We start from the raw sequence: 72089 nt of genomic DNA on the forward strand, positions 1-72089 counted from the left end.
GAACGGCAGTAGACCTGTTTGTGTGCCCATGTGAACCTGGTAGACATGTTTTAGGGTCATCATCCTCTTGTAGGGTACTGTACAGCAAATTGGACTGATGGAGAATTGGCACCTTGCCAGGAACTGGGCAATTGGGACAACTTTTCTAAGGCAGGTATGGAAGTGGATTTCATCCTTCTGAACAAGGTTGACGGATCCATGCCCATCCATTCTCAGGCCATCAACCTCTGGTAGGGTATTGTAAGGCAAATAATTGGACTGATGGAGAAATCCTAAACTCTCAAAATTTCCAACAAGGAAAGATGTAGGCATCTTACCAGGAATTGGGCAATTGGGGCAACTTTTCTAAGGCAGGTATGAAAGTGAATTTCATCTTTCTGAACATGGTGGACAAACCCATGTCCAAGATCGGACTAAAGCGGCAATGTTGAGTCTCTACCACGTGGGCAAAGAAAGGTATGTGCGAGTGTCTTTGCTGTCCTGAATTCCCTGCTACTTTTATGTATTCACTCAGAAAACTTTACTCGCAAGGAGGTCAAATTCTAGAATTCACTTTTCTCAGGGTATGTGGCAGCACATTTAGAGTCCCACAGGTCTGTTTTGTTTACGGTGAAAGCTTGGCATCCTTGAGATGCCTCTGTGCTTTATCACCATCTTTGAGAACTGTCTGCTGTATGCTAATCCTTCAAGACTTCATCTCCCACCTGCCAACCCTCATTATTTTCATGCTGTATTTGAGATAAACAAAGCTCAGTGCCAGTGAGAGCTCTTTCTATAAGACAGTAATGAAGATGGAGATGGCAAGATGAGCCACAGGCAAAGAAACTGTTCTTGAGTACATCAAATATTTCTTTATGTCAAGGTGAGTTGGCGCCGAGATTCATCCAGATTGATCACATTGGTATTTCAAGGGCCAATAAGCATAATCAAGTTGAAATCTGCCTGGGTTGTTGCCAACCAGGATCCAAGATTGTTCTGTCGTGGGGCAGACGTGGCAATGCGCAGCACCGGCACATGCTCCCAGACATGAATTATTAAGAAATACATATAGTATGCTATTCATCCATCCATCTATTTTCTATACCTGCTCATTCCAATTAAAGGTCACAGGGGGCTGGAGCCTATCCCAGCAGTCATAGGGCGTGAGGTGGGGTACACCCTGGACAGGACATAGTATGCTACTATTTGATAAATATGTCTCGAGTAGGCAGTTCTCAAAATCTGAGTGACCAGTCAAGAGGAGACTCCTGAAGGAAGTCTAACAACAAACCCCAATAATGTCATTTTTAATTTGGGTACGGCACAAATTAAAACTTTTTTTATTATTGATAATTTCTGATTTTCCTGTCGAAGTGACAAATGTGTAAGGACACTTGCGCAAAGGGTGCCAGTGCAGCGAATTTAGCTTTTTCTTAATACATGTACTGGATTTAAGCAATCTGCGAACATGACCAATGTAGTGTGTGTAAACACCTGTTTTGGTCTCGTTTAGATGGAAATAACCCCAGATTATACTTAATCCCGTAATACCTCTAATTTAAAAATAGTCCAAATATAGAAGTATGTACGACAAAAGCTAGCACTTTTAACTATGTATAACCAACATACTCCGGTACTACCAACCAAACAAGTAGCACCTTGCAGTGATTATCCATGTTTTTAACTTTCTGTGGCTACGATGAGATTTTGCCAGGTTTCTGGCATTATTGTAAATGTTGAAATGAGTTTAACAAAAACCAACAACTTCACATGGATTTCTTGAAAAACCTCTCCTAAAAGTAGCAGCATACTTAATCACCGAATGACACTACTGGGTCCTGCTGTAGTCGCGCGGAGTGTCTGGGTACCACCGTGCAGAAATGTCTCCCACCCGTAGGAACGCCAAACACAAAAAGAAGTAAGAACAATTCCAAACCAGGGTATTTTCATATTTATGACATCAAATTCCTGCCATTTTGCACCTCCTGCCCTCCTCCTGAAGTCACTCTCGGCCTTATCTCAAACATCTCAATCTCCATGCATACAATTAACCCCTTCCCCCTTGCGGTCTCAGCGCCATTCCTCCCGCTCAGCAATTAGCATAAGCACAATAGCTAGACAGAGAACAGTCAGGAAAAAACACAAAACAGACCTGAAAAGCCTTTATTTTATCTATTCACCGGCCCTGGGTTTGGTTTGACCCGCCTGTGGAGTTACAGGCATTAACGCAAAGGGAATCGCACGCCAAGTTGATCAATTCATCCTACCAGACAATCAAATCAGGCCGCGATTGATGGGGTAGAAAATTCGATGGGCTTATTGTTTTTTTCGCCTGAGTCGGAACAATGCTTCTCCATGATGGATGAGCGATCCACTGATTGTGGAAAATTAGACATTTTACAGTTCCCTGGCTTGGTGCCATTTGCTCATTAAGGACCACAAAATAATTGGTTGCGTGCGGTAGAATAAAAAAAAAACACATGGCTGACACTGGTACATTGTTTATTAATCTATAGCAGCAGTACAGATATCATATATAGGCAGTGTCTTTTTTAACATATTCCATAAAGAAGAAATATAAATACATTGAATTATTTCGCTATTCTTTCTATGTTGCTACATTGAAAGAATGTGTAGTGAAAACCTTGAAGTTGTGTTTTCTTATTATTCGTACAACTTGAAAGGCAATATTAGTATATAAATATTCTCAGACTTCACGGGGAAATAGGTAGTTTTGACATGGGGCGTAAAAACGGCTACATTAAGACCGCACAGTTCGACCAAGCTCCAGAAATACCATTTACAATCTGAGTTTTATACAAATGTTCTGAGGAAGTGACAAGATATATGGATTGTCACTTGGGATAGCCGTAAGCAAAAATCGGCAAAGGGCGTAGTAATGTTTTTCTTGAGAAACTTAAATGCATACATGCAAAATCATTGGAAAAACTGATTTGATGCCAATCTTGTCACTTTAAGGGGGTATTTAGGCACAAAGCTACTGAGTGAAAAGTACTAATTAAATTAATTAATTACTAACAGTAGCCTCAGTCCCCTTAGCAGTATTATAGAGTGATCCTATGATATTAGCAATTAAAATGTTAACTCATGCATATCAACAGAAATAAACTATAAACTGGAATTACTGCAATGATTCAGAGTGCAAGGCCATAGTGCAGCACTACACTGAATTATGGGTAATAATAAAAAACAAGTTACATTAGCCGACTATGCTAGCTTTAAGCAGAACTGGCTATCCTGGTTGTGATGGATAGCCACAGATCCAACTAGCCATATCTAGCTAATATCTTCCAATTTACTCACCACGGATATAAATTTTTCTAAGAAATACCACATTTATGGATGTGGAGGACAGCATTGTTTATACCGGACATTGTTACATTGATATGGCGCATTTGTTTAGAAAGGATTAAAGAAAATGCTAACTGTGGTTAGCATTACCATATGTGGTCACACATTACCGTTTCGTATTACCATGTGTGGCCACATGACAGTGGTAAGCAATTAGCATTAGCAGTTCCTTCGCTGTAATTAACACAATCACTGCTGATGTTAACGGTTTGGCAGGCAGGCTAACATCAATGATGAGTAACTTGCTAACTGCAGTTAGCATTAGCATATGCCATGATGCCAGTTATGAGCGCCACATCCTGAAATCCAGAGCAGTACTACTACAGAATAAGTTTTTAGAGGCATGAGAATAAAAAACATCAGTAGTAAGTAAAAAGGAATGTAAACATTTTTCCCCAAGGTTTTTGAAAGTCTCAAGCAGGAATTTAGACGGTAAAAAATAGTTTTGGTTAAGTCAGTACATTCAACAGTCTGAACTATTTTAGTGCAAATATTGTGTGATATTAGATTAGCCTCATAATAAAAACCAGCGCCTCATTTCCACATAGCATACGTAGCTTTAACGTCTGTTTACCCATTTATTCCTCTAAACGTCTTATGTTTGACATAGTGCCAAGCTCCTCCATCCTTTTTTTAATAATTTTTTGCTAAATTTAACTTTTGCCATAAATTCGAGAGAGACTGTATGCGCGTTGCGCTTGCCAGCTAGCTTTGGAAAGCTAACAAGCTAGCTCCTTCATTTCCATCGTTTGTTGACAATCAAAGTGTAGTTGGAGAAGTAAAAAGAAAGTAGTTTAGCGACTTTAATACATTGTGGATATTCGTTAATTTTTGCAACGGTAAGAAGCAAACATGTTGCCTTGTTTTTGTCTCCATCGTGTTCTGTGCGCATATTTCACACAACTGGACGATGAAAAACAGAAAGTTAGCTTCTCTTAGCTGGTAAGGTTTCCGTAATGACATGCATTTGCTCATGTTGAACACAACATGGCGTATTGCGTATATTACAGACAGTCCATACGCTATGTGGAAAAAAGGCGCTAATATGTAAACTTTGGTGCACCAAATCAATCTCAGAAAAGTATACATTCAATAATATAAAAAAAAGTCAAACCAAGAAACATAACAAATACACACATAATCAAAAAGCATCAGCACTAACTTAACTATCATCTAAAAAAAAACAAAGGTGGAATAAAGGGCCTAAAGGGTAATACTTGGTAGCGATTAAAAGAGACTGAAGGAGAACGGCTTCAAACAAAATGCCACGAAACAGCAGCTTTGAACTGCCTTCTGCCTGGAGGGCAACATGCGGGGCTTAACCGGAACCAGAATTCTTTTCTTTTCACACATGTGCAAATGTCCATGAGGTAGGAATGACACAGAGCGGTGGTGGTGGTGGTGGGGGACCACCACGCACTCAGCTGCAATGACTTTCAGCCGTATTTCAACATATGTAAGTCACTCAAAAAGTGAATTCCAAAGAAACTCATACTCGTCATGTAATTTTTTTTTCCCGCCTCCCCAACAGAGCATTGCGTTAGCCTTTGAATACCCATTTTAATGGGTTGAAAAGTTGACGCTACACCCTTATCCGTGAACCAGAGACACGCCGTGATGCAAAGCTCGTTTCCACATGTAGTAGGTAGAGCGTGGTGTAAAGGGGAAGTAAGACCGGAATTCCTTAAATGTTGGGAAGGATTTTTCCTCAAAGCGTTGCTGCAGGAATAGCTTCGCCCGGGCCTTAAAGTTGGCCAAAGCCACAACATCCATGGCAAACATTTGCTCATTGATTGGCGCCATGCCGCCGTACATGTGCTTTGAGCGCGAGGCATTGAAGGAAGCCATAGTTGAACCTAGCAGACATGGACGATTCCCTACAAATGGGAACATACTGGGACCATCAATCTTTCCTTCACCCATCGTGCTTTTTGTGGCGGTATCATTCAGACTCTCTGGCACACTGATCGCCGGTGTGTGGGGAATTAGTTTTTTCTTTCGTTTGCGGGTCGGACCACTACGCCACAACCAATAGAAGCAAGGTGACATGGACGGGAACTTGAGCTTGAACTTTGTCAGGGATAATTTTGACTTTTGTACATGGAGCTTCGCTGCATCTCGAAGCTGTTTCTTGCTCATGTAAGCCAGATTGAAGCTTCTGTGTTTCTGCCTGCAGATCCTCATTTTAGGCAACACCGCCTGGTTGGCGTTTGGCAACAGTTGCGAAATATGATTATGACTTTGGCTCTTGTCTGCATCTGAGCTGTCCTCACTGCTCCCAGCGGGGCCTTTGTAACCTCTGTTGAACACCAAGGCTTCTCTCCTCCAGTTGTAGTAGGTGGACCTGGAGATCCCAGGAAAATTTCTTTTGAAGATCCTGAAAGGGAGCGAGGAATTCATTGCAATGCAATTCTGCAAACAGCGCTTAGCCTCTTGCATGTGAGCCACATTCTGAGCCCGCTCAAGGTCCAGCTTGCCAAGACTGACGCCGAACATCCTGGCCACGCTCCCGTGGTTCTCTTGCTCGTCCTGCTTTGCCTCGGGTGAAGACCAAACCTCCTGCTCTGTGCTCTCTCCTGGACTTATCTCTCCGGTTGAAGATGAGGTGGAGAAGTTTCCTCCAGATTTCAGGAGCTCGTGCTTCCAATTGTAGTAAGATGATCTCGAGATCTCTGGGAACATCTCTTTGAACTGGTGCAGGGGGATGAGCTTACCCTCCAAGTAGCAGGTCTGCAGGAAATGCTTAGCCTCGTACCTTGCTGCCGACTTTTTGCAGTGCTCCTGAGTCTGCCTCTTCCAGCGGTAGAAAGTCCTCTTGGTGATGTTGTACTTGTCTTTTAAATTGGAGTAGGAAAGATGGGAATCCTGGGGCAGCTGCATCTCACTGGTGACTGGCCTGACCTGCTCACTGTTGGGGCTTCCAAATGTGAGGTCTGTTGTTTGGACAAGTGGAACAAAATGGTTAGGCCTGAACAAGGAACCCAACTGCAGCTCACCAGACCACATGATATGGAGCGTTACCAGATCCAAGTCCTTCGGACAGCTCCTTGGACGTACGACCCGATTGAAATAAGGTCGAATCTTGAGGTTGAACATAGGGTAGATGGAGTAGATGTTAAACTGGAGGACTGATGACAGAGCGTACACGTGCCACATGTTGGCGTATGAACCTGGGAAGCAGGACGCTTTCACATCGGCATCAAATATGGCTTCCAGGACTGCGACGGGCAAGTTGACCATATCCTCGGATTCCTCTGCGCAGAGACTGAAACGCACTGCCTGCAGCATCATTTTAGAATCGATCATCCCAGATAGGTAGTACCTCTTCCACACCACCATTTCCACTACTGTTCGTACCTGTAGGGGGCAGTATGGATGAACAATACAATCACTCATTGGGTACCATTAAAAACTACTCACCATTTGGTTTTTTTTAAGCTCTAATCTCAAAGGGAAACATTTATATGTTAACTACCAAATTTTGCTTGGTTACCAAATTGGGAGGTCCTGCAACTTGTATACTGAAAAGTCACACTTCATTATTAATAATAAAAATTTGAATGACTATTTATTGAGGGGTTTCCCAGGAATCAAAGCATTAAACAACATGAACTAATGGGCATGGTAATGCATACTCTGTGCGTGTACATAATACCAATACTACTACTACTAATATATTAATGGCATAGTGACGCCATCCTGATGTTGCATACCACGTAATGAATACATGATTAACTGATTGATATAAGCCTTGGATCACCATTCCATCCCTATATGGGTTTGGAGATTGGGGAAAATGTGTTTTTTTTCATCCTGAAGCTGTGACCAATTTGTTCCAAAAGTTAATCATCTGGACACGCTCACCCCAGGAAGATTCCTACCAAATTTGGTGAAAATCTGCTCACTAGTTTCAGAGTTATTTTGTACATACACAACTCGTGCAATCAACTCTGGACTTTTAAATCTGCTGACTTAATAAAATAAAGGAATAACAAACAGCAACTGAAAAAGTTGTAATTTGAAGTGTATTTAGTATGAGTACTTTTGTTTTGTTCCGTTGTCATGAACAAGAAAAACATAAAAGCTGAGGATAAATACTTTTATAGAGTTGGTAAAAAGTTTTAAAAAGTCTCAAATTGCGCTGTTAACTGAGAGCGAGAGAAAGTATCAATGTGGATTCTGATACAGAATTACAGTTTCACATTTGATGGATTTTCACGTTTGATGGATTATTCCGCACCCTGACCATTGTTGGAGCGGCGCTGCCTCGGCTCGACGGTAAGCCTCACCGATCAAATTACCTACAGAAAAATAAACCGTGCAAACGGAATTGAATTAGAATGAGAATAAACACTTTCATGCTGGGTATGATATTCATGCTGTTACAGCTGCAAAGGTAAAGCTCCATTTGCGACGTGTTAACAGCTTGGACATCCGCAAATCATCAGATACAACAGGGTTATTCCCTAACTGACCGCTTTCTACTACTAACCCTACCAACCCAATGACTACCCTACCCAGTTCTTGTATCTTTTCCAAACTGGACCCAAACTTTTCACCAAGTTCCATTAAACTGTGTTGGTGGATCCACTGTTTTACTGGCACTGAAATGTATCAATTCCAATCAAGTGGATCGTGAACCGCTCACCTGTAGTTCCAAGCTGAGTCCAGTGGTTCCTACTAGCAGCATGCTGACTGCGTCAAACAGACGGTTGCCTTCCCCCTTACAGTTAAGGGGCAGAAGGTCACCAGGGGAATCAGGTGGGTACAGGCCATGAGCAACTTCATCGATGCCGGTCCAATCCAGGAAATTCCGGCAAGGGGTCTTGGGGAGTTGGAAGGGAGCAAGAACCTGCTCAACTTCCAGGGCCACTCCGTTGAGGACATCCAGGCCTGAGCTCTCCGTGGCTTCCTGGAGCTCCCCCAAAACAGACAGAACGACTTCGTTCCTCGGAATCATGCCTGAGGATCCGATGAGAGGTTGGAGGAACAAAATTTAAAGAGGGCAGAGAGGAGCTAAGAAAAGATCTAGAACTTTAGCTTCAAACCCAAATTACCTGAGGGGCAAGAGCCAGGATCTGTCCTCGCAGGAGGGCCGCTTGGACAGACGAACAAAAAACAAACAACTATTATGTGAAAATCATAACTAGACAAGATCAGCAAGACATGGAAACAGCAACGACAGTAACAATGTTGTGTTTTGACCTATAACTGGATGAGCTCATTACAAATGGTTCATAATTTCACTCGAGTACCGAAGACTTCAACCTTTTCACCATGTTTTGTGGAAATTGGACAAAAGCATTTCGAATAAAGAGCATCTTAAAAAAATGTCTCCTCTTGCTCTGTAGAATAAAGTTTCAAAAACAAAACCCAAATCCAGATGAACAATGAAATAATAAACTTTTTCACCTTGTTGAAAACTTTTAGAGTAATACAACTCACAGTCAAACAGACAATCCAACGCACAAATAAGAAATTGTTTGAAATGTTAAAAAAGAAGAAAAAAAATACTGTACTTCACTATGCAAAAGGAAGCTTTAAAGAAGATCCATGAGATTCTACACCCAGATCGCAATTAAAACCAGCATTTTAAGTGTTCATCCTCATAAGATTGATAACCAAATTTTATAGAGATCAGATGAAAACCTTAAATGTTAAAAACAATCACATAGCAAATGTTAAAAAAAAACTTAGCAATCCAGAATCCTGAGCTACATCAAAATTGCATGGTTTCCTCATAATTGAGCAACACTGATTATTTGCTTTTTTTAATATATATATATATATATATATATATATATATATATATATATATATATATATATATATATAATTTTCATAGAGGGATTTTTTTTTTACAAATTTGTGACATTCAAGTGAATCTACTTGTGAAAATAATTCTAAAATAATTATAAACAGTTGGAATTTATCAGGAAAGCCTGACTGCATAAACTGCAAGTTGAATTTAAAAAACAAACAAAAACAAAAACAAGAAAAACCTTTGATAACGTAACTAAAAGCAGTTCTGGAAAATATAAATGATCTAGATCTGGAACTGGTTATAAATTTGGAAATGGATATAAAGCAGAGTTCAAGAAGTTCATCAAGAAAAATAATTCCAATATTTTTCTGTAATTAAATTCTTTGCACCCAATTCTTTCCTGTCAGTGAAGACACACATTTGATTGTATCAAACTATATCTCACAGGAAGACCAATTTGAAAAGGTTTTTCTCAGAAATCAACCTTCATGTCACATTTTGTCTCAAAAAAAGACCCAATTCCATCAGATTTTACACAGATCCAATGTTGAAAAATCTAAAATACAGCTTGAATAAATAATCCCCACAATCCATATCTGAAAACTGACCAACACCGAAATTTAAATGGCCTCTTATTATTATTATTATTTCAGCAGGTTTCCTGAAACTCGGCTGAAAAGTTTTATTTTATTTATTATCAAAACAGCTGAATACACTTTGCATTTGCAGTAATTACGTTGAATACAGCGGGTTAAAATGTGTAACTAAGGGAAAAAGGCCTACAGGCATATTTAATACGCAGTGGCTCCTCTGTCACGACCAACACCGGCAATGACGTAACGTCTGCGCAAGAATGCGTTACTTAAGGAATGCAACGACTCGCATCTCCAGCTAGTGCAAGCTGGTTTAGACTAGTTGGTTCAGCTCCTATGTAATCTCTTTTTTTTTTTTTTTTTTTTTTTTTTTTTGCTATTTTCTGAATACTGTGGTACATTTGAAGATATTTTTTGTTCTTTTGTGGTATTGATTTTAACAGGGTGGTAATCTGCTCTCTGCTGCACGACGGGCTCGAATCATGACAAAATTATGGAGAAAATATGAAACTTCAATGAATTTCATACTTAGATGGTATGCTCGGTTGTGTTAGAGCTAGCTTAAGGTTAATTTTAGCAGCTACAAATTACTTGGGAGGTGCATTTTGTTGAAATGTGCCACTGCAGCACTATGTTGGAGCCACTGACTTTTTTTTTTTAACACAAACAAGACAAGAGCTGCAACAATTAATCCATTTTTTAAGTTTTTAAATGTCCAGATTCTCTGATTTTGGCCACTTAAATGTGAACATTTTCTGTTTTCTTGACTACTCTCTGACAGCAAAGTCAATATGGTTAGGCTGTGGATGAAACAAGACATTTGAGTGGGTCGTCTTGGGCTTTGGGAAACACTGAGCAGCATTATTCACAATTTTCTGACATTTTATGAACCACAACTAATTGCAAATCAATAAAATAAACATATTAATCCATAGTGAGAAATGAAACAGCTGCAAACCTTCAGCTTGTATGCCGCATCCAGCCCTCGGGCTGCCAGTTTGAGACCAACACAATGGGAAAAAAAAATATTATGACTGAATTATTTTATTTAAAAAATTTTAAAAAGAAGAAAAAAAAATAGAAAAACTATGCATCACAGAATTATTATTATTTTTTTTTTTGCTATTTTTCCTCAATACTGTAATTTAAAAAAGTTTTAAGAAAAAAAAAATATATAAAAACTATACATCTGAGAAATGTGTTCGTGCCTGTACTACAATGACAAAAGTTGCAATTTAACTCAAATTCTAATCAAAGTTCGATTTTTTGTTTGGTTTTTTTGTTGTTGTTGTTTTTTTACAAAGTTGTGGAAAAATTGAGCAAAAAAATATGCCACTTCACTCACATGCATTTTTAACTCATTAAGAGTTAATTTAAAAAAAAAAAAGTTTTACCTTGAAACCGGCTAATTTCTGGTTCAAAACAACGCAAACGAGAAGCATTTCCTACCTAGACGTCCACAGGATTCAATGTGAGTCAGAGGAAATCAGTTTCACACGGAGGTTGAAAATAATCCTCTTTGTTGGAGTTTTAGTCCATTGTGTGGTGGGCACAGAGGAGATTTGGGAGTGATATGCAGCACCTCCCTTCAGGAAATAGTCAATCTCTGCTCGGAGAAACGCCTCCTCCAGGAGCAGACAACAGCCAGGGTCAATTTCAATGTGAAGTGTTAACAAAAGCCAATGTGTTACAACCCGCAAGAACACACACATAACAGGCAAGTATCGGGACTTTTAGCTTTTTAAGCTAGGTGTTTGTGTGTTTTTTTTTCCTTGTTAGTAAGCTCCAATATGGCAACAGTTCACTTTTAAGGTGTAGTGCATTTAGATGATGCGTTCAATGACCCACAAATGTGTCGTTTATGTCTGTGAGGCTGCACAAGAAGGCCTTTCTGCAAGAAATGTGTCTGATTGGCTCAAAAAAAAAAAAAAAAAAACACTCCAGAGAGGTTTGTGGATTAGATGTTCAGACAGGGTGTGAGAGATGACGTTTATGAGAGGAGAAGCTTGGTTCTCCGTTGTATCACTTTTAACACCTCCGCTGGCCTCCTGCCTTTTGCAGGATTTCAGTAATCAAGGCCTTTTGTTCCACACATGCACAACAATCCCGTCCCCGTCCTCCCAGCTCCCCCCCACAAACCCTGTGGCTTTGGCCCCACACTGGGGGTACGGGAGCATTTGTCCCCTCGCTGATCCACGCACTCTGCAGACAAACCGGTGCCCGAGGTCACTCGAGGTCACGGCTTTGAACTTATCAGTGAGATAGTGAACATATGATCAGCTTCCCCTTTGATAAACGGTTTCATTTTATGGTAAATACAGACGAGAGGAAGCACAAGCAGGAAGACAAATACAGGAACTGAATCCATAAAAAAATTATGGTTTTGTACAAGGTGGTGAGGCAAAGTGACCCAATCTGGCAACTTGCTGGACAAATCCTTGAAAGCATTTTTAAAACTTCTTTGGTTAAAACACATAAAACAGATTGATAGGATTGTTCGCTGAGGAAAAAAAAATCCTCCTCTGATCTTGGTGGAATAATTAATATGTGTGCAGATTCCACAGTATTTTAATTACTTTATTTTATATAGTGAGACAAGATATTTTAATCAATTTCTCAAAGTGTTAACAGGCATATCCCCACAAAAACTGGAGGAAAGGTTAATCTTATCAAGAAGAGGAATCTGTTAAATTTAGCTGTGCGGGTCAGCATGTGCACGTGGATTCTGGAGCATTTTACATACTTCATTTTATATAGTGAGACAATAAAGACATTATTTGACATTTCAATTAGTTTCTCAAAGCATTTTCGGTGGATCGCCACAAAATTTGGTGGAAAGATCAGTCTTATTGAGAACATATATTTTTGGTCTAGATCGGGATATGGGTGTGAATTTGTGATTGGGTTTTTTCCATTAATTTTACAGTATGAAAAGGCCTATTTTTGACATTTTAATACATTTGACACTTCATTACATTTCTTGAATGGTTTTCAGTTGGATCTCCACCAACTGAAAACCTCTCCTCTTCAAATGGATGACCAATCTGGATCTGGAATTGGATTGTGGACTCTGCCAACGAAGTTGGAGGGAGTTATGTTTCGCCCGTTTGTGTGTATTTGTTTGATTGTGAACAGCCTGGAGCCCACAATTTGTCATATATCATTATGAAATTTTTACTGAAAATTCATATCCTGATAGGCAAGAACTGATTCAATTTCCACAGTCGTAGGTCAAAGGGCAAAGCAAGGAAAAATCTTGGAAAATTGAAAAATTTCTTATCTTTGACATTGTGCAATTTTTCAAAAATACATAACTCTGTCAAAAAAGATCAAATTTCTTTCATATTTGAAAGCATTATGTAGGATTGTATCCTTTATTGACTGACAAAGTTTGATCCTGATCTGATCCAGATTACAGATTTTGTGGCCATTTAAATTTAACATTGAAAACCCCACTTAATGTATATTTTACATTATATCTTGATCAAACGTGCCCCAATCACTCTCATATTTGAAAATGAGATGCAGACTGGCACTCACTGTCGCCTGACAAAGTTTGATCCGGATCTGATCTAAATTGCGGATTTAGTGGATATTTGATTTCAACGTTGAAAAGCCCTTTTGAGCTATATTTCCTATTATATTTCAGCTTATGAAAAGCTAACTTCTAACAGGACTTTGACCATGAAAAAAAAATTTCCAAGGTAAAAATTTGTGCAGTTGGGTTGGCAGAGGTTTGCACTCTACGAGTGCGGTGTTGTCCATGTCATTAATATCTCAAAATACTGATTTTAATGAAGATTCTCAGTTGTCTGTGTCACATAATAGTGGCGTGTTGTGATGATCTGATACGCGCATTCATGCAGGCGGACATTACCGCTTTCCCTCTCTGGTGCAAGTCCTCGTGTCTTCCACCCTTGACTCAATCACACATCTAGATGTGCTGCTCTGTGAACACAGTAGTGGGCTGGCTGCAAGCATTTAAAATGCAAATAGGGCAACACCAGAACTGGCTCCGGCAGTCTCTCACCTGCTGGGCCTCTGTGTGTGTCCGTGTGCGCACACTGGCAGGGGATGTCAAACAAGTCCTGGGCTGAAGCCGCTGGTGCACTCCAAATAAAGCTGAACATGTCTAAGCAGTGAAAATGGGGAATGTGAGGTTCATTCAGCAAGTGGACGCTGCAGGGTGCCAGAATCAGCCATGGGTCAGTTGATTGGTGTAAGAGCTCCCCAGAGGTACAAGTGGTGTCAGTGTCAAGTGGCCACCCTGTATTGTTAATATGTTATTGTGGTCACAAGAAGAAAAGATCAGATTTACTCCCCCGGGTCACCTATGGCGTCAGTGTCACGTGGCTACCCTGTATCAATATATTTTTGCAGCCACAAGAAAAAAATGATCAGCTAATCATTAATTTGCAAGTATATGTTCTAAACAACAACACAGTCTAATCAAATCATTTACTCCACCAGGTTACCTATGGTGTCAGTGTCAAGTGGCTACCCTGTATTAAGTATTTGCAGTCACAAGAAAAAAAATCAGCTAACTGTTAATATGCAAGTATATGTTCTAAACAACAACACAATCTAATCAAATCCTTTACTTCCCGGGGTACCTATGGTGTCAGTGTCAAGTGGCTACCCTGTATTAAGTAACTGTGGTCACAACAAAAAAAGATCAGCTTATCATTAATGGGTGATTCTTTAACTACGGGCACTACTGGCCTTGTAAATGTAATTTCCACCACACCATTGCCTTACAATATAAAGCACCTTGGGGCAACTGTTTGTTGTGATTTGGCGCTATATACATGTGCTCTGATGTCACTGTTTATCTCCATAGAAACTACCCAAACAATCTTTCATACAAACTGTTTAAAGGGACATTACAGTGTTGTGTGGAAATTACGGCAATAGTGTGGGACAACTAAAAAAAAAAATCACAACAGTTGTATGACATTGAATACCCCAATTATGTTTTGATTATTTTACTGATATTTTATTCAGAGACATTTTAAAACATTAGAAAAAATGTTTCTTTACCATTCATTTTTATCACTGAAAGTCAAAAGTCTGGGTGTGGGACAAGCACAAAACGGCAATATTTGCATATAATGATGCTGAAAAAAGGTGAAAGTCATCATAGACTACTAGAACAAATTTCTTAACACACTTTCATTGTAAAGATAACTATAAAAGTGTGAAATTTCCCCTTTTTTCTGTTTTTCATACAATATGATCAAAGGACATAATAAGTGCCCGTAGTTTAAGAATCACCCTAATATGCAGACATATGTTCTAAACAACACAGTCTCATCAAATCATTTACTCCCCCGGGTTACCTATGATGTCAGTGTCAAGTGACTACCCTGTATTAAGTAATTGTGGTCACAAGGAGAAAAAAAAAAAAAATCAACTAATCGTTAATATGCAAATATATGTTCTAAACAACAACACAATCTAAAATCATTTACTCCGCAGGGATACCTATGGTGTCAGTGTCAAGTGGCTACCCTGTATTAAGTAACTGTGGTCACAACAAAAAAAGATCAGCTAATCATTAATATGCAAACAGATGTTCTAAACAACAACAGAGTCTCATCAAATTATTTACTCCCCCTGGGTTACCTATCGTGTCAGTGTCAGAATTTGCAAATATATGTTCTAATCAACATCAGAATGTAACAATTCATCTACTTCCTGTGACCTTCCAAAAGTTAATTTTACAACCAAAAACAGAAACATTGCAACCCAGCGTCTGTTTAACCGAACCTTTGCCTGGACACCAGACACACTGCCTGCATGTACCAAAAACCACCTGACAAAATGGACCAGTGTGTGTGTACATCAAAGCGTGTGGACAGTCTCCACTTTAACCAGGTTAAAACAGCTCAGGTCAAGGTTTCATGGGGGATGCTTGGGTCCGCTATATGACTTTGTGTCAAACAAGTGGAAATCAGTGAGGAGTATCATGACCCCAGTGCCTGGAGAAGGCTGACGGGACGCCCATGTTTCACCTGGATGCAGCAGACAAGGAGATCTGTGATCTTACCTCAAATACAGAGCTCATATGCACCCAAAAACCAGCAGCTGTACCTTGAAGTTCATCTGTTTCCATGATGATGCCTTGTTCCCTCCCTTTAAGACCTACAAACAAAATGCAAATTAAAGAGTTATGAGCATTTGATATCAACCAGATCATCGCGTCCGCTGATCAAAAACTCCACCCATCACTGGACGTCCCAGCCAATGGTTGCCTGGCACCTAAACTTCTTGTTACTTCCCAGTAAAACCGCTGTTTGATTTGATGTGAGGACGTCTCTGCAGATCTGCTCACCGGCCTCGTCAAACCCATGTCAGCGAGACCAACCGCTGCAGATCCGTGACGCAATGTCTGGTCATCAAGACGCTGAAGAGGGTGAGATCTTTTATTTAAATCCTCTGGTTTGATCCAAGGGTCTGGATCTGGCCACTGCTGACTACATTAATACACTCATTAGGTCTTCATCACATGAACCTTTCCTGAGATCATCTCGTCTCCTCCGTAAGGACTGTGTCCAACAGCTGTTTCAAAGAAATGCTCCCATGATTACAGTTAAACACTAATATGAAGTCATATATTATTTTTCTAATGGTCACATGACGTTTGATCTCAGGTGGCCTTGAAAGGTTTGGAACGGCTGTTTCAAGGAATTGGTTTAAATCAATGAGAACTGGGTACCTTTGGGGGGGGGGGGGGGGGGGTGCGCAGTGATGGCAGATTGAATTCAACCAAAACATCAAATTCCTAATCACTTTAGGAACAGAAGGCAGATATCTATGGCGTGAAGAGCATTTGTGCCACCTAGTGGTGTTCAGGGAACGATGCCACACAACACATCAAAATCTGTATTTTGTGGTATTACGTATGGAAAATGTAATGCTGCCACATCGGTTTAAAACAAACCAACAAAAAAGTTTTAGCATCCATTTAAAACATTAAACTATTGTTTTTTACAAGATGCAAACTTACATCAAAAACCTGATAGAAATAAACAAAATAATGAATAGTAAGACCCTTCGGCTGCTCCCTTGTTTGCACTCGGGGTCGCCACAGCAAATCCAAGGTGGATCTGCATGTTGAATTGGCACAAGTTTTACGCCGGATGCCCTTCCTGACGCAACTCCACATTACATGGAGAAATGTGGCAGGGGTGGGATTTGAACACGGAACCTTCTGAACTGAAACCAAGTGCATTAACCACTTGGCCACCACCCCTGCCCAAACAAAATAATGATGAAAGAAATCACAATCCCAATAAAAATAAATAAAATCAGTGTCATGATTTATTTATTTATTTTAATCTGGTGTGGCAACATTATGCTTTAATTAACTGAGTACAGAATGTAAATAATTGTTAAAGACAGAGACAAATAGCTGGTCTGAGCAAGTCATTTTTTATTATTTTTTTTTTTTTATTTCATTTGTTGTTGTTTTTTCTTTTAAACAGTGCCTCAAATGTAAATCGGTTTACTGACTGAACAAAACGCCTATAAAAATAGATCTGTCAGATAAAAGCTCTATGATAAGGGCAACAAATAAGCAAAATGGACATTCAAGAAACCACACAACCTAAAATATAAATGGTGCACATACATATTTACATTCAAACAATTTATTTTCTTTAAATACATTCTGTACATTCTACATTTTTCACGTACACTGCACAAAAAAAAAAAAAAAAAAAAATCAATCAAATTGCTGTAATGAAATGCAGGAATTCTGCAGGCATCCACGTGACTGCAGCCAGAGATACAGTACAGTTTACGCCTTCAAAGAGACCAAACATCTGATATCAATGTTTAATATATAATGTTCATTCATATTTAGCTATCATGCATGATAATACAGAATACGGCCTTTAGGATTTAATCTTTTCTAATAACGAATGAGAAAATCTAACAATAACGTGCTTCCATGAATGTTTCTTAATACAGTAAGAGCACAGGTTTAAATTCATATACATTTTAGTGCAATTCAGTGGGATTTCTTATGGCATTAATACATGCTAACAGTAATGATACTAATAATCTTAAGAGTGCCCATTTTTAAGCTAGTGCAAAAGGTGAGCTATGCCCTCAAATGTTTTATGGAAATTCACAAATTATACTCATTTTTGTTGAGAAAATAACCATTTTAGAGCAAGAAAACTACTATATATATAGATGGATGAATGTACAAATCTCCCAGTGCAATATAGTTTGTTTCTCGTTTCATACTTTTTTCTTTTGTGAACTTCTGTCCCTTGAATAATGAATGTTAATTTAAAGTAAAAATGGCAAAAAAAAAAAAAAAAAAAAAAACACGTTTCCCAAAATAATGGCTCTTCAACTATAATTATAAAATACCCTAACAGTAGCCTTAAAATACATATTACACTCTGTAAACAAAAATCCATCCACTACACAATAATATACTGTATGCTTAAATTTACAGTTTGAGATCGCAGAGACCGGTTTTGCCGTCTGTTGTTTCAAAACAAAGATGAACATTCTCCAGGAATTTTCAAAAGGTGGAGCTAAGTGCAATATAGCAATATACTGCATTAGCATAACTCGTCACACTAAACACGGTTTCCACTAATTGCGTCTGTGACCGTGAGTGTTAACCACATTTAGCCAACCTCAAGAAATTCCTTCAGTTTTCCTGTGTAATTGACGCTAAGTTTGGAAAACAGTTCACGTCAACTGTGGTTCACTGAATCTCAAGAAAGGTTTTGTTTGCTAAACTCGGCAAACTGTGGTTGATGATACACTTATAGTGAAACATGGCTAGCACGGCCGTACACGGCAATGCTAACTGCTAACCACAGTTAGCACATTTGTTGTCAAATGTACCATGTCAGGGAAACATTATGTAGTATTAATAGAGACACACTCGACAGCTAAGAGTCCAGAAATTCCTGGACGACATCTCAGTTCATAAGGAAAACAGCCGTCAATTACCACACCCTTTTTTGAAAAAATAAATAAATAAAATAATTTTAAAAAAAGAGTATCTCTCAAACTTTGTGGGCGTGTCACACTGAGCGCAAGCCAGCTCAGTGGGTTGTGTCTCTCAGAGGAATTGCAAGTATATATACTATTTTGTGACATGTGTCACAGAAGCAAAAATGAGCTGTTTCATTCCAGAGCAGAACTTGTACACACATATACCAAGATGTAAGGGACTCTGGGAATATTTAACACAGAATCCAACTATATTTAAGGGTGGGGGAGCAGATGTAAAAAACAAACAAACAAAAACACCACACACATCCCCTTTAAACTGTTATGGACCTCTCATCCAGTCTGACTCTGCACCAAACACATCACAAATAAATTAGAGACACTTTCAAAAATAACATGGAGCTACATTCTTCAGAATCTTTGCATAATGCTTTCCTTCATCATAACTGATTTAAAGCTGCAATATCACTTTGTTGTTGTTGTTTTTTAAGCAGGCAAAGTGATTCTTTCTTCACACGTCCATCACCACACGCTGCTACATTCGAGGTCATTCGCCTGCTTGGTTCATCAGTGGACACAGTTCAAGTACAAACAAATGTTCCCACTTGTTTACCGTATAAAATTATGCATCTCTTAAAGCGGGAAAACATCAAACTACAAAAAACAGAACTAAGAAAAATAAATTGTGTCTAGATGCAACTAACAGATCACATTTCAGAGTCCACAGTGTGCCACGTCCTCACTTTGAGTCAGGGTGTTAAACTGTTTTGTCAATGACAAATACTCTTTTTTTTGTTTGTTTGTTTTGTTTTTGTCATCATGAATGATACAGTTTGAATATTTGTGGACCTTAGTTCAGGTAAGTTGTTCCAGAGACCCGGTGTCACAAAAATAACAATAAATTTTTCATTGTGGTTAAAAAATAAATAAATTTTTCATTGTGGTTAAAAAATAAATAGATTTTCCTTTTTAGCATGACCAATCATTATGATTCACATGCGTTCTGACTCCAAACTTGGAATGGGCAAGCAAGGTGTGTGAGTGTGTGTCTGTTAACACTTGTTTTCTGTAAGTGCCACGATTGTCTGCGCTCCGTTACAGGCTGTCGGAATGCTTCTGCTGTTCAATCTGATCGTGACGGATCGGCTGATCTACCTCGCAGTTTTTTGGCGCGTCCTCATCGCCACGTATGTACATGAGCACGAGCGTGACGGTGGCGAAGGTGGCCGCGTTCACGGGGAAGGCTCTCAGCAGCGTGGAGGTCAGGCCTCTGGTAAACACCATGTAGCCCTCTTTCCTGACGCTCTGACGCACGCAGTCCGCGATGCTGCTGTATTGATTGACCCCGTCCGCCTGCAGCCGGGATTTGATCACATCCGCCGGGTAGGAGGAAAGCCAGGAGAAGATGCCGGCCATGCCGCCGGCGAACAGCAGTTTTGGAATCAGGAAGGGGGCGTTGGGCTCGCAGCCAAGTGAGCGGGTCAGTAAATCATAGGCCAGGAAATACACTCCGAAACCCGGCACCTCGCGGACAAGCGTGGTGACCATACCTCGGTTTACGCCCCACAATCCCTCCTTTCTGTAGATGCGCAGCAAGCAGTCAAGGGAGTTCTTGTACACCTTTTTGGAGGACTTCTTCTCTCCAGTACCTTGCATCTGCATGCGGGTTTTGGCCAGCTCCATGGGGCAGCAGATGATACACTGGATTCCACCTGCAGCAGCTCCGGCCAGGAACTGGGTCATGGGCGTGTCCTTCCCCAGCATTCGTATGGTGTTCCCCTGGACGCCGAATACTATGGCGTTAATGAAGGTGAGGCCCATCATGGGGGATCCAATGCCTTTATACAGACCAAATACCTGCGAAAGAAGCCAGAGACGTCGTAACAAAGTGAGTGTTGGAATTTTTGGCCAATCGCCTCCTTCAACACCACCCAAGTCTTGGTAGAAGATTGGCTAAAATGAAACTATGATGACCATTTTAAAAATGCACCGTATCCAATGTCAGATGACATCACTCAGGGTTTCTGGTATTGCTGCAACACAAGCATCTCGCCAAAACTCCAAATACTCATCCTTGAAAATATCTCTGCTGCCCTCTAGTGACTGGCTGCAGTAAGTGTCAGTAACTCTGCCTCAGTATAAATGAATCAGATGAGTCAAAATTTCTCTCCACCACGTTTCTTCTCTCCACGTTTGATTTTTTTTTTCCACAGATCACATCACAAACATGTGCATCGAATTCAGTCATCAGAATTCCAGCTTTTTCAAAAATTGCGTGCTGTGATAGCCTTATCCCTACAGCTGACAACATCTCATTGCAGCTTATCACTTGTGAAATCATCTGATATCGTGTCTCCTGGTTTACGTCTGGGCTGTTTTGCTATTCTGACATCTTTACCTTTTGATCTTTGCACTCGGATAATGCTGACGTGAACGTTCACGCTTCACTTGTGATGTTTTGAAAGGGTGTTAAGCCTGACTAACGTGCATAACGCACCGCCACAGTTGCTCAAAGCAAAAAGATAATTAGTCTTGTGCGATCTCAAGAGTAAAGATTATCTAACGCTTCAGGTGTAGCATCCAGTTTTATTTCCACTCTGTGGTTCCACGGCAAAACTGTCACACCGCTCTGACTTTAAAGTCATAGAAACCTTCATGAGACTCGTCCTCTGTCAAGCATAAATCTGAGTCAAGCTTTTTAAGTCTTGTTGCATGTGTAAAACAACGAATGTGCCAAAAGTACAACATTCATATTGAAAATATCATGAGTTATGTGAAAGGAATCCACGTACCGACTCCTGCCGGATGATGGACTGGAAGCAGTGAAACGTTCCGCGATACAGCGGCTTGTCTGCATTCTGGACCTGCAGTCTCACCTTGAGAAGAGACGCTCGGGTCAAGAGATTATCCGTGCAAACTCATGTTTATGTCGATTTACAAAAACGGCTAAAAATGACCTAAACTGGTGGTACAAGTTTTTAAAAAAAATACCTTAACTGTGTCAAACGGATGCCCAACTAAGACTCCAGCAGCACCTGGAAGCAAAGAAACCAGCAGAGAGTTTAACGACAGTAAATATTTTATTAACATTTGAATTAATATGAAATCTGTGAAAGCTCACAAAATGACAATTATCTCTCCTTAAAGGCACCTGATCAGAATTATTTTCCTTTATTTATATCTTCATATGGTATGCCACAAAAATACTCAAGGAGTACAGCAAGTATTTTCAAAAATATGCAGGTATACCACGAGTGGGAAAAAACTAACAAAACAAAACACTTTTGCATTATATAGTTTAGCAACTCATAATGTCCAAATGTAAAGAACTGTACAACAGCAGAAAATAATGAAAAGGTAATCAAGATCAAATTTGTATAAATTAATAAATACAGAAATAACATGCAATCACATTTCGCTTTCAAAATGATATACCATATTTTTGCTTTATTTTTCCAATACGTTTTGGAGGTCCTGCAAATTAGACTAAGATGCAACTTATAATAACAACAACAACAATAATAACTTTTAATATAGGGCTTTCATAGGAATCCAAGCACTAAACAAAACAAACTCCAATACTAAAAGAATAAATGTCAATAATTAAAAAATCTATATATGACAACAATGCACAAAACTCCAAATTAAGAAACTAAAATTAGAAGGGGGGAAAAAGGTGTGACTTATATTCTGGAAAAAAAAAAAGATTTGTCTTACAGGATCTACAATTTGCCAGATAATTGTGTACATTCATTCATTGTGTTGTAGTTAATCAGATGTTTACAGCTATTTTACTGTTGAAAACTGTCTCTGTGTTGTACCATACTGACCTGACAAAACATCTGCCCAAATAAATAAATAAGCAAGTAAGTAAATAAATAAATAAAGACTGTGTGGGTAAAATGTGGTTTAAAGCCAGACAACTCGTGCACGTGAGTATGTTTAATTAAATAGAAAAAAAAAGTCACAATTTTTGATGGAACAAGTGTGTTTTGGGAGTTTAAATTAAACTTTCAAATGACCCACTGATCACCCCCCCCCCCCCCCCCCCCCCGCACACACACACACAAAAAAGCTAATAAATAATTAAATAAAACAAAATGCAGCAACATTCATTCATTTTTTTTATATCCACTTAAACCACTTAAGGGTCATGGGGGGGCTAGAGCCTATCCCAGCAGTCATAGGGTGAGAGGCGGGGTACACGCTGGACAGGACGCCAGTCTGTCTCACATGCAACAACATACATGTAGAATAACATTAACAACATTGCAAAACCATGTGACGTGCACACGCTACCGGCATCATCACAGTAAACAAACTCCAGCAGCGCTAATCCCACATAAGCAGCTGCTTTACTACATGACCTGATTGTACAAAGAGCCAATCAGGAACAAGCGCCCAAGCATGTGCATGACGGCTCTTCAACCGAACGATGCGGTTTAAATGAGTGTATGCATCTAAAATGTCACTCTTCTAATGTTTCACAGCAACAAACATCGTCTGGGATGTTTCCACTGATTATGTCACACCATGAGAGGGTCACCAATCACATGATGAGTGTGTGATCAGGTGTGTGAGGATTCATTCTATATTTGAATGGTGTGTGTGCAATCTTGGAATAGAAAGGACACCGGATCCTGTCCTGTACCCTCAGGTCCCAACTATCATATGTTTGAACCACATAATGCCAGGACAATTGGAGGCAATAAAACTGAACCATAAAGTATGAGCAATTCTGTATTATGATCCTCATCATCACGGGTTCACAACGGGCACACTGCAGAGTCACTGACTGTCAAGTCTGGTGTAAATTATCGCTTATTTAACAGTTCTCCCAATTTACAATCCAATAAATTAGACTGGTAACAGCATAGGGCTTGGACAAGAAAAATAAGAATAACGATAAATGCCATCATCACATAACCCACCAAATTAAAAGAACACATCAAAGGCTGAAGTGATTCGTTGGTTAGTGTTAACACACCAGATCAAGCAAAAAAGCAAGTTTGTGACACCTGTGCAACATCCCATTGACACACATGACACCTGGAATTTCAGAAATAGACGCCCACCTTCACCTAAGCGTCAGCTAACAAGCTAGCAACTGCTAACCACTGATACCAGTGGTTAGCAAGGCCAGCTCTGGCAGCATGCAGATGCACTGAGTCCATGGCTGTGGAAACTTGAAAAATATAATTACGGATAGGTGTTCAAATAAACTAATTTCGAAGTACTTGCACCACCTTGCTGCCCTGTGGGTTTGACGGAGGCCAGCAGAAGTCGCTGTACATGTGATAGTAAACAGCCCAACTGACAGCTAAAGGATACTCAAGCCAGAGGTCGGGTTTTAGCCGACTGGTCAGAGCATCCGCCTCCTACGCCGGAGACTGCGAGTTCGTGTTCGGAGGAGAGCAAGTGGGAGGAGGCAATCACAACAACACAGAGCAAGTCGAGATGAAATACACAACAGAATGGGAAAGTATAACTGGAATTAAAGAATGGATTTGTGCAATTGAGGATGTTACCAAAAGGTTTCCTCTTGAGAAACTGTTTGAAACACTAAGGAGCCTTTGCGGCACTTGCGTTTCAAAACACTGCTCCAGAGTCTGTAACAAAGAAAGATTTTAAATTCTGCACCTCATTATGTGGCAGTCTGTTTCAAAACATACTTCAAACCATTGCATTCTGCCCTCTGGTGTTAAAAATAATACAGCACAAGAGAATGAAGGAGAATTGCGCTGTTTGATTCCAAAACAATACTTAAGAAGAAGGAAGGCTGATAATAACCCCTAAGACCCACACATTCCAGTGGTTAACCCCGGAATCTGTAGCATGAAGTGAATACGAGTCAACACCTCCCCCTGGATGAGACACTGGTCACAGGTTACAGCTGGTGGATTAACTGAGACAAACCAGATGAAGTGTTTTTGTCCAAGAACACACACAAATGAGTCGCAATGGAAAATAAGGTACATTTGCATTTGTAGCCATCATATGTTGCTTGTCTCTATGCTGACTCCGCCCCCTGCCATTGGCAATGTGTCAAAAGGTTGGAAAATGAAGGCAATGTGTCTCTAACTGGCTGCATTTCATTAAAATTATTATTTTCTAGAACCATCAATCTTAAAAATATTGGCTTGTTTTTCTATTTATTCAAGAACACAGCATGGCCATCAATCAGATGCAATGCTCCATTAAACTGCTACATTTTTCTTTCTGTCCCTCTAACTCATTAAGGCTTCTTGTTTTTCATCCATCCAGCAAAAAAAAAAAAAAAAAAGTTTCCACCTACAACAATACATTTCCTATTGGCCATATGCTTATCAGTCGCCTCTAACAACAAATTTGTGAATACCTTAAGCCCTATTTCCACATGGTGTGTTGCACAAATGGTCTTGTTCTACCTTCCATCTGTCCCTGAGCTCTGGTGGAGGATGTCACGTCCCACCTTAAAGACTTTGCCTTTTCTTAACCCCAATAATGGTCAATCAGATAATTCGAAGCCACAAAGATGCTTCAAGCACAAGTCACTGCAGTCAATGCAAGAAGCTAATCTCTTTCCTGCAGAAGTGTTGTGCACAAACAGCAGGGATGCACACGTAGAGGTTTCCTGCAGCATTAATTCAGAGCAATCACAAAACATCGTTAAATTGCGTGCCCTTAAGGAAACTACTCACTGATGAAAGCAACAAGCTATTAAGAATAGATTTTTCATGAGATCTGCAGCTAATCATTACTTTCCTTATCAAATAATCTGTTACTACTGTTAATAATTTGTTACTACATTTGCATAGAAAAAAGATGTTTTTTTCCCCCCATTCATATATATATATATATATATATATATATATATATACATACACACACACACACTAAATACTACCTTTCAGACAGTGTACGTGTACTTCCGTGCAGATTAGGCCATATCTGAGGAACTGCAGTTTTCATAATCTTAATGCTGGTGTCAAATTATCTGGAAGATACAAGTTAACCTGAGGTGTTACCATGGTGATGGACCCCCCCCCCCCCAAAAAAAAAAAGGAAAGGGGAGAGGGGGAGGACACTAGTTACTCATATCAGCTGGTTGTTATGGGGTTTTTTCCACCCTCAAGACAATGGAAATAGGTTTTGTGCTTTCATGTACTATCCTTTTTTTCTTTATGCATTTTTATGCACATTTTAACAACAATGAAACCGAAGCATGCAATTAGCTCTTTGTCCAGACTTAATTGCTCCTTACTTTTCTGCAGATTTCCAGCGCATTAAAAATAATATCAGAGCAGGTTAAAATGCAACCACAGCGCCCGCGTGTGGTGAAATTCCAACAGGACACCTGTAACAACCTGATGAAATTGCATCACATCAGTGATGCTGAGGAGGGAAAATTAAAAGTGAAAGTAAATTTTCAGGAGAACGCCACCCTAATAAAAAAAAAGTGCCAACTACTACAGCTTCCATTCACTAAACTTACCTCCAAGGCAACCAGCAACGAAGTCCATCACTGAAACAGAAAAAAAAAAAATGCCGCTAAAGTCTACCGGAACCGTAATAACAGCTCTATAAACGCTTATTAAAGTTGCCCCTTTATACGGTGACGGACACTTTCAAGTCAGCGTTTCTTTTCTTTAAGCTAAGCTAGCACCGGCTAGCTGCTTCCGCCTTTGAACACCTGCCCCAAAAGCCCGCTGTGTTATTTTATTTGTCCCAGTTAATTTATTTTGCTTTTACCCACTCGTACTCCTCGCTTTATTCTAATAAAACTCGACTGTAGCGCAAAAAAAAAAAAAAATCCCTGTGTCCCGTCGAGGAGGTGCAACAGTAAACACAAACTCTTGTCTCCTTCCACTTAGTTTCGATATCAAGCTGATTTATTTATGTGGCGCTTTACAGGAAGCGTCTGCTGCGGGTGGGCGTGTTTGGCTTTAATCTAAACCAATCAGATCGCATATGCTCACTGCCACCCCCTCCCCCTCCGCTCCCACCCCGTGCTGCTTTCTGATTGGCTGTGTAATGGAACGTGTTTTCCTGTAAATAAAATGTGCTTCGCTGTGGCGATGACTCGCTTTTCTCGTGTTATGACGTCATATTTATTTTATTATTATTATTATTATTATTGTTATTGTTGTTAGTTATTAGGACATCACAGAGTTCCTGATATAGTGACAAAACCCAACAGTTTCACATAATAATAATTCATTTAATTTATAAAGTGCTTTAGATGAAAGACAAATGTCAAAAGTAAAAGAACTATATAACATACATTGAAGGATACAAACAACAACAAAAAAGAAAATGGCACAGCATTCGCATCATCCTACAATAATGGTGTAGTTTCTCGGGAATCAAAGTGTTTTGGTGTGTGTTTGTTTTTTTACTGCACTTGCATATAGGCAATGCAGCGATGATAGCAGGGCGGTGTATGGACAAGATAACTCAAAAACAGCTGGTCAGATTTCCTTCAAATTTGGTGGGAATATTACTTGGATAGATATCCAGAGGTGATTAAATTTTTGAATAGTTTGATCAAAGGTTAAGAAAAGTATGGTCTGGAAAACATCTTTTATATATATTTCAACAACTAAGAAGCCTGGATGGATCAAACTTGATGGGAACATTACTTGGATAGATATCTAGAGGTGTTTACATTTTTGAATAGTTTTTTCAATGGTCAAGAAAACAAAGGTCCAAAAAAAAACCCTATATTTTTGTATATCTCAACAAACTAAGAAGCCTAGGTGGATCAAATGTGGTGGAAATATTACTTGGAGAGGAATCTAAGGGTGACTAGATTTTGGAGCAGTTTCATCAAAAGTCCAAATCAAGGAAAAACATGGTCTGAAAAAGACCATTTTGTATATTTCACCAACAAAGAAACCTAGATTCATCAGATGTGGTGGGAACATCTATAAGTGATTAGCTTATGGAGTTGTCTGATTAAAGGTCAAGGTCAAGAAAAAAAAAATGGTCCAAAAAATAATTTCAACAACAAGAAGCCTAGAGATGGATCAAACTTGGTGGGAATAGTAAAGTGCATCAGTCTGAAAAATTAATAAAGAGGTAGACTGAAAACAGTGCAAAAGCTTCATTTCTGCAGCTTGTCATGTAATGCCAGTTATCATCGCGATCACCTACACTCTGGGCCGTGCCAGTTTAATTCGTTTTTCTTTGCAAAGTTCAAATCCTCAGCTGCGGAAATATTTTTTTTCTCCAGCTTTCCTTCAGTTAAGAATAATAATAATAATTATTAAAAAAACAGCGTCATATACACTAAATAAAGCAACCGCCGGTAAACACACCCGTTGGCTGACTCCGAAAGTTGCCCCTTTGTTGAAGGTGGCGCTGCCAGCTTCGTGGCACGTGGTCACGTGATGAGCCGGACAGTCCATGCGACTGCTTCTAATTCTGCGGTCTTTCAAAATAAAAGCACGAATGTTAGGGGCCCACCGGAAAAAGGTGGTGGAAAAAAAAAAAATCTGTTTTATGTGCCTGTAACTTTTTTGTTAATATATTACTATTATTTACTTATTATTTATTTCGTAACGCATCAAACATGGGAGATTAAATTTAGATCGTTTTTTAAAAATCAAAAACCATTTATTTGCCCCCTCCTCCCCCTTCACACCCGCTCACTCTGGCCATCACACAGCCTGACACTTTTTTCCACACAGAAGCCGAAATAAAATGTGATCTTAGCGAATGGAAATCGTTGCTTCCGAGACCTTGTGACGGGATGTATTTTGCAGATTTTGTCTCTGGATCGCTTGCAGGTAACGGCTAAAGGCTGGAGCCGAGCTGTAGCATGCTGGCTAAAGCGGTAGCATGTGGTGTGTTGCAGAGCAGTAACGTTTAATTCTGTTGTGACAGAAATAATAGGCACAGCTATTGCCTTTTTTATTAATACCGTTCCTTTTGGGGTTTTTAAAGCTACATTCTTTGATAAATATTATTTATTCAGTTATACTGAAACGTGTTTCCACTATATTCGCACGTTATGTATGCTGTAAATCTTATAATACACGTATTGCAGCCTCAAAATAGTAACAACCTATTTAATATCATTTATTACGACAAAAATAATAATTCAATGTCTTTCACTTGACACGTGTGGCCTTTTCAAGCGTGTTTATTCAACTATATCCATCTAAAAAAAGATTTCTTCCCAGCAAAACTGCTCAAATTTCTTTCACTTTAAAGGCCCCATGCTACACTATTTTAATTTTTCATCTACAGCACCTTTTATGGTTCAATATGCGTGTTTGGAATTCATGTTAAATGTTGTCAAATTCCAAACATTCTCCGCATGTTGGACATTTCCTCTAAGCACAGTTTAGGCCTGAAATAGTTCCTTTTAAACGTCCGTGACATATGTCACAAACCTTCATACCTGAGCCACGTTCAATCTCAAAACGTTTTTGCAACATTTTTACTACAGTTTCCTTGTTGAAACTGTGTGCAACCATGCAGCAGCCTCTGGCACTCAATAATGGAGCCAATGTGGAAGTGCCAAAACTACTAGTTCCTCGAATTAGCATTTGAGGCTGACTCCAAAAGTGAGTCATTCTCGATATCCTCCCACCCCAAATGCTATAATGCTCAAATTTACAGTAGAACATTAACATCGTGGTACAAAAATTGTTTTAGTGTCTGTACCTCCATTTCCTATTCCTGATGGAAATGGAGGGGTATGGGGTAGAATTTTTATATGCGTCAGTTTAAACTCTATTAAGCCATAAATTTATGCATGACTAGGGGCATGTTCAGTTTGGCAGTTATAGGTGTGGATGTGTGCTGTTATATGTGGTCAGCGGCTAGCAGGCTGCTAGTGCTTTTCTGACCACTTAAATGTACAAATATTTGAGATAATATGGATTGTTTTATGCCTAATTGTACTAAAGAAGTCTTTGTTTCAGTATTTTTACTGAATAAAATTGTACCATTATTAATTTGTATGCTAGCACCATGAGAATGAATTAGCAGGCATCGATAGCTAGGTAATGTTAGCTACTTGGATAGTATCACGGTTTCAGATGCTAGATGCAGGTCACAGTTAAGCACACAAATCAACTATTATCAGAGCCATTTAAATGCACGAAACAGTTAATTAACCAATCGTAGATTACACAGCTTGCTAGCCTTAGCCAGTTTGGTAACTTTGAGAAAGGTGGGCGTGTTTGGGTTTCATTCATCCTGTCCAGGTCCTGCCGGCCTAACTTATGCTCCACCCCTTTAGCTATTTATGGGAAGACTGCAATTATGCTGAGTCAGGCACAGCTCCTTTCAATTTAAAGAAACAGGCACCTCAAAATTAACTTCTTTTCCAGTGCACTACCTCAGAGTCTGTTATTGTTATTGGATTGTTATTCTGTGACTTGGGGTGAGAAAAAAAAAAAGCCGTATTATACGAGCCATTTAAAGTTGACATCTTTGATGTTGTCTTTTAAAATACACAGGGGCCTGTGGCGTTGCCGTGGGATACCCTTTGGATACTGTGAAAGTAAGTTCTGCAGAGCTTGAATGCCAAAATTAATCATTTTTATCAAATTATAAACAGTAAAATTGTTTATTGATTTTGTTTTCTCAAAGATGCATATTTTGGATTTATATATGTTTTTGCAAAGTTTTGTCACATTGCAGCATAAAGTGATATCTGTACTCTTATTTTTATTAGTATTATTATTATCATTATTATTATTATCATTGTAATAATGATTTTCACTGTAACAACAAATTCTTCCAGGTCCGGATCCAAACTCAGAAGCAGTTTACTGGAATATGGCAGTGTACTGCGTCGACATTTGCAAAAGAAGGGGTAAGTGGCACTTCTACAATCTATAACAGAAGAGAATTTTCCCAATTTTGGGATATTAGATGTGTCAGTTTTTATTCATTTAAAATGTTTGCACAAACCGCTATGTTACATTTCACCAACTTCAACTTTTGAGATCAACTCACAATTGCAAGTTCAATGAACTTAAAATAATAAGTTTGTTGGAAAATCAGCATTTCTGATCTTGCAGATTGCACCAACTTCAGACTGGGAGCCAGAGTTGCCACAGTTACTTTGAAAAGTTACTTTTCAGTTACTTTAGTAGCATCTACAGACAACTTGTAACTAACAAGTAATGTAACTACTAGTAGTCTAACTTGGTTACTCTTAAGATTGAGTAATCAGCAAAGTAACTATATATATATATATATATTTATATATATATATATATGTGTGTGTGTGTGTGTGTGTGTGTGTGTGTGTGTGTGTGTGTTTATTTGAAATGGGACAGTGCATATTAATGAATATAGTTACATGTAAATATGCCGGATTATAGCAAGACGCTAAATTCCATCCGTAGTCCCAGTAACATAAAAACAGACTAAGACCACACAACATACCAAAATGAATTAATCATGACAAAAAAAACAATTAAAACAAAATACACATACAGATATTTACAATTCAAAGTAACAATAATTGATAGATAATAAGTAGCCAACAGGTGGAGGAACCAAACTAATCAGCAAAGTAACTAATAGTTACTTTTCTGAGTACTCAATCTCAAAAATAACCTTTATTAGTTACATTTAGCTGCCAACAAGTTGTCTGCAGCTGCTAATGAAGTAACTAAAAAGTAACTTTTTAAAGTAACTGTGGCAACACCGCTGAGAGCAGTTGGGTATTACACACAGTACAACTTTATTGCATTCATTTTTATTGGAGTTTGAGTATTAATTAACTATTATATTTATATTATATACCATAAAGAGATAAAAACTATCTGCAATACCAGAAAAGCTTTTTTTAAATATATATATATATATATATAAAGTACAGAGAAGGACAGAAAGAGTTACATTGTGTGTTTGTGGACTTAGAAAAAGCTTATGATAGGGTGCCAAGAGAAGAGTTGTGGCATTGTATGAGGAAGTCTGGAGTGGCAGAGAAGTATGTTAGGGTAGTGCAGGACATGTACAAAAATAGTGTGACAGCGGTGAGATGCGCAGTCGGAATGACAGACTCATTCAAGGTGGAGGTGGGATTACACCAAGGATCAGCTCTGAGTCCTTTCTTGTTTGCAGTGGTGATGGACAGGTTGACAGATGAGATCAGACAGGAGTCCCCATGGACTATGATGTTTGCAGATGACTGTGATCTGTAGTGAGAATAGAGAGCAAGTTGAGTCTAGTCTGGAGAAGTGGAGATATGCTTTGGAGAGAAGGGGAATGAAAGTCAGTAGAAGCAAGACTGAGTACATGTGTGTGAATGAGAGGGAGCCCAGTGGAATAGTGCAGTTACAAGGAGTAGAAGTGGTGAAAGTAGATGAGTTTAAATATTTGGGGTCAACTGTTCAAAGTAATGGAGAGTGTGGTAGAGAGGTGAAGAAGAGAGTGCAGGCAGGGTGGAGTGGGTGGAGAAAGGTGGCAGGAGTGATTTGTGACCGAAGAATATCAGCAAGAGTGAAGGGGAAAGTTTACAAAACAGTAGTGAGACCAGCTATGTTGTATGGTTTAGAGACAGTGGCACTAACAAAAAGACAGAGCTGGAGGTGGCAGAGCTGAAGATGTTGAGATTCTCTTTGGGAGTGACAAGAATGGACAAGATTAGGAATGAACATAGAGGGACAGCTCAGGTGGGACGGTTTGGAGACAAAGTCAGAGAGGCGAGATTGAGATGGTTTGGACATGTGCAGAGGAGGGACCCAGGGTATATAGGGAGAAGGATGCTGAGGATGGAGCCACCAGGCAGGAGGAGAAGAGGGAGACCAAAGAGGAGGTTCATGGATGTGCTGAGAGAGGACATGCAGGTGGTTGGTGTGACAGAGGAAGATACAGAGGACAGGGTGAGATGGAAACGATTGATCTGCTGTGGCGACCCCTAACGGGAACAGCCGAAAGACAAAGAAGAATATATATATATATATATATAAACATATTATTTTGAGTTCATTGAACTTACAATTGTGAGTTTATTTGAATCAAAATTTTAAGTTGGTTGAATTTAGTAAAGTTGTTTAATCAAAATTTTTAAACTAAATAGTTGCAGCGCATGTCCTGAAGCTTAAGATATCTTGGCTTCTTTTTTTGTTTAGTTTTTTTTTTTTCACAGTGTAGTGGGTTAAATACTATCATGAGGGATCCCAAGGTATTTCCCAGCTAGTCAGCAATTAACAAGCCTTCCAATCTGATCTGGATCCACAGCAGGGTTTCCAATCTATGTGGGCATTTCCAGAAATCACGAAGCAGCAGCAGCAATTTTTAAAACGTTCTGTAATCCTGCTAAGTTAAACTATCAACACGGTGATTCACGGCTGTAATATGAACGCGGCAAGAATATGAAGCCAAACTGTACCAATGTGGGGTGGGGGGGGGGGGGCAGCAAACGTGTCACTGTTGGTTCAGTAAGTAGGCCAAAGGTGAAATGCCGTGTGCTTTGCACATTTCAACCAGCTTTTGTGGTTAAGTTGTAAGATTTATAAAATATTCACATGGCCCTGTGGTACATTTAAGACTTTGGGCTGTGAGGGGGGGGGGCTTGAAGAGAAAGTGAAAGAAATTTAGTCAACAGTAAAAGAGAAATTGAAAGCAACCTTGAATTTCCAGTAAATTGTGAAGCTTTCAGTAACGGTGGGCCATTTCCAGTAAATGTCCACTGTTTTTGGTGCAACACCAAAGTTTCTATAAGACTTCCTTAAAAAACTGTACAGATGGGATTAAATCAAAGTAAAGTGCTGCATCACATTATCACTCCAACATACTTTTACTTCACTTTTTTAGTTTTCCCTTGTTTTTTTTAAATAAATTAATTAATTTATACTATAATTCGTGCAACATCCTGCCACCATGTTTGATATGTGGATCACAAACATCCTTAAAGGGTTTTTTTTTTGGCAAAGGCCATTGAGTTCAAAAGGCTAAAGATCAATTTTTTTGCTTATTTGAGTTTGTTTTGGGTTCCCCCCCCCGCCCTCTCTGCTTTGATGTCCGCCACATCTGGAACCCACATGGAGGTCAGTTCCAGAATTGCCCAGGCAATCTGCTAAAGGTCAATCTTTGTAGCCAAGATCTTGTTGGTCGACTGCTCCCAGCTCCTTTTGCTGATTTCTACCAAATTCGGTATGTCAAAGAAGGTTGGCAACGAAATTACCATTAAAGTATTAATTTCGACAAAGGTCAAGGAATTTGACTTTAAACCCAGTTTGGGCCGATTTGGTCCAATCCTTTGTCTTTTACTAATATCTCAACTAAAGGTCAAACAATGGGACCAAAGCACTACTTCCTTGGTGGACGTCGTAATCTGCAAATTAATATCACAAGAAAACCACCTAATTACATCTTACATCGTCTTCACACAAAGACTGGCCATGGGGAAGTTGGACCCTGGTTACGATCACGGATCAGAGACCGATTACAGAACTCCAGTTTTCCAGTTTTGCCTTTGTCACGCTTCATCTCCTCTTTCTTTTCCTTTACTTCAGGTGCGTGGCTTCTTCAAAGGCATGACCTTGCCCCTGACGACCCTCACCATGACTTCCTCTGTGCTTTTTGGCACATACAGGAACTGCCTGGAGCATCTGAGGCGCTTACGGGGAGCTGGCGGAGGGCCAAACACCAAATTTGAAGTCTTCCTCTCTGGTTTTGCTGGGGGTGTTGCTCAGGTGATGGATCAAGTTTTAAAATGCAAAGTTAAAGTGTGGTTGAAAATACCTCAGTAATCCTAATCTTGTACTTTAACAGTATTTTAGATATGGTGCATCCTGGAATGTATTCACAGCACTGCATTTTTTCCCACATTTTTTTATGTTACAGCCTTATTCCAAAATGGATAAAATTCTTTTTTTTTTCCTCAAAATTCTACACACAATGATGGAGCTTGAGAGGTGCTGCAAAGACAAATGGGCAAAACTACCCAAAGATAGGCATCATGTGGCATATTCAAGAAGACTTGAGGCTGTAATTGCTGCCAAAGGTGCATCAACAAAATATTGAGCAAAGGCTGTGAATATTTATGTACACGTCATTTCTTAGTTTTTTATTATTATTTCTAATACATTTGAAAAAAAAAGTTACCACAAAAAAATTCATGTTGTCATTATGGGGTACTGTGAGTAGAATTTTGAGGGTAAAAAATTAATTTTAAAGAAACAAAAAAACATTCAAGTATAAATGATGTATTCCTATTTGTATATATTTATATTTAGTTCTTCTGTGCAGTAGTTGACTTTTCATGGTATTATGATACTTTAAAAAAAAAATCAGACTCGATACAGGGTTCACGATTCGATTATCATGATGGGTCATTACACCCCTAGTGTCCATCACGTGACAGTGCATTTGTTAAAGAAGCTGTGACTCCCCGCTGTTGATCACTACCAATCAAAACTTGCAAATACGTATGTACCCATATTTTATTTTATTTTATTCTGTTTTGTTTCTTCAACCTATTACAGGATTTTAAAGTCAAAATTGTCTTGGTACAGAATGCTTTAAACTAAAACGCAATCTGGTGCCGGATTCATTTTAAGGGTTGCGCTTTTCCTTCTTGAACGTTCTCAAAGCACTTCACAGTCACGCCTCATATTTACTTCCTCGTCCAAGGCCGGCACCCGTTTTTAGAGCTGGGGAGACTGAAACAATCCAGATTAAGTGACAACTCCAAGCACGCAGACTGGTAGCATGAGCGGGATTCGAACCTCGGTCTACAGCTTCATCTTGTTGCCACTCTCCTCCATTAAATTGTTGAAATCCTGCAGTAAAGGCAAAAACTACCAAAACTCTGCACGAGACTCCAAACTTTTTTTTTTTTTTGGTGAATTGTAGCTCACTAATGTATTGCATGTGTGTTGGATTTCCACCAACTGTAGGCGACTTCTCATAAACTGATATGCAGGTTCGACCCCTTTGCTGATTTTTCTTCTCGTGTGGCTCCATCAGATTTTGGTGATGGCTCCGGGGGACATGATTAAAGTGCGTTTGCAGTGCCAAACCGAGTCTAAGCAGGGAGGGGTCGGCATGCTCAAAGCCAGGTACCACGGCCCTGTGCACTGTCTGCTGTGTATCATCAGAGAGGAAGGGTTGCCGGGACTTTACAGAGGAGCTTTCCCGCTTACACTCAAAGAAGGACCATCATTTGCTACCTTCTTTTTGACTTATGCTCTCATCCGGGACTGGCTGAAAGACACCGACAAGAAAAGCCAAAGTGAGTCGCAACGATTGTTATTATAGTTTGTTTTTGGTTTGTGTCTTGACTTGAAAAGTGAAACCTATGAATTTATATCGCCTCCTGGTGGTTGGTTGAGGTACAGGTCATCTTAACTGTCTCCTTTAAAATCAATGTCTTATGAAAAGGAATTCCAAAGTAGGTCCTGGTACACCCACTGGTGCGTATCAAATTATGCACGTAGCAGAAAGTGAATGAGAGTCTACGACTCCGCCAGTGCACCCAAGTTACGAGGGGCAATTGAGAAGGCTTGAGTTTGACCAAGAGGGCAAAAGAAGGGCGCGGTTCTCCATCTTTTGTGTTCCAAGAAACCGCCATTTCTCGAGAACGTGTGACGTGTTGACTCACTGGGTGCAACGTCGAGAAATGTTGGCTTCTCAGAATGTTTTCTGGATCAGGCTCAGAACTTCTCAATTGCCCCTCGTATTTCCGCAGTTGAGGTTGGAACCCATTTATAGGCGAGTGGACAGTTTTGTCCAAGGATCCAAACAAGCAGGCTGACTGCAAATCAGGCTCAGGTCTACATCTTGGGAGCCAAACTCCTACAACATGAAACTACCTGCTCTGCTGTGTGGGTCAAATATTTTCCAGTGATGTAAGAATGTGAATTGGCCTTACTTAGCGATATTTAGCGATATGTAGCGATAAGCTAATGATATGAGATTGACAGCTGCTCTCAAACAAACTCATTAGCTCATCCACCCCCAAAGAAATCCAAGAAATACCAGAGAAACAATCATTTTTAACAGTAATCAATTAATATTATAGCAACATTTTATGAGTTCATTCCACCATTTAATGAATTAAGTTGTGAAATAATCCAAATCCATGAAGTAACTATTTAGGAGGTTACTTCACTTATTGCATTTAAAAAAAAAACACACATCATCTTACTTGTCTTTTGAACAAAGATCCACAGGATTAACAAGATTTACTTGTAGTGCAGTGCAGTGATTTTCTGAAAAAAAAATCATTTGATTAATTTTTCTTCAGTTTGGTACAGATAATTCCTGGGGGACTGTCTGCTCACGGTAAGATGGACTTCCTGAGAAAATCAGAGTGGGCCCGCCAGTGGGCCAATATGGGAAAAAAGCCATTTTTCACACTTTTTCAATTTATTGCAGAAAAGCTGTTCATAGAATATTTTTTAAAATTTGTCCAGACGTTGCTTGAGTGACAATCTAATCATGGTAAGTTGGACATTCAGATCGAATTCTCAGGAAAATGCATAAGAGTGACTTAATGCCACTTTCCCCATATTTGGTCAAAATTACCCTTTGGATTTCAGGGTCTCTTGGCCCAGTTTTTTTAAATGACATCGGCACGTATCTTTTAATGAGATTATCTGTTGACTGCTTCCAGAGTGGAGCAGTGTGATGCTGGCCGGCGGACTTGCAGGAATGGCAGCTTGGGCCGTAGGCACGCCCATGGACGTGATCAAAGCCCGCCTGCAGATGGACGGCGTACGGGAGGTGAAAAAATATCAGGGTGTTTTCCACTGCATTTCTGTGACTGTGCGGGAGGAGGGAGCCGCCGTGTTCTTCAGGAGTTTAGGCCTCAACTGCCTGCGTGCGTTTCCTGTCAACATGGTGGTGTTTCTAACTTACGAGCTCTTCACGAGTTTGCTCCGAGCCAGACTCGAAGGCGAAGACCTAATTTCTGGATTTAGAAAATAATGACCATCTGTAATTAATGCTTTGTCTTTTAGGAGGGTTCACATGCTGTATTTTATTTAATTTTTGTGTGTGTATGTGTGTACAAAAACACCTAATGCCTTGCCGTATTTAAATTCATAATAAGGAGCATCCACTAGGGAAATTGTCTGTTACATGTATTGGTTAACATTCACATAATCTACTCAGGGATACTTGGACATTAAGGGCCCTATCTTGCACCCAGAAAAAAAAAAAAAAACAGCACGCAGATCAGTGCAAACGTTATTGCTAATTTCTAACAGACAGAATTGTCTTTCTGTGCACAATACCCACACGCTTTAAATAGCAGACGTGTTGGTCATAAAGTAAGGCGTGGTCAGGGACAGGGACGGTGTATCGCTATTGTGACAGAGCAGAATAGGCTAGCAAAAACCCGGTCTAAAGTTGAGTGACGCTTTTTTGCAATTTATACGGCACAGTATTAGATGCACCTTACCCAGGCCTTTTTTGACGCACTTACATTCTGCTTAAACGCACAGGGATGCGCCTGAGTGCATCATACTACGACAAAACAGTATTATAAACAAAAATTAACAATGAAATGTAAGAAAAACTAAAAATGCAAAACTGTAATAACTGAGTTGTAGCATATTTTTTACACTGGTTTTATTGTCCAGGTGCAGCGGCGAATAGGGAGGTTATATGCGCCTGGTCCAATATGAAGGGCATCATTGGGTTGTCAGATGAGGAGGTGTTGCAGGAAGGATGCATCACATCAGGGAGCTGTGGTGGATTACCGCCACTCCCGCTCGTGCAATGCGACACTTTGCATATAGAATCATGTCCTCGCCAGAAAACCTCTCGCTCTGACGTTTGACATCAAAATAGCAATGTAGCAGGTGCTGGCACATTTTTTTGTTAGAAAGGGCCTGACAAATGGCAATCAAATCAAATCAATTTTATTTATATAGCGCCAAATCACAACAAACAGTTGCCCCAAGGCAATCTGATCACCCAGAAATATAGTGCAGCAAATAACTGAAGCAATACTTCAAATGGTGATAAAAGCACCAAATTTGGCAGAAGTACACCTTAGATATTACTCTTTTGAAAAAAACAGATGGGCCACTTGAATTTTCAATAGGCGGCCACATAGGGGTCAATTGAAGAATTACATAGGGGTCAAAATATAAAAATGCTCCAGTCATATTGAAAATTATACCACATTATTTGTCTGATCATGAAGATTCCAAAAAGGTATAGTTTGGACTATCTATGACTGAATTCTATAGAGTTATGGGGTAAAAACAACAAGAATGGTGACAAAGTTCAGTTTCAGTTTGTACAGGGGTCAAAAGTTAGAGTTGCTCCAATTTTGTTCAAAGGTGATGCAAATTATTTGTTGAGTTAATAGGGTTTCAAAAATGAATAGTTTGCACCATGTATCATGCTTAGTTATCACGTTTCAGGGTAACATATGTCACGTCATAGAATTCAATGGATGTTAACATAATTTGACGTTTACTTTAGAGACCAAACATTCAACACAGTCAGAACTATTCCATTTATTAATCCAAGTAGCTCAATCAACAATTTGCACCATTTTTTACTAAAATTGGTATTTCTCTGTAAATATTCTGTTATCTGCTACACTAATACCCAAAAGATGCTTGTGACCAACTTGAAACGGAACCCCATTCTGCACTGCGCCATACTAACAGCTAAATGCACTTGCACTATGCACTATAGATCATCAAGTTTGGGGCCTGTTTTCCACTGCTGACACCAGAGACAAAATATCTGTTGGTTATTTTAAATGTTAATATAGCCGAACATACAGTTAAGCTGCGTATATTAAACTGGATCTGTGCTTATTGCGCCAGACAAACCTGTGAAAATAAAAATCAGCGACTTCCTTAAATGCAGCCGTTCTTTAACACGATTTGGTCGCCTCGGTAACTGCTCTTATTTGCAGGCGCATTTGAATACTTTTTTAAATATTAAGTTGTATATTCTGCAGAATAATCTGTTCTGCTGCACCGACACACATTAGGTGTGATTTTTTTTTTTTTTTTTTTTTTTTTTAGACCAGAACAGAACGACGTGGTGTAAAACAAACCCAACTTATTCCTGGATCTGGCATTTGTTCCCGAGCAACGGCTCTTTCTGTACTCACATCTCGTCCCTGCAGTGACAAAAGCAGCTATTATTGGGCACCGTCAGCAATCTGCACCCCTCTGACCACTAGGTGGAGTCCCCATCTAGTTTTTTGCTTATTGCATTGGCCCTGTAAAAATATCACCTTCACATATTCACCTATAGATACTCGGTTTAGGACTTTTACTCATTCCACATGATGCAGCATTATTATTATTATTATTATTATTATATTTAAATTAGAGGATCATGCACCAAGTGGCAGCATTGAGATTCAGTTTCTGCATCACATATCATTACACTTTAAGTTAATTTACTATCAAGCTGATATCAGTGGCCTTTAAAAAAATGTATTTTTAAAATCTGTATGATTTGTAGTATTGTGCTAATCCAGTGTTTGGCTACCACATGCTTAACCACCAAATTTTTACAAATAATAATTGGGATTGAATGCACTTAACGTTTGCACGAAAGAAAATGTTTACATGAAACCGTAAAGTATGTAGAACATGAAGAATAAGCTAGCTTTGTGTGCGTAAATATCAATGGAATATTGGCACCGCATTAAAAGCTGAATATTTTGAATGTGAATGAACGTCTGCGAGTGTGTGACGGAATGAAATTTATAAACAGCAGCAGCACTGCAGTTTGTTGAAGTTACAGTTAAACATCTGCAGTTTGGAGACGTCAAAGTTCAAGGTGCAAATTGGAAACAATCATAATCATAGCATTTTTTTTTTTAATGTACGTCCCTTTGTGTCATCATAAAGACCAAAGGAATATGAGTCACATTGCCATAATCAGTAAAGCTGTGATATTCTGTTATTTGCTTTTATATCAACTTCTTAAACATATATATATATACTCAACAAAAATATAAACGCAACACTTTTGGTTTTGGTCCCATTTTGTATGAGATGAACTCAAAGATCTAAAACTTTTTCCACATACACAATATCACCATTTCTCTCAAATATTGTTCACAAACCAGTCTAAATCTGTGATAGTGAGCACTTCTCCTTTGCTGAGATAATCCATCCCACCTCACAGGTGTGCCATACCAAGATGCTGATTAGACACCATGATTAGTGCACAGGTGTGCCTTAGACTGCCCACAATAAAAGGCCACTCTGAAAGGTGCAGTTTTATCACACAGCACAATGCCACAGATGTCGCAAGATTTGAGGGAGCGTGCAATTGGGATGCTGACAGCAGGAATGTCAACCAGAGGTGTTGCTCGTGTATTGAATGTTCATGTCTCTACCATAAGCCATCTCCAAAGTTGTTTCAGAGAATTTGGCAGTACATCCAACCAGCCTCACAACCGCAGACCACGTGTAACCACACCAGCCCAGGACCTCCACATCCAGCATGTTCACCTCCAAGATCGTCTGAGACCAGCCACTCGGACAGCTGCTGAAACAATCGGTTTGCATAACCAAAGAATTTCTGCACAAACTGTCAGAAACCGTCTCAGGGAAGCTCATCTGCATGCTCGTCGTCCTCATCGGGGTCCCGACCTGACTCCAGTTCGTCGTCGTAACCGACTTGAGTGGGCAAATGCTCACATTCGCTGGTGTTTGGCACGTTGGAGAGGTGTTCTCTTCACGGATGATGCGAAGGAGATGTGTTGCACTGCATGAGGCAAATGGTGGTCACACCAGATACTGACTGGTATCCCCCCCCAATAAAACAAAACTGCACCTTTCAGAGTGGCCTTTTATTGTGGGCAGTCTAAGGCACACCTGTGCACTAATCATGGTGTCTAATCAGCATCTTGATATGGCACACCTGTGAGGTGGGATGGATTATCTCAGCAAAGGAGAAGTGCTCACTATCACAGATTTAGACTGGTTTGTGAACAATATTTGAGGGAAATGGTGATATTGTGTATGTGGAAAAAGTTTTAGATCTTTGAGTTCATCTCATACAAAATGGGAGCAAAACCAAAAGTGTTGCGTTTATATTTTTGTTGAGTGTATATATATATATATATATATAGTCACACTTTTTTCCCTGTTTTATCATTAGTATTTTATACGATTGCGTCTTCTTTTATTCCTTTTATTTGTTATTCCTTTTACTTATGTTTTATTTTTTTAGTTGTGTTTTTAATCTTAATTCATTTTATTCTGCCTTTTAAATGATGTTTGTGAAGTGCCTTGAGGTGACTTGTCGTGATTTGGTGCTATATAAATGAATAAATTTTGAAATTTATTTAGAAAAACTTTAAAAATATTTTTAAAGAACTTTATTATAGCATCTCCCCACCACAAAAAGGTTATTTAAAAATATTTTTAAAGGCCTTCTAAATAAATTTCAAAATTTATTATTATTATGAATTAAGATTTAAAACACAATTAAAAAATAAAACATAAATAGTAAAAGGAATAAAATAAATAAAAGGAATATAAGAAGACACACAATCGTATAAAATACTAAATGATAAAACAGGGAAAAAAGTGTGTCTTTATAAATAAACAATTGTTCAAGCTCCAAACACTCGTTCTAATTTTCACTTTCATAAAATTGTTTGGATTTATATATCATTCCCATTTAGAACAATTAATTGTTTTATTGAATTGCTGTTTTTTTTTAATCCACATTACATCTTCACAAAACAAAGAGAAATCTCTTCCGATAATTGTTTAAAGTTCAATATTTCAAACACAACTGTACTATATTGTTCAGATGTGTCATTTTTACTGCATAATTCAATTTATTCCCTTACCAAAAAATAGTACTGATAAGTATATAAAAAGTAAACTAGAAGTATACTTGAAACATACTTGCATATACTACTTTTTGGTAAGGGTTTACATCACAACAAATCACAATGCAAGTCACCCCAAAGCAATAAATGCACAAGTAGGGTCTAGACCTCGTCTTATCACCTCCTAGTAACTTAGCTAGGAAGGGACTTGCGTCCTGTTCAGGGCGAGTCGTAGATTCTCGTCCTTCATATCGCCTTGGTGTATTATCTAAATCAGCAGCTACTACTCAAACGCTCTTCCACCACAGGTCCTAGATCTCCAATACCTAGCAGTTTTCCATAAGCACGTTTGAGTGTTGCTACCCTGTAATGTTCTAGCATATGCTCTTTGTGCAACACAACTCCGCCCTGTAGTCCCTGGGCAACTAAATTAAATAAGTACCCGGTACTTTAAAAGCTAGCACTGGGTCAACAAGTGGAAACAAGCATAGTTCTTCTTCAGGGCGAGAGCTAGTAAGTAACTTACATCTAATGATGATTATAATCATCAAACATTTATCCCTTAATTTATTATTAAAGTATTGACGGAAATTTACTTGGTGATCATGTCAGAGTTGTACAATAGATGCGCTTTTATTACGTTTTTTGTATGTTTACGTGAAACTAGGCCACATTCGCTGTAGGCCGCTGCTAGCAATGCATAAAGAACGAATTTGAACAGAGTAAGTTTGACTTGAAATGTAATTGTGAAATCTGGCGAACACTGCAGGGTTTGTAATGTGAAATCTGGCGAACACTGCAGGGTTTGTAATGATCGCCACTGATATGCTAATACTTTGTTTGTTTGTTTGTTAGAAGGCTATCTCAAACAGACATGAATGGGTTTCAATGAAATTTTGTGCCAAAGGAAATCTTGGGTAAAAGAAGAGTTGGTTACATTTAGAAATAAATTTCCCATTTTCCACCTTGAAACCGTCCATCTCGTTGGAGGTAATCAGATTACTGAAATTTCAGATTGGCTCACCAAATCTGGACAGCAAGTAACTGGCGCATGACTTTCAGCCTTTTTCTGCTGTCCCAAAACAGAACAATGAAAATTATAAATTCTGTATGTGGAAAAAAAATAGTTACTTTGCGTTAATATTTTATTTCATTACAACTTATTTCAGAAATTACTGGGATGGATTTTGATCAAGAGTTGGTTGCCTCTTGATGGTGAGCTGGATCTGCCAGAGAACATTGGCTTTTATCTCGACTTTGTTCATCATTGTGAGAAAGATCTTCCCTTTGATCTCTGTCTTTTAATATTGTCACCTTATGACATCACAAAGTTTTGACAGATGGTGAAAATAGTGGTTTGCCTTCATTAGCAGAGCAGAGAAAAGTGTCCTGAGTGCTTTTCCAAGTTTGGTATTGTGGTTTTAAGATGCTGAAATTTGCACAAAGTGACACCAAGATGTCTTGAACGTAGAAATCTTCATTTCTGTGACTGATTAACTCATTATTGAAACAATAAAATAGCAACAGACGATTGAATGGAACTATGGCTCATCATTTATCACGGACTTCCTCATTAAATCCTTGTTTTTGTCTCTGCTCGGGTGCTCATTGTCCTACATGTGAACAATTAAAACATTTAATGTATCTCGTACTTGCAGTTGGCTCGTTCTTACTGTAATGGGTGCAAGAAGTGTAACGATTTAATTGCCTAACACATCTACTCTGTGACTGAATGAAGTCGGGGCATGTTGGGTGAATCCAGTTGAGTTTTCTTCAACTGTTCCTGTGGCAGAACATTTAATTAGAACCTATAAACAAACACTGCAACGGCCTCGGTGGTCACCAGACCTGGGCGTTGGAAATGACTAAAACTCAATTCAAATTACATACAACTCCAACCACACTTGCTCCTAATTTCCATCATGCATGTACCGATAAATATAAGATTATTCCCTGCAATGAGTCCAGAAGCCCTGCAGGTGGCAAACAGGAATATAGTGAATTACATATATAACCAAAAAACATCTAATCAGTGTTTCCTCATTATACGCACTTTTAATTTGGTGACTTAGAAGATAATAGCATTTAGTAATAAAAGTGCACATCAACAATGCACAAACATCTCAAAGAGCTGACAATACAGGAAAAAATGTGTTTTTTTCCTTTCCAAGGGGCTTTTCTTTTTTTTTCTTTTTTTTTGACAGGTGCAAGTTATATTCCAGTGGGACTTACTGTTTACAGGGTTAAAGCCTAGGCTTTCAAACACTGTATAGCGTTATAGTGCATTGATGATGCAGACACACAAGTTAGAACAAATTTGCAAAGCAAAATGGAAAAATTTTCCATAACTGCTGTATGTTGTTTTGGATAATTTGCCATCACTTAATACCATAACGCGCAAAAACCTCTGCCTTTGGTCTAGAGTAGACCGTTGTCGGTGGTTTGGTGTTACACACTTTTCTGGATCGTTAATGCTTCTATTTCAATTCCAAACAAATGATCTGCTTCATTTCCCGCAGAGGAATACTTGCTGAAATTGTAGGAATTGTTATTGGTTGTCTGGAACAACAGACTGTCTGAATGGTGGTCTTTTTGTTGGCCGTTTTTAATTAAACCCTCCACGTCTTTTCCTTCCTTAAGCAACAACAACAACTCAATTAAACACCAGTTAAAGTTATAGGCCGCCGGGCTGTTTACCGCCATGATGAGCTTGAAATGAGTGGCACGTTTACAGTGGTTTGGGTTGTTTTTTTTTAATGGGTTCCCAACCAGAGTTCAGCTGGCTGTTTTTGTGGTGTAAATCGTAGCAATACGTTTGCCCCAGTTTTGGGTTTTTTCACTTCTATCTTTCAACCACCCAGTATGCATTTACTACAAGTCTGTAATCGTAAGGAACACATGGTCCAGGCTAGTCTACAAATGTGTAAAATTCACTAATTGTTTCCAAATACGTACCTGAGACATCTTAAGAACTTTGCTATCTAAAGCGCTCAGACGGGTGATAAATCAACCAGTGGGGGTTTGCGTGGGCAAGTCTTTAAACGTCTGCATACTGTCTGGAAAGGTTCATTTTGTTGTTGGCTGTCATAGCACTTAAGCCCCCCCTCCGCCAACTAGTTGCTGTTTTTACTATTTGGGGAACTTTGTGTGCCTCTGTTCGTGACGTGTGCTGCTGAGTAAATCTCAACCTCAGATGCCATCAATCAGCAGGAAACGGAAGGAAGCGCGGGGAGTAGAAAGGGCAACCGAGAAGATGCTGGAAGGACAAGCAGAGAAGTTGACATTTTGTCCCCCACCCAAAAAAAATAATGTTGCAAAGACGAGACAAAGATACTAATAATAGTCCGGGAACAGATACAAAAGGTATTTTAAGGGATTCTTAATGTTCCATTATCAGGGAGGGTCCGGTGAGATTTTATAGATGATTAAATGGCCAAGATCTCTGATGACTAAACTGGAGTGACAGGTGATGATGGAGGAAGCATATAGGGGTGCTGTTGTACTTTATACTGAATAACTGTGTTTATATCTTGTACAAAAGACATTACATTGTAGCAAAAGAATATTTCCTGGTGTCAGTTGCAAGTCAAGCAGAACTTTTATCCAAAGACTGGTGAAAATCTTTTCAGTATAAAAAATGAAAGCCATTAGAGGGGTGATGCATGCCCTGCACGTGCACGTAATATTGCACTGTTGAATAGTAACAGTCATTTCAAGACAGGAGGGGTAATACTAGGACAAATAGGGCAGGCTTGGTTAATCTAGCACTGTTGGTTGCAACGATATCTTTGGAAATGTATTCTCCAATTTTGACCATCTTGACCCTTACCTTTGGCCAATCTGCTCTAAAACACCTAGGGAATTTCCATACCAAGTTCTATGAAAGTCTGCTCACAAATTATTTTGCCCACAAGTAGACACACAACACCCTGGGCTACTGCTGGCATACAAGGTAATAAGTCACCTTGCTGTTGAAATGTTGACATGGACTTAGGACTGTTGATCAGAGACAGCTGAACTCATTGGGAGAGTCGCTTCCTTCTACAGTCACTACTATATCGCAGCCTATGAGATTGAATCCAATGAAGACCTTTGAAGTTACAGAGTAAAAGGTGTATGGTGACGGCAAAGGCTTTGCAGAACTCTTCGGAGTTTTGGCGCTTCCGGTTTTGATACTTGTGAGACCTGGACAGTAGCTAATACCTTAACATAACGGGATGTTTCTGGTACTGGGTGTCCTAGAAAAATCCTTGGGTACTGCTGGAAGGACTTTGCATCAAATGCCTTAAGGAGATCCAGAGGAGGCATACAATTTGTATTGCATGGAAGTTTCAGTGGCAGCATTGCAGTGGTTTTTCTTGAGCTTGGTTCACCATGCAGGTGCTTCATTGCCGAGTACCCCAGCAAGTGGACCGGGCACCAATGTAACACCAGCGTGTCATAGATAGATGGTAATTTTCAGGAGAAACGGAATGGTCTCCCTAAGGAGTTACCAGTCGGGACCCAAGGTGATTCCATGAAGTGGTGGATCACTTTTTGGAGTGCATCTGTCCAGTTAACAAGTATCTGTTTGTTTTGGGAGTGCTTGACACAATATGGACCACAGGGCCGGCCCAAGCCTTTATGGGGCCTTAAGCAGAATTTCATTTGGGGGGCTCCCCTACCATCACCTCAGCACCAGATGCCTCATTATTCTATAGGCTACACTGTTATGTGTGTAACATATCCACAATCATTAGCATTATTTGTAATTATCTTACATCATACAGGTGTCATTCTTGTTTTTAACCTTAAAGGGGTAGCAAACTCATAAATGTTTTAATTAACTTCTACATACAGAGTGATGTATAAGTATGGCTCATTAATTTAACTATTTGAAAGTAACATCAGCAGGCAGGAGACTGCATTTATAGTAAACACGTTAAATAGTTTCTTTCAGATGTGCAATGGTGTGCAAAATATTCAATATCCAAATACAAAATAGAATCAAATGACATTCACATTATCATACAGAAAAATTAAGTTGTAATCAAAATTAAATACTTAAATAATAAATACAATACTTAAATACTCTCCAAAATGAACATAGAAATCTACAGGATAACAGCAATGTGTGTGCATAGCAACGCACAAACATTGCACTGGGGGCTATTGCTTTAACTTTGGTGTTGTGAAAGTGTCGTGACACGGACCCACAACAGGGGGTGTTAATGAACGGACAATGGATAAGCCAAAAGTAACAATTTAATGTTGTGAATCGCACAACGACGTACAGACAATAACAATACGGTGGAATGTCAATTATACACCAGGTGACGTGTGGGCAGGCTCGACGATAGAAGACGCCTGGCGAGAGAAGAGCCGGATCCCACACAGCTTCCACCACCAACGGAGCTGAAGAACACCGGAGCCGCCAAGCCCTGCGCCCCAGGTGGCCGCTGTCTTCAGCAGTCAGACCCGGTACTGCTGGCAGAGAACAGAGACAGTCCAGATGAGTGTGCGTTCGCACACTCAGTAATCCCACAGTCTGTATACAGTTAGGAGGGAAAACCTCCACCTCCAATCACACACTCGTACAGCTCCTGTGAAACCACTTATCTGGTTTGGGGTGTGAGGCGAAGCCGTCGCAGTCCACACCAAACGCCAATACCGCAGATAAGGACACCGTCACAGGAAAACGGCTGCAAATGAGATCAGACTATTAGTCACAGTTAAGCTTAGCAGAGAAATGACCTGAATGGTAGCTGATTTCTCGGCAGGGAGGTGGAGTTGCAGTCCGGCCTTTATGATGGTGGTGATGAGTAGTGGATGAGTGACAGCTGGTACGGATGATGAGTGACAGCTGTCACTCCCGGTCGCTCCGATGCCCTCTCGTGCTTGAAGCCCGCACTTCAAGCAGGGCGCCATCTTGTGGTGGTGGGCCAGCAGTACATCCTCTTCAGCGGCCCACACAACATTTGGCCTGCAAACCATTGAGAGCTGAGCTACTTTTCCCCACCTTTTGCACCAAATTAATCTGAGGAGTTGATCTACCCTGCTGTTTAACTCCAAGTTTTTCTTCGTAAGGAAGACTATCAAATGGCTTCGCCAAAATCCGGTCCACAACATTCAAATTGTCTGCCATTACATGCAGCTTGCTACCTAGCTAGCTCGCTAACTGGGACTGGCGCGAGGCTAGTGTGAAGTGTGTCCGCCTGTGAGCGCTTTGTGACGGTGGAGGAGCTCAGCAGCACCCGCTGCTCGGTAGAAGTCAAAATAGAAGCTCGATTTGTCGCTAGTCGTTTTTAACAAAGAAAACGCCGATAAGAGGAGTAAGAAAGTCTCCGGTTCAACTCAGAACAGAATGAAAATCCTCCCACGGATGTTTACACCAAAAGATCGCTGATTCGCTCATTTCGCTGTCAATCAAAAAGGGATTCAGCCTCAGACAGATCATCCAATCATCATGCAGAAGCTGAGCGTCCGGGCCAGCCGAGGCCAGCCCACTGCCCCATAGATCCCCAGACACGCTGAGCGTCCGATGGGCGGGACAAAGCTCAGCATTTATCCAATGACTCGTCTCGTTTCGCTGCATGCTTTGTGTCGCTATTGAACTCTATGTGAAGCTGCGGGTTTGAGTGAGAGGAATGCCGCGTCGTTACCGGTGATAAGAAGCTGATTCTGAACAAAAGTTGAGCGCGTTGTAGCGCATTTAGTCAGTGACATGTACACACAACAGTATATATTTGATCACTTATTTTTTTGACATTTTAGGGGAAGCTGAGCTTCCTTTACACTAAACGAACGGAGCATTTCGCAAATAATGACAACAAAAATTGTAATATTGGACATGCAAACCTACCTTTGTCTTGTTTTTTTCTCGTCTTCCAACTTCTTTTTTCTTTTCTCCGCTCCAGAGGGATAATTTCTTTTCTTCTTTTCATGACTTACACTCACTTCGTTCCTCACGATTAGTCATCGACCACCTGACCCAAAGCGGTGCATCTAAATTTGTCCAACGGTGGCAGCAGCCAACAGGAGGCATCAATTAACCCAGTATTGGTATTTTGGTCAAAATGATTTTTTTTTTTCGGGTGTAATACAATTTTGTTTCAATTATTCACTATTATTTTAATTTCATGTATATATTTACTTTATCACAACGTCTCGGTGCTCTCGGGGCCCCCTGGTGGCGTGGAGGCCCTAAGCGACCGCGTAGTTGGCGTATGCCTTGGGCCGGCTCTGATGGGCCACAACACCAACTGTTTAGATGCTGCAGTTTAGAAGTGAATAAAATGAATTCCAAAGAGAACGTTTCTCGAAACCGCTTGCGTGTCTTCGCAGACACAAACCACATCTATCGTGGAATCTCATGTAGAATTCTCTAAAAAGAGATCACAGGGGTATGTTTGTTTTCCTGAAATGGAATTCCATGTGGAAAAGGGAATATTCAATTCAAGGGTTGAAGGGGACAAGTGATGGTCTTGTCATCCCAGCAGTTGGCAATGATTTGAAGGCATTATGCATGAGGACTGAGTGTCTTGTCACCATCTCAGAACAAGGAGCTTCACAAATTTGGACTGCGCTAAAAGCTATGGGATTTGGACTGATGGGTCTCAAAGATAGGGGGTACTAGACTGGTGGGTTCATCAGTACTTGCCTTGGGCTGCTGCCAATCCCACAAAACCAGGCAAGTGTTTTTCATTTAAAAGTCATTCATTTAATCTGCTTTAATGTCTTCCTTTGATTTCCGGAACATATAACGTCCATCTCCATTTTTCTGTTGAGCAAACAAGGTCCTTCTTAACCATTCAAATATTTACCCAAGAAGTCATTAGTAGTTGACCAATATGGGATTTTCAGTTACTTAAACTGTTGCCAATTTTTTTTTTTAGAAGAGGGTGGATGGCGGCGGAATGCAGATGTGGTTTTGCTTGTTTGCTGTTTTCTGTATGTAACACAATAAAAGCTGTACTTAGATGAACACTTATTCATTCTCTGTTCAAGTCTTACTGTTTTCTGTCTGATAACGTCACATCTACTATTGGCATATTCCCCGCGTCACTGTTTTAAGGCACCCGTCTACATGTAAGCCGACACAAGGGGGCATCCATGCATCGTTCCACAGTAGCCATAGTGACAAAAATCAAAAATGTCAGATGTGATTGCATTTTTATTTAAAGCAGCCTCATGGGGGCAGGCATTGGCCAAGGCCAGTTATCTCAAGGTGCGTTTAATCTGCCTGATTAATTGGGTGGACAAATCACAAATCAATCTACAAGTCAAGGGCGTACACATGGGTGCGAGGTGTCGCCACATCCACTACACCACAGAACTGCCACGAGTCCTGGATGGCTGCCACAGTGAGGTGAAATGTAGGTGTCTCGTTGGCCTTCTCCAACTAATCAGGTCCTCAACATTAAGGCACTTACGTGCTGGATCATGCCCAGAGAAACGCAACACATAGCCAAGATGTTGTGGCTGACGCTCCCTTACCATGCAAGTGATACTCCTCACCTGATTCTCCTTAAGTAGCACCTCGTTTGAACTCCGTCATTCCACTGGTACCCAAGGATCCTCTGAAAATGCATGATATCAAAGACATTTAGTCATCACCTTAGGTCACTCGTTAGCGCCCAAGTCTAACAACCACACAGTAAGACAAGAAGTACCGAGGCCCAAAAGATTTGGACTTTTGTTCTCTTACAAACTATCACCATAACCAAACACCTCTTTTCCAGCAACCTCATGATCCACTGATCTTTTCCCAGACTTCTCCTGGTCTCAAAGGCTGGGGACCGAAAAACACGTACAGATACATTTCTGACGGTGGAGTCCAGGTAGTCATTGAAAGACCATCTTCATCTTGATCCTGGAGAATCACTCACCCAGACACTCCGATTCCACAGCCAGTGTGCTGTTGCTGGTAATGTTAGGAGGAGAGACATAAGACAAGAAAGCAACCGTTAATGTTGTCAAGGAAGTCTTCATATCGGAAACCCACTTACTAAAGGGCTAATGTTAATATTTAAACTTTAATAGTAGCTGCACAGCTGAAATGTCATCGTAACAGGTTACAGGATCATAACAACAAGCAGTTAAAACAGTGAACTGAGCTGAGTTGAGCCGGGGTCAACCAGGACCTTCCACTGAAAAATTAGAAGCAAAGAGTGAGAAAGAATAATCCTTTGTGACATGATCTAATGAGCAGACCATCAAAGAATGGACAGAGAATCTACGCAGCGCACAAGGAACAAGCAAGTTGGCGCAGTGGCAGAAGTTTCAACCCAGGTCGGCCACATCCAGGATCACAAACTTTGTATAAACCTTTGCAATATTGATTTAAGATGTACATCAACTCTACAAAAGTATTGAATTATTACTGAAACAAAGAGCAACAGTAACCGTTACCCCATCGAATTATCTACACGAGATAAAGAGACCTCATTCTTGCACAAAACCTACAATTTTGCCCCGCTCAGGATCAACCCTCAGGACTGTACCTGTTCCCGACAAATAAGGTGAGGCTGAGCAAAGTACAGCAAAAATGTACACAGCACATTTTGTTGACATGGTGACATGATGTCATTCATCTGCCCTGGGCAGTAATTGCAACTGCACGTTGAGCACGACTGAGTGATTTTACGCTTGTCCCTGTTCCTCCAATTGAGCAGATTCGGCTTCTGCCTACATATGTGTTAACGGTACTTTATGGTGCTAGGGATGGACCACTATTCTGAAGCCAAGGAAGAAGAAGCATCATGTTGTAGCATAAGAAACTAGCTTAGCTGGTCATCCCAACAACAAAAACAAGGCAAAAGTTCACAAAGGACGGGTGGAGTACCCCAAAAATAGAGATGTTGAGTGCCATATCAGAGAAACTCAAACCCACAAGTCACTGAGCTTCAAGTATGATATTGCTGAACATTTTGCTTTGCAACAAAAACCATTCAAAGTTTAACAGTGTGGTCATCTAAACTTTCTCTATAAGAGATTGACCGACCTTGAGGATATCGTTCGTGTCTCTGGGAGCTAAGCCTATATGACTGAAAGATGTCCGAAAAGCACGTACAGATTCAGTTTTAAACAGTTAAGGGCCGAGACCCAACAACAGGTCACATAACTACTCATTCTGCTCACACAAAGCAGCTCGGACACAACAGCTGACGTGCATAATTAAAATCAGTCTTGTACGTCAGCAAACTGCAAAAGGGATAATGCTCCAAAACCCTTTTCTGCTCCACTTAACTTTTTCAGCTCTTACGTCTGTGAACACATCATTTCCGTTTTAGTTTTTTGTTGGGCCGTGAGAACAATCAGAGAACCTATTAATGCCAAACCGTCGTCGTCATTCCGCATTGGCACAGCCAAACATAAATACCAACGTTGATTGACTTTGATTAAATTAATTTGTTTTGAGGGCAATGGTCCCACTTGTATTGGACCTGTTCAGTGAGCCTTCATCTTACTGACCTGATTCAACCCAAGTTTATGTTGCTCAATTTGCCTGATGTACTTATACATGTGCAAATAACACACTGCCAGGAAAAAGCCTTCTAGATATTTTCATTCGTTTTCATGTTTGCAGATTCTGAAATGACTTTTGTAGCTTGTTTCTGTTATTATAGTAGGAGGTTGTTGTTTTTTTTTCTTGTAATTCAGTGTAGAGATCAGATGGAATAATTCCCTGACCTCACAAACTCCTCCTGCTAGTAAGATGGTCTTGGAGTTACAAGGTCTTCTAAAGCTGGAGATGAATGAATGGGCTCTGTTTGTTGTCTAGAATGCTGTACTAGGGGAGGTACGACCACTACCTTTGAACCCCAACCTCCCCCCCACCCCCCACCAGGACTAGACCAAACCAACTTTTTTAGGTTCCTTAGATGACCCCAAAACACAATCAGGATGTTCCCCAAAATAAAACTGGCCTCAAGCCAGTTAGGCAAGATGGCCATCAAAATGGGGTTTTTCAACATATAAACAACATAAATATCATAGATTCAATGGGAAGACCACTGCAGGTCCCAGCAAACTCATTTGTGCCTAAACTAAATTCATTCATGGGTTTAAGATTCAAAATGGCGTCCAAAATGGCTGCCAATAGACCCTTATTATTAAAATACATAGTAGGAAGTTGTTTAAAGGTGTTTTAGTGAAAAAACCTATTTGGTGGCCATCTTGGACACCATCTTGGATAACTGGGTTGAGGCCATTTTTTTTATTTTTGGGAAGATCCTGATTGTGTTTTGGGGGGTTTTTTTGGGGGGGGGGGTACAAAGGTAGTGGTCGTAGCTCCCCTAGTACTGGGGCAGTGGTTAGCTCCTTTACTACTAAACCAGATTTAGGTTTTAATCTAATCTACTCAGAGCAGGTAGTTCAATGGCATTGGCGTTGGACTACCAATATGTAGACATGGGTTCTATTCCCAGTCATGCTACCCATCTACGTCCTTGGACAAGACACTTAAAGTATATTTTCCCTTCTGGATGACAGTATAAGCATTGATATAGGATTTACTTCTTCTATGGCCTTCTTGTATGCTAGGCCTAGAACCATCAGATTGGGTTAGTTACCTGGTTGTCCATCTACATCTGTTTGACTGGTGATGCACACCGCCTTTGGTTCAAAGTACATTCCAAGAAGTATTATGGACGAATGAATAGATATTTCAACATTTTCCAATAAAGCAAATCAAATTTAAACTGATCAATTTTCATTTTATCATGTATGCCAGCGGTAGCATGTGGAGTTATAATCAGCTGTGCTTCTGTATGTCTGTTTTTGGGCAAAAAAAAATATTTCTGAAATGGGTTAGCAGATTTTCACCAAACTTGGAAGGACTATTTCTGCCAACCTGCAACCAGTCACCTTGAAATGTTAATCAGTAATAATAATTAACTTAGCAGCAACAAGTTAGTGGCTCGTGATAATCAACTTTTGGAGAAGATCTGTCAAAGGTCTTGGTTAGATTAGATTAGATTAGATAGAACTTTACTGATCCCTTGAGAAGACTCACACAACACAAAGAGTAAGAAGCACACAGAGTATCAAAGAAAAACAGTTTGCAATATAAATAGACAATATAAATTGTGTATTTATATTTATATTATATTTGCAATATAAAAACACAGTATAAGTATAAAAGGTATTCAGAAAATATAGTCTGAAAAAAACATTTTTTTCAGGATATCTTGTAATTAAATGGTACGGGCGGTGTTGATATCGCAAAGATATCATGAAATAATGTCATAATTGCCCAAAAATGCATATTAACAGATATCTCCCCCAACTAATAGGACGAGAAAGGTGATCTAAAGCTGCTATAGATCAGATAATAAGTGAAACACACAAGCTAGATTTGCAACCAATGAGACTTTATTAAAGTCTAGCTTATTGGTTTCACGCCTACCACTCCTATTAAATCCTAAAATGACATAATCACGCTTGACAGCACTGTATATCAGCAGCACCAAAGAGGGGGAAATGACCGTGTAGCAAAACCTTTGTGTGGCAGCACTAAAATACATGACAGCCGCATGAATAGAGTGAAACCACTTGAGGAGGTATCATGGTCACGATGACTCACACAGGTGACATTAGAAGTGAAAGAGATACATGCTGAAGAAATACAAAACATTCAGTGTAATTACAACAGCTCTGCACATAACTGAACTTCTATTTGACCTTTATCTAACCAAATTAATGGTATTAACCCAGACAGACCTGATTTAATCCAGTTTGTTCAGTCGTGACATGCAGCAATGTCAGTGAGTCAACACGATATACATCAGAGTGAAGATGAAACTGAGCATTACAGCATGACTCCCACTTCCAGTCTTTTGGCTCCACAGCTCACAGTCATCACGTCGGCTCGGCGACTCAAGTAGTTGTATTCTCTAAGAGAATAACGATCCCATAGAAGTGTTCTGATACTACATTTAGATGTTTGTGGCAGGTGCTAAAGGGAAAAGCAGATGTTCCTTTGGTTTCATTGGTAGGATGACAAAAAGTACATCACCACTGGGTGTATGTGCTTCTGTGACCGCATGGTCAATACGTTTGCGATATCTCAACAAAGGCTTCATGTATCGTGGTGAAATTTGGTGCACACGTTCACCACACTAAGACCTCTGAGAAGTTTGATGTTGGGCACATTTTCCGTCTCTGTGTGGCCACAAGGAGGGTTGTGTTTCTGAAACCTTGTGCATGCATTCTCTTGCCAAAGGAGAAAACTTGGATGACAAGGTAACCTCAATAATACCTCGGACAAGTTCAACACTGGTGTAGCGCACGCGCAACATGCAATGTACTGTTCGGACATAACTCACCATGTCAGATCACCACCTGTGGTTGCAATGTGTGACTGGCTACGTTAAACCTGTTACACATGTAAATACTGCATCACTGAGAATGACTGACCTTGAAGGTATCGTTTGTGTCTCTTGGAGCTAAGCCCGTGTGGCCGAAAGACGTGCAAAAGCACGTACAGATTCAGTTTTAAACAGTTAATGGCTGAGGCCCAGCAACAGGTCACATAACTACTCATTCTGCTCACATAAAGCAGCTTGGACGCAACGGCTGACGTGCATAATTAAAACCAGTAAATACTGCATCACTTGCAGTTACACTGTGTTCCCTGCTTTACACATGTTAACAACCCAAAACATGCACATCGCTGCTTTCCCAGCAAGACCCCTGCAGGGTGATGTACAATTGATTATTCTCAAAGCTGATTCAACAATGTGTATTCTGATTCTGATCACTCACTGCATTGTGGTAGACCCGGAAAAGGTCTGCCCCTGCTGTGTAGGTAACCAAGTGTACTGGCCCTTTGGTGTCAGGACCCCTGTGGAGTAAGGAGCCCGGCGGAGCCATCTTATGAAGTCTGTTTGTGTGTGTGAATGTTTTTAAGTAGCTTTAATAAAGTGACATGCAGTTGTGTTGTTAGAATGTGAAAATTGTCACTCTTTCTTTTGCCTCATGCAATTTCCACACTGCTCACATTGCAATCCCAGCTGTTTTCAACAACACAAAAAACATGAAGCGTGCACAATCCAGCACAAAAACATTTGAATGCTGAAAACCCAAGTGGCTGGAGAAGGGCAAGTAGATGCCCACGCTTCATCTGGCTGTAGCAGATAAATGGCTATTTTAGAGATGTGCAGTTGGACCAGATGGACAGTTTAATGATGTTGTGCATCTGGTGAAGCACACAGTAAATGGACTGCAAATGGTAAATGGATTGCATTTATATAGCTCTTTTCCATCTGCATCAGACTCTCAAGTATCCGAAATGTAGTGTAAGTAAGAGCTCCACAAGGTCTTTGTGGCTCATGATGAAACTTGCAACTGTTGACTATACTTTGCACAAGTTCGGGGTTGGGCATAGCGACACAGGATATGGCAAGTATGGCCCTTGTTCTGCTTGCTGTAGCAGTAAGGACAAGCCAGATGGCACACTACACCAGTACATTATTGCTAAATGCTAGGTTTCAATCCCAATTCAAGAGAATTGGTTAGAAAATGCCCAGTGAGTTTGCCGCCATTTGTTTCCAGCATCATTGTGGCTATCCCTCTGTGGCAAGGAAAATTGTCTCGTGATCAATTCCTGGACAGGATGGTGGAGATGACTGAACAGGCCTGGTCTTGACACGCACGGTTTCTTACAGATGCTGCACATGGCTGCTGCCGGTCAGGATCTTGCTCTGTCTCCTTCTTTCGCCTCTTCTCCTCTGTGTTGTTCATTTGCATTTTTTTGAAGAGTTCTACTCCAGTGTGGTCATTGCTTGCCAACTAACTCATTCCTTTGTGTGTTCTTCTCAGGTCTTCCAGTCGATGGGGCAGTTCTTGAGATTGTGCTTCAGGAGGTCCTTGTAGTGAGGACACTGATATTGATACAGTAGTCTTCCCCATGATGCGAAGGATAGTCCTCAGGCAACGTTGGTGGAATTGCTCGAGAGTCTTCAGGAGTCTTCAGGTGGTCCAGATCCGTACAACAAGGTGGCCTTAATTCAATTTCAGAAGAGCCTGGTTCATATTTTGTAGTTTGTAGAAAACCAAAGTCTAACAATAAGCACTCCCTCTGAGTTAAGAACTGCTGCTGATGACTTTGATGAGATCAGTTTCAAACCATGCAAATATTTTCTCATAGTAACGGTTAAACTAGGACTGGAAGGCACTGCACAGCTCGGGTTGCATGACAGAAACTTTCCTCAGTCCATTTTATGTATTACACATCAGGAAAAAGGCAGCTGTAAAAATGGCAAAATCCCCACATAAAGTTGAGAGCAAAAAAATAAAATAAATCAAACTGAAAGCCTTTTGATGTGCTGGAAAAAAGTTATGAGATGTTTTAATAATAAAAGAAGGGTTGGCTGTAATATCTGGAGAGTTCCTTAAGTTTATCATGAATTCTTGGATTTGTGTATTTGGGCTGAAACACTGTTTAAACCAGAAATTGTTAGAGTGACATGGCGCGATTGATTTTAGATCTGCCAGTAGTTGCCATATGTTTTCATGCTAGCTACTGTTGACACCAACAGTTAGCATCATCCATGCATCAACGCTGATTGTAAATTTGATAACAGTGATATGCCACCATGGTCACGGTCAACACTTTAGCTTCTGTGAACCCTATGCTCCAGATGTAAATGTTGCCTTGCTCAGGGGCAGAGAAAGGAGCAAACCCTAAATAAGCAGATTTTTGTATTGTGGGAGGAAACCGGAGTGCCCAGAGGAAACCCACACAGACACGGGGAGAACATGCAAACTCCACACAGAAAGGCCGGGAATCGATCCCACGACCTTCTTCCTGTGAGGCACCAGAGCTAACCACTAATCCACCGTGCTGCCCATTGTCATTTAGGCTATTAATAAAGAAATTCATGGGATTGTTTGTTTTGTTGAATCCCTGGTCTGTATGTCTTTTGATGCACTGATCAGGAATAGTGTTACTATTTGGTTGTTTTCAGTTTAAAGATAGTTTTATGTGACAGTTGCGCTGTGACACAGAGAGATACAGACTCGCTGCACTGTGTTTGTATCTCTCTGTTTGCTCCTGTAATGTCCGTTGCTTCTGTTAAATTATTTAAGATGAAAGTAGCATGTGGATACGCATACTTTACGCTATTCCTCTTTGTTAACCGAGTCACCTTGTCGCTTCTGTTCCCGTAGCGTTTATTTTTAGCTGCCCGCTCCCACATACAGCAAAGTTCTGACCGCCCACTCCTGCAAGATTTGCTTTGGGTCCCGCAGGACCCAATCCTATTGCAGCCCTCTACACTATGTGTCATTGCAAGCAGCATAGGGCCTCGCACAGTTTACGAGTTTACTCACTGGCACGCAAGATTGCACGCAGTGCAGTGTGGGGATCAAGTTCTTGCAAGTATCAAGGTGGCTTAAAAAGCAAACAAATCATCAATATAGCAAATCTGCATTTGCACCCGCTGTGATTTCAGTGCATAATTTGCCTTGTGCATGGTTGCATGACAACGTCAAACAAACTTTGGGCACATTACTGTTGTTTGTGTACTTTTCAAAGTCAGTTAAGGTGAACTGTGGTGCTGCTGCTCAAAAGCAGAATCCATAAAGGACAATACCATCAACAAAGGAATTATCGCTGAGGTCCTGTCTCCGCTGTTGGCACATCGAGTTCATTTTAGGTCCAAAAACTCAGGAAGACCAGGCAAAGAGGGGCAGGACACAACATGATGACGGGATACCAGTAGAGGAGCAAACATGTTTTTGAAAACATGTCCTCTATTTGTCTTCACAGACTACCTCATGTTTTAATGCCGTTTACACCGTAAAGATTTGAGGAATTAAATCCACATAACTTCACATATAAAAGATTCCCTGCTTGGTTTACCACACATTTGACTATCTGTGGGATCGAAGCCAAGCGGAGAGAGGCAAGGTGACGTGAGGACAGGATAAGAAGGGAAAGGGCAAAAGAGGATAGGAGGGAAAAGAAAGCTCGTAGATTAGGCCTGGGAGGAAAAAAGGAGGAGCAGAAGGGAGGTGAAAAGAGGACACGGGAAGAGGAAAAAGAGGACAGGGGAGCCATGGCATGCCGCTGCACAAAAGATGTCGGCGCCTTCCTGAATTTGTGGCCGTTGCAAGAACTTTCCGGTGCTGCGGCAGACCACCTGGCAGTACATTAGCTCACCGAACGACATTACGTAATACCAAGGAGTGACGCGAGCACCTAAACAACGCTGTTGATTTGTTTGTTGTAATTGCTTATTTTCCCATCTGGATGATTTGTATTTAACAGTCCTTAAACGAAAGCTTCGTCATTTAGCTTTTATGGCAGCGGGTGCAGCAGCTGCTTTCACGCGGAGGAGTGGCGCAGTGTGGGGCCACGGCCTCGGGAGAACCATAAAGTTCAAAGGAGGCGATAGATGTGCTCTTAGTGTTTGGAGTGAGCTGAGGTCAAGCGGCGGTACAAAGGCTTTACACCCCTCAGAAGCAGGACAATCCGCTCTCATGAACATCACAACAACAAAACAGGATGCAGTTCCTCTGAATCTCAACACTTCAAACTGATAAACCACCACCTCATTGAACTACCTCCACCAAGGAGGGAATCATTTTCACACGTCTGTTTAATAGTTAGTTTTTTCTAGCAGGATTACACACAAAACTAATGAGCTGACATTTATAAAAGCTGTTAGAGGTGTGGGGCATGATCCTTAAAAGAACCCATTAAATTTGTGTGTGGTCCAGATTAAGGGGTGGATCAAAGGTTAGCAATCAGGTTCAAAGGGCAGTACTCAAGCTAAAAAAAAGCTTCACGTTCAACTGTCAGTGCTGAGGATCAAAGGTGGGTGATTGGGAAGTTTAAAGGTCAGCAGTCTGCATCAAAAATCAGGGTTCAGGTTCAGCAGTCAACAAACTGGATCAAAAGCCAGTCATCAGGATCAAAGTTCAAAAACTGGAGTATGCATTTCGCAATTAAGATCAAAGGTTAGTGAATGCATCAAAGGCTTGTGCCCAGGATTAAAGCTCAGTCATCGGGGTCCCATGGGAACAGATTCAACAGTAATTTATCAGGATCAAAGGGTAGTGTCAGCATTCAGGATCAAAGCTCAATGATCAGAATCAAAGGACTGGAACATGATGAAAGACGAGTGATTTGGATCAAAGATCAAGCTCAAATGGTAAATTGACTAATTTATATAGCGTTTTGCCGTCTATATCAGAAGCTCAATGCGTTTTACAGTAATGCCTCACATTCACCCATTCACACACACACACACACACACACACACACACACACACACACTCACGCACCAATGTCAGGCTGCTGCCATAAAAGGCATTCACTACACACCGGGAGCAACTCGGGGATAATAAGGACTTTCCCTGTCCCAGAGACCACATTCCACCTCTTTCCGACAGAGAAGCACGGTCTCAGATTTGGAGGTGCTCGTTGTACCCCTTCTCAATGTACACAAAACACATGTGGATTGTTTGGCCAAACTCCAAAGCTCTTTTAACATCCATGTGAGGGTAAAGAGCTGATCCACAGCACTGCTCTTCCTGAATCCGAGGCTCATTTATCAGTCTAAATCTCATCTCAAGCACCCTGGAATAGGCTTTACCGGGAAGGCTGAGAAGTGTGATTCCTCTGTAATGGGAACCCTTTTTTAAAAGGATGGAAACCACCATCCCAGTTTACCAAACAACAGGTATTGTCCAAGACCTTCATGCAACATTGTAGACCTGTCAGCCATGACAGCCCAACAACATCCGGAGACTTCGGCATCTCAGTCTCATCCACTCCCGGCAATTTGCCACTGAGTCACGGATGTCACTTTTTTTACTACATCCATGACGTCTGCCAAGGGATGGCACTAGATATGCCTTAGCCTTCCCCTCAGTGGATTAATACTTTACTTTGGTGGAGCGGAGTGTGGGCATCGGTGATTGTTGGAGCTTTGTTGTCTGCTGCATGGAGCATTAGTTCCTGGTTGGGACTCCTTTGGTAAAATGAGCCCAGGTGAGAAGCTGGAGAACGTGCAATTCAAAAAAGGCCTTCCATGACTGGGCATGTGGCCCTTCATCCACGAATAGAGTCACCTTGTCTGGATTAGGGAAATTGGGGTCTCGTCCTGGAGCTAAAGAGTACAACAATGTTCTCATGGGCACTTGGATCTTGTTTTATTTCAAGTCATAATCAATCTATGTGATTTGTTTCTTGGGTGCTTCAGATAACCAGTAAGGGTGGCCAAATGACACTGCCTTCACAAAATCACAAGAAGGTAGAAAATATTCTCATCAAAATGTACATTAATACACATCATGCCGCCATGGATAGGTATACTAACCACAGAAAACTGGCAACGTGTCACATGCTTTTTTTTTTTTCCATTTAAATCACATATCCTACCCAAAACTACAAATATCAAGTTCAAATTATCAATTGGTGAACTTTAAACGAATGTGAATGTGGCTCAAAGCAAATATACTTTTTTGTTTTTTTGCCCATTAACTTAAAGTTCAGTTGAGGACTTGCACAGGTTTTAAAATGAAGTGAAAAACAAAGATAAGGTTGCCTGTCAAAGGTGACTTGTCAATGGCTCCATCAGCCATAATCTTACGAAGTACTGGTGCTACGCCTTTCATCTTAACTTGTGTAAACCTGTGTCGACCTCTGAAATCTGTCGTAACCCCTCCATACGTGTTGTTGCTCTCTCCGCGTGCTATACGTGTTCCTGATAAGCTGTAATCCAACCCACGTGCCTTCGGTAAAGACTGACAAAGAGGTTAAACGAGGCAAAGTTAAGATAATGGGCATCAAGCGAACAGCTTATGAACAAACCAAACACACAAACGAAACTCTAAGTGCAATTTTAACAGGAAAAAAGTTTCCAAACCCTCATTTCTGTCCCTTATTCTCACTTATATTAGCACTATAAAGGAGATTTGGTTTGGCAGTTGGGCCTCACTTTATTCATTTGCCGAAATCTGATCTTTTGCAGAATCATACAAAAATTAATAAGGCAATTTTTATGAAGCTTTGTGATACTTTGTCATTAAATTTTTGTGGTGATCTGACACTAAACATTAATGGAATTAAGATCTCAAAAGTGTTTGTGAACACTTCTGTAAAACTACACATAAAAATAAATATAAACTTACATACATTGCTTTGTGATGTCATAAAGCAGAAATTGATACTTTGTCATTAAATTTTCATGGTGAGCTGACTCTAAACATTAATAGAATTAAGATTTCAAAAGTGTTTGAGAACACGTCTGTAAAAGCACACATAAAAATAAATATAAACTTACATACATTGCTTTGTGATGTCATAAAGCAGAAATTGATACTTTGTCATTAAATTTTCGTGGTGATCTGACTCTAAACATTAATAGAGTTAAGATCTCAAAAGTGTTTGTGAACACCTCTGTAAAAGTACACATAAAAAATAAATATAAGCTCACATACATTGCTTTGTGATGTCATAAAGCAGAAATTGATACTTTGTCTTTACATTTTCGTGGTGATCTGACTCTAAACATTAATAGAGTTAAGATCTCAAAAGTGTTTGTGAACACTTCTGTAAAAGTATACATAAAAAATAAATATAAGCTCACATACATTGCTTTGTGATGTCATAAAGCAGAAATTGATACTTTGTCATTAAATTTTCATGGTGATCTGACTCTAAACATTAATAGAGTTAAGATCTCAAAAGTGTTTGTGAACACTTCTGTAAAAGCACACATAAAAATAAATATAAACTTACATACATTGCTTTGTGATGTCATAAAGCAGAAATTGATACTTTGTCATTAAATTTTCATGGTGATCTGACTCTAAACATTAATAGAGTTAAGATCTCAAAAGTGTTTGTGAACACTTCTGTAAAAGCACACATAAAAATAAATATAAACTTACATACATTGCTTTGTGATGTCATAAAGCAGAAATTGATACTTTGTCATTAAATTTTCATGGTGATCTGACTCTAAACATTAATAGAGTTAAGATCTCAAAAGTGTTTGTGAACACTTCTGTAAAACTACACATAAAAATAAATATAAACTTACATACATTGCTTTGTGATGTCATAAAACAGAAATTTGTTGGAAACCTGAACCTTTCATCTTAAAAGTGTCACCTCTCCTTTACCGCTTCCAATTTAGCATATGACTCGTTATGCTCAGGAAACGTGACATGGGTATTTCTCTCAACATTAGACACGATTTCCAAGAAACATTTGAGACAGCGGGTCACGTGCGCATGACACACAGCTCAGTTGACATGTTGCACACAGAGAGTGAAGCGAGCTGCTTCAGATGACTATGAAGAGCTGTTTGATAACGGTTGCACAACGCACAATCATGGTCTCCGAGGTTGTCAAAACACAGGGTTGGGTGCTCGAAACTGTAAAACATCCATGTCGATCTTGAAAGCAAAACAACAAAAATCAAGCATGCGATCGCACCTGTGCATGACCGTCGCATGAATCAAACAATGAGCCAGTTTGTGTTATAAAGAGAGTGCGTAGACAGAGTTGCAGGTTGTGCAGCAGATTGTGACACACTAAGATCCAAGTCTGGCAGTGTTTCAAAAGGGAAATCCAGGTCACAGTGAGGCGCGCTCACCTTGGATGAACCCGCGTGTTAAGTCACTGTGGAACACTTTGTGGTTGCTTCGCTCTACAGCAGACACCCACATGATACCCCTATGGTAAAAATGCTATTCAACAGATCGAAGAACACCATGAAGGTGTTTTTGTGTACTGCTGCGGACGTGCGCTAAGGGTCTTGATTCTTTGATGTCATTTTCTTTTTCTTTTTCTTTTTTTTAACTCTGTGCCACTTCCCCATGACGCTCTGATCGATGGCGGGACACCAGGAAGCTGTTGTACTCACAGTCTCCACAATCACAGCCAGTGAAGATCAGGTGAGAGGTTCGATATGTGCAGCCAAGAAGACCTGCAAATCTGCTCGAGTGGTCGCGAGTAAGGACTCAAAGCACTTCAGTTAGGTGACAGATGTAGCGCCAGCCCATGCCACCAAAGCTGACTTAGCTAGTCAGTCATCCGGTTGAAGCAGCAGGACCTTCGTGGCCGGGACGACGGTGGGGGATCGAACCCACGCAGCTCGCACAAAAGACCGTTCCTCTACCAGGTCAGCCAAAGGGGAACTCCCCGTTAGCCAAGCTAGCGGGAACATCTTTTCAATTGGGACCCGGGACTTTCATCCCACTACACAGTTATAACCAAACCAAGAAAACAGACGTAAATAAAACATGAGGCAGCAACATAAAACCAACAACTGATTTTGTCCCACTTTACCTGAGGCTACCAGGCAGCGTTTAAAGCTAGCTAAAGTAAGTCAACCAAGCGTTCACTTTGGTTTGTTCAACATTCATACTTCTCTGATTATTCAGGAAAGTACAAAAGCCATTCGGGCATCCGGATGTATGTGTGTTGGTCTGTGAAGAAGATTAAAAAAAACCCCATCTGGACGGATTTTCATCAAAATGTTTAGAACATTGCTTGGGCAGATACTCTATGTCACTCCGAGGAGCTTAACAGGAGTAAGATCTGTCCTTACACTCCTCCTGAGAAAGCACACTGGCAACAGTGGTAAGAAAAAACTCCCTCAGGTGTTTTTTTTGTTTTTGTTTTTTTTTTACCTACAGGAAGAAACCTCAAGCAGGGGTGACCATCTGCTTCGACCGTTCTAACAACAACAAAATACATCAAACTAAGCACAACCAAGGATTGTTAAAGTCAGAAATGTTACAGCTAAGCAACAATACACTTAAAGTCCAGTTGTCTTGATGGCCGATGGCTCAAAAGACAGCCAAATGATGAAGAGCAGAGTCCAAGAAAATGGACTGCAATTGGCAAGCTGATCAAAGCCAGATCAGTCATAGTAGGAAGAGTCTCCAGAATTTATCCATATGATGCTTCTAGAAGTCATCAGCACACTTTGGATTTCCACAGTTCCCCGTGGAGCTCACATGTTCCATTCCTGGAAAGATCTCAGAAGATCAGATGGATGGGCAATGAATAGAAACTCTATAAAGTGCCAAACTGTTGCAACAGGAACCAGGTTCCTGTCGCCGATGGGCTACCCCTTCATCAGCAACTTGGTCAGACAGAGAACAAAGCAAATATCAATCCACCAACATGAATATTTCAAAGTAATGCCATCTTACAACAGAAAACTAACATTCAAAGTGCTAATGTGTTCCACAGAAACATCATCCTATTGATTCCACAGAAACATCATCCTATTGACATTACACAGAATTTGGATGTGATTAGACGGCGTCTTTGTCCACTAGTAATGGCAATAATTCAAGTTAGAGGCAAAGACACCACAGAATTGTTAAAGTGGCACCCGTGGAAGGACAACATGACTGGGCTTTCAGCTTTTGTGTAGAATGCTCCTTGAGCAAACAAAGGCGGAAAAACATAGTTGCGCACTTGCAAAACCGTAACGTGTGCACTCATGATACCTCTCAGAAAATGAAATTTTACATGAATATTTCATATTAATAACACGCAGTGAAGAACATGAAGTAGCCTCGTTTAAGCATTGAAGCTGTGCCACTTCGAGCTTCCCAGCCAATTGCTCCAACGAAAGCATTCAACAGCTCAGACTACCAACATCTTCTGCTCTAATAATGTACAGCACACTTATTATTATGCCGTGTAGCACAAGCTTTGTGGACATGGAACAGCATTTGAGATGGGTATGATAGGCATGAGAAAATTTCACACATTAACCACAGAACCACAGAATCTCGTCTCTGCTGTTTGCGGACGATGTGGTTCTGTTGGCTTCATCAAATCAGGACCTTTAGTGTGCACTGGGGCGGTTTGCAGCCGAGTGTGAAGCGTCCGGGATGAAAATCAGAGGCCATGGTTCTCGACCAGAAAAAGGTGCTTTGCCCTCTTCAGGTCGGTGGAGTGTCCTTGCCTCAAGCGGAGGAGTTTAAGTATCTCGAGGTCTTGTTCACGAGTGAGGGACGGATGGAGCATGAGATCGATAGACGGATCGGTGCAGCATCTGCAGTGATGCGGTCGCTGTATCGGACCGTCGTGGTGAAGAGAGAGCTGAGTAGGGGGGTAAAGCTCTCGATTTACCGATCGATCTACGTTCCGATCCTCACCTATGGTCATGAGATTTGGCTCATGACCGAAAGAACGAGATCGCAAGTACAAGAGGCCGAGATGAGTTTCCTCCGCAGGGTGGCTGGGCGCTCCCTTAGCGATAGGGTGAGGAGCTCGGTCACTCGGGAGGAGCTTGGAGTCGAGCCGCTGCTCCTCCACATCGAAAGGAGTCAGTTGAGGTGGCTCGGGCATCTTTTCCAGATGCCCCCTGGACGCCTCGCTGGAGAGGTGTTCCGGGCACGTCCCATTGGGAGGAGGCCCCGGGGAAGATCCAGGACATGCTGGAGGGACTATATCTCTCGGCTGGCTTGGGAACGCCTTGTGGTTCCCCCGGAGGAGCTGGGGGAGGTGTGTGTGGATCGGGAGGTCTGGGCGGCTTTGCTTGAGCTGCTGCCCCCGTGACCCGACTCCCGATAAAGCAGAAGAAAATGGATGGATGGATGGATGATTATTTTAATTCAAATTTAATGTAATTTCATGCATGTTACACCGCTGGTGGTTGTCCCATTTCTCTCATTACATGTTGTCTGATAGCATGTTATTGATTAAAGTGATCAAAAACTATTATCTGCAGCATGTTTTATTTAAAAATGTATGCATTTGTTGACTAACTGAATGTCAACAGCTGCAGTTTGTCGGATATCTAAATCTGACAGATCGCTGGTCTTTGGCGGAGACCCAAAGAGTGATGCTGTAGTTTGTTATCTCTGCCAAGGTTTTTTTTTTTTTATATCATTTTTGTCTGCATCTGTTTATGTGTGTCTGAGGGGCTGAGGATCAATGCTCTTTCATCCTTTGAAAGATGAATTTTAAAACTTTATTACATAACAGACTGGAGAGGCACATCTCCACAGCAACAGTGTTCTAAACACCCTCTGGCTCCATGTTGTGGTAACCAAAGCTGTTCAGCATTCAGCACCCTTCACATTTCATAAAAGCACAAAATCTGATGAATATACACGTGTATATTCATCAGATTTTGTGCTTCTATGTCATAGAATATGTGCTATATTCTCAGACTTCATTTAATATTTTCACTTGTCATACATCATCCTCAGTTTTTCTATCCCCATTCTTAGATTTTCATTCCACATTATCAGATTTCTTTCCTCATTTTCAATCACTGTCCTTATAGTTTTTTCATCCGCATTCTCAGATTTTCATTTCACATGATCAGACTTTCCTCCTATATTCTCAGATTTTAATGAAACATTCCATCAACCTGAATTCATACTTTCTTTGCACATTCTCATACTTTTGTTCCATATTCTCAGATTTTCCTTCCTCATTCACAAACCATCACCATATATTTTCATTAAATATTCTGACTTCAATCGTACAGTATGTGCTATATTCTCAGACTTCATTTAATATTCTCACTTGTCATACATCATCCTCAGTTTTTCTATCCCCATTCTTAGATTTTCATTCCACATTCTCAGATTTCTTTCCTCATTTTCAATCACTGTCCTTATAGTTTTTTCATCCACATTCTCAGATTTTCATTTCACATGATCAGACTTTCATCCTATATTCTCAGATTTTCATGAAATGTTCCATCAACCTGAATTCAGACTCTTTGCACATTCTCATACATCTGTTCCATATTCTCAGATTTTCCTTCCTCATTCACAAACCATTACCATATATTCTCATATTTTTATTAAATATTCTGACTTCAATTGTATATTCTCATATTTATATTCTCAGACAACCACCATATATTGTCCGTTAATTCCACCTTCTCAGATTATCATTTCATATTCTGATATCCATTCCATTCTCAGATTTTCATTCCACATTTTCAGATTTCTTTCCTCATTTTCAAGCATTATCCTGAGTTTTTCATTCACACTCTCAGATTTTCATTAAACATGATCAGACTTTCATCCTATATTCTCAGATTTTCATGAAACAGTCCATCAACCTGAATTCAGACTTTCATTGCACATTCTCAGACTTCTGTTCTATATTCTCATATTTTCCTTCCTCATTCACAAACCATCACCATATATTTTCATATTTCCATTAAATATTCTGACTTCAATTGTACAGGATGTGCTATATTCTCAAACTTCATTTAATATTCTCACTTGTCATACATCATCCTCAGTTTTTCTATCCCCATTCTCAGATTTTAATTCCACATTCTCAGATTTATTTCCTCATTTTCACTCACTGTCCTTATAGTTTTTTAATCTGTATTCCTAATTTTCAAACATTATCCTGAGTTTTTCATTCACACTCTCAGATTTTCATTAAACATGATCAGACTTTCATCCTATATTCTCAGATTTTCATGAAACAGTCCATCAACCTGAATTCAGACTTTCATTGCACATTCTCAGACTTCTGTTCTATATTCTCATATTATCCTTCCTCATTCACAAACCATCACCATATATGTATTCTCATATTTTCATTAAATATTCTGACTTCAATCGTACATTCTCAGATTTTTATTCTCAGATGACCACCATATGTTGTCGGTTAATTCCATCTTCTCCGATTTTCATTCCACATTCTCAGAATTTCATTTCACATTCTTATATCCATTCCACATTATCTGATTTGCATTCTAGATTCTCAGATTTATTTCTTCATTTTCAATAATTGTCCTTAGTTTTTTCATCCACTCTCAGATTTTCATTCCACATGATCAGACTTTCATCCTATATTCTCAGATTTTCTTGAAACATTCTATCAACCTGAATTCAGACTTTCATTCCACAATCTCAGACTTCTGTTCTATATTCTCATGTTTTCCTTCCTCATTCACAAACCATCAACATATACTCTCATATTTTCATTAAATAATCTGACTTCAGTCTTATATTCTCAGATTTAGATTCTCAGATGACCACCATGTATTCTCAGGGTTAATTCCACATTCTCAGATTTTCATTCCACATTATCAGACTTTCATCCTATATTCTCAGTCTTTCATCCTGTATTCAGACTTTCACTGCACATTCTCAGACTTCTGTTCTATATTCTCAGATTTTCCTTCCTCAATTGCCGACCATCACCATATATTATTGTATTTTCATTAAATATTCAGACTTTAATTATGTATTCCCAGATTTACATTCCCAGATGGACCCTATATATTCGCAGGGTTAATTCCACATTCTCAAATTTTCGCTCCACATACTTAAACGTTCAGAACATGTCCCAGACTTGAAGTCCACATTCTTAGACTTTCATCCTGTGCTCTCTGGGTTAATTCCATTTTATGAGAGGTTCATGCCACATGGCCAGAACTGTATAACATTCTCAGGTTTTTTATTACAAATTCTCCTATTACCATCCTGTATGTTTTCTTCAATATCAATCTACATACCAATAAATTCACTACAAATTCTCATACTTTTGTTCCACATTTGTAGGCTGGCGTACTGTATTGTCAGGTTTCACTCGACATAAGACACTTATTCCAAATTCTCAGACTTTCATTCTACAGCAAATCTGGGAAGATAATATCTTATACTAAGCATTCAATATTACTGAATAAAGAAAAATGAACAAAATTCCACACAAAATGAAAATCACATGAGCAACTCTCCTGGAAATCTATTCTGGATAATAACTCTGGTTTGGCATTTGAAAAATTCTAGCATTTTAACATCTTTGTGCCTTGATTTTGGTGACTTGTCTGCTTGACGTTTCAGCGCCGTTTGTGTGTTGAAAAGATGCTGGTGATGAAAGGTGATGTGTCAATGTGCACTGACGGCTCCATGCAGCTACCGCTGCCGAGACGGATTAGCCTGAGAGAGATGACATGACGGTTGCTTGGTAACTACAAACCTTCTCACGAATATATGAGGGACAGGGTTGCATTTTGGCAATGAATAGTCAAAAGTGATTCTTATTTTTTTTAAACGCAACCGTGTCTAACATCAAACCATTTACGAAAAAGCTCTATACGTTAGGTGACAGATGCATGGCTCACTGTGATATCTAATGGCCCTTCCTGAGACGTGTGCATTCACCGACTCTCCAGTGACCAGTGTACTAATAGTGGTTTTGGCTGGAAGTCTGCCAGGCCTAGTGCTTTGCTGTGGGGGCTATTTTTTCCTATTCCAGGACGTCCTCGTTTGACCCACTCTCTCACACCGAGACCCAGGCTATGTTTCATAAAAGTGCTACTTTAAGAACGAAATGGCAAACTAAAACAGATTAGGTCTTTAACCGTCTAGGGTTACACACACAACCAGTGACCTCTAAGGGAGGGAAAAGAAAAGGTGTAACACGAGATGGAACAAGTCCATGCAACACTAACTTGATGGATTTCTAAGAATACCCATCACGGCCTGCAATTCCAGATATCGGTCATGACGTCGTGATACCAAAATCTACATGTCACAACAAGGAAAACGGCAGCATTGGGACTTAAAACCTGTGCAGACCACAGAAAACTGATCAGGAATCGATAAAGAACCTGAACAAGAGTGGGAATCAACAACGACATTGATAAAATCCCATTAATTCCCTTCCATAGGCATAACATTAATATAACTGCTGTTTCTGGGTTGGCGCCAAGATTGGCATTTCAGCCAACGCAAACTACTTGGCACAGTCTGTTGAGGTTTCTTTCTGTAATCAAGAAATGCCTGGAGGACTTTTTCCTTACTACGGTTGCCAAACTGCTTGCTCACAGGGTTGGTAACATTAGACATCACGCTTCTGCAGCGCCTTGAGGCGACCCATGTTTGATTTACTGCTGCGCAGGTAAACTGAATTGAAAGAGTTAAGTCCAAGTCTGTTACTGCCTTCCACTGCAGGATGGAAGGCATATATATATATATATATATATATATATATATATATATATATATATATATATATATATATATATATATATATATATATATATATATATATATATATATATATATATATATATATATATATATTCACATAACACATCGCTTGAAAACATGCTAGCATTCCATACCATGACACTAATGGGTGTCACACAACCAGTGTTGCCACAGTTACTTTGAAAAAGTAATCCAATTACTGATTACTGATTACTCCTTGAAAAAGTAACTTAGTTACTTTACTGATTACTCAAATGTAAAAGTAACTAAGTTAGATTACTAGTTACTTTTTTAGTTACTTTTCCCAGCTGCCGACAACAACCCACGTCAACATGACAATGATACCTGTTTTGCCAAAACTCACTTTATAGTCACCCTTTCTTGACTTCAATGAAAATAAATACTTGTTTTATAAAAAGTAAAATAAAGACCTCTTTCCTGACCTCATATTTAACTGTTGACAGCACTGTAACAGTAAAACTTGCAATTTCGAACCTACATTGTTTATAAATGTAACTATTAAATTCATTCTAGCATTTTTCTAACATTTAAATTCTCTCTAAATATTTTACTTGTCGAAATTAATATTATTTTAAGTAGTATTAGTAGTTGTAATAAAAAAAGGCTTCAAAACTGGACCTTTAATCTAGGGGTGTTGTGAGGGGGGCACATCCTTGCCCCACGCCCCCATTCCATCTAGATTCGCCCCTAC

At 40.0% G+C, this 72089-nt stretch overlaps 3 protein-coding genes and 1 long non-coding RNA gene across 7 annotated transcripts; 1 reads left to right on the plus strand and 3 right to left on the minus strand.

Annotated features, from left to right (window-relative positions):
• Positions 1-2635: 2635 nt before the first annotated feature.
• Positions 2636-15834, minus strand: vrtn (vertebrae development associated). 3 transcript variants are annotated; one of them, XM_034162517.1, is made up of 4 exons: positions 15802-15834; positions 8409-8449; positions 8000-8313; positions 2636-6708 (listed from the first exon to the last, which is right to left on the minus strand). In XM_034162517.1, the coding sequence occupies exons 3-4, from the start codon at positions 8309-8311 to the stop codon at positions 4942-4944; spliced, it is 2079 nt and encodes a 692-aa protein (XP_034018408.1). In that variant the 5' UTR covers positions 8312-8313; positions 8409-8449; positions 15802-15834; the 3' UTR covers positions 2636-4941. The 3 variants fall into 3 exon arrangements, with proteins under 3 accessions (XP_034018408.1, XP_034018407.1, XP_034018406.1); XM_034162516.1 differs by lacking the exon at positions 15802-15834 and adding an exon at positions 13739-14061; XM_034162515.1 differs by lacking the exon at positions 15802-15834 and having other exon boundaries at positions 8409-9053.
• Positions 15835-19169: 3335 nt separating this feature from the next.
• Positions 19170-26566, minus strand: LOC117503149 (mitochondrial basic amino acids transporter-like). Its single transcript, XM_034162328.1, has 4 exons — positions 26168-26566; positions 21685-21728; positions 21486-21569; positions 19170-20550 (listed from the first exon to the last, which is right to left on the minus strand). The coding sequence occupies exons 1-4, from the start codon at positions 26193-26195 to the stop codon at positions 19789-19791; spliced, it is 918 nt and encodes a 305-aa protein (XP_034018219.1). The 5' UTR covers positions 26196-26566; the 3' UTR covers positions 19170-19788.
• Positions 26567-28293: 1727 nt separating this feature from the next.
• Positions 28294-37840, plus strand: slc25a47a (solute carrier family 25 member 47a). 2 transcript variants are annotated; one of them, XM_034162603.1, is made up of 6 exons: positions 28294-28463; positions 30147-30190; positions 30434-30505; positions 34164-34343; positions 35620-35884; positions 37268-37840. In XM_034162603.1, exons 1-6 carry the CDS (start codon positions 28427-28429, stop codon positions 37579-37581), a joined length of 912 nt encoding a protein of 303 aa, XP_034018494.1. In that variant the 5' UTR covers positions 28294-28426; the 3' UTR covers positions 37582-37840. The 2 variants fall into 2 exon arrangements, with proteins under 2 accessions (XP_034018494.1, XP_034018495.1); XM_034162604.1 differs by having other exon boundaries at positions 35620-35711.
• On the minus strand, positions 30141-38582 carry LOC117503391. Its single transcript, XR_004558555.1, has 3 exons — positions 38220-38582; positions 31054-31064; positions 30141-30150 (listed from the first exon to the last, which is right to left on the minus strand). It is a non-coding gene; the product is annotated as an uncharacterized LOC117503391 (long non-coding RNA).
• Between the last annotated feature and the right edge of the window lie 33507 nt (positions 38583-72089).

This window comes from Thalassophryne amazonica, chromosome 21 (genome assembly GCF_902500255.1).
Source record: "Thalassophryne amazonica chromosome 21, fThaAma1.1, whole genome shotgun sequence".
In the NCBI taxonomy this organism is placed as follows: Eukaryota; Metazoa; Chordata; class Actinopteri; order Batrachoidiformes; family Batrachoididae; genus Thalassophryne; species Thalassophryne amazonica.

What these genes read in the sequence shown, in the direction of transcription:
- vrtn (XM_034162517.1), bottom strand. Translation starts at nt 8,311, where the DNA reads ATGATTCCGAGGAACGAAGTCGTTCTGTCTGTTTTGGGGGAGCTCCAG. An exon ending in GACTCAGCTTGGAACTACAG is followed by an intron (nt 6,709 to 7,999) that starts GTGAGCGGTTCA and finishes TGCCCCCTACAG; the next exon opens with GTACGAACAGTAGTGGAAAT.
- LOC117503149 (XM_034162328.1), bottom strand. Translation starts at nt 26,195, where the DNA reads ATGGACTTCGTTGCTGGTTGCCTTGGAG. An exon ending in CGTTGCTGGTTGCCTTGGAG is followed by an intron (nt 21,729 to 26,167) that starts GTAAGTTTAGTG and finishes CTTTGCTTCCAG; the next exon opens with GTGCTGCTGGAGTCTTAGTT. An exon ending in CCATCATCCGGCAGGAGTCG is followed by an intron (nt 20,551 to 21,485) that starts GTACGTGGATTC and finishes CTTCTTTCGCAG; the next exon opens with GTATTTGGTCTGTATAAAGG.
- slc25a47a (XM_034162603.1), top strand. Translation starts at nt 28,427, where the DNA reads ATGTATTTTGCAGATTTTGTCTCTGGATCGCTTGCAG. An exon ending in TGTCTCTGGATCGCTTGCAG is followed by an intron (nt 28,464 to 30,146) that starts GTAACGGCTAAA and finishes TAAAATACACAG; the next exon opens with GGGCCTGTGGCGTTGCCGTG. An exon ending in ACCCTTTGGATACTGTGAAA is followed by an intron (nt 30,191 to 30,433) that starts GTAAGTTCTGCA and finishes AAATTCTTCCAG; the next exon opens with GTCCGGATCCAAACTCAGAA.